This window comes from Cornus florida, unplaced genomic scaffold, assembly GCF_030987335.1.
Source record: "Cornus florida cultivar Cherokee Brave unplaced genomic scaffold, ASM3098733v1 CherokeeBrave_3.0.0_Hap2_Chr11, whole genome shotgun sequence".
NCBI lineage: Eukaryota > Viridiplantae > Streptophyta > Magnoliopsida > Cornales > Cornaceae > Cornus > Cornus florida.
The window spans coordinates 121,128,158-121,200,246 of record NW_026775581.1 but is presented as its reverse complement, the minus strand read 5'-3'; the positions used below and the strand labels follow the sequence as shown (position 1 = coordinate 121,200,246).

The window sequence follows — 72,089 nt, the reverse complement described above, 5'->3', positions numbered from 1 at the left end:
GAGAATTAGAAGCCAGATCTACAAATTCCTACTCACGAAGCTTGGATCTACTCGCGAACTTGAGATTAATGCCTTTACTCCGTTCGGGAATAATGATAGGTGAAAGCTCCAATCCGATGGAGGCTGTCCAGCAAACAAAGCTTGAGGAGTTGATGAACTTGATTGAAGCTCTCAAAAAAGAGAATGCAGAATTGAAAGCTGGACTGCAACATCGGCAAATACCTGCGGTTTCGTATCCACTTCCAGTCGGAGAAGGAGGTGTTCAATCTAATATCGCGCATCAAGGCGAACAGGACGAGAACAATCAGTCAGCTCACCACCGTGATGAAAGGATGATGGACAATTTGCCGCCAAATGTTCGTCGAGTTGAAGATCACGAAGGATCGACTCACGTTGATCCGCAGCGGGAAAGGTTCGACCGAGAGGAAGTGATGGAGGCTGATCGCCGTCGAATAGCGTCGCCTTGGCAAAGAGAGTTCATAGAGGAACGGTCGTTCGATCCGTCTTACCGGCCCTCCATGGTTACTATCACTCATCACGGTTCGGAGGGCAGAACCGTAACTCACAGAGCTACCGCTGGACTCCAGAGAGAGAATGAAGCTCTCCGATCCGCAGCTCGGACGGTGGATTCACCGTTCACCGACCAGATCTTGAATGCCCCGCATCCAAGGAAGTTTGCTATGCCAGTCTTTATTCTGTTCGACGGAATGACCGATCCGATCGATCATGTGTATCATATCCAGTTGAAAATGTCCCTGAATACGGAAAACGACTCTTTAATGTGCAAATGTTTCCCTACAAACCTGGCCGGACCGGCGCTCAGCTGGTTCAAAAACTTGCCTAGGAGCTCCATTGGTAGTTTCAGAGACCTGTGCGATCGGTTCATAAGCCAGTACTATGGGAACAAACGCCCGCCGAAGGACATCTCGAGCCTATTCACGATGAGGCAGCACAAGGATGAACGTCTCCAGGCCTTTCTTACCAGGTTTAATCTCACTAAGAGTATGGTGATCGAATGCCACCCTTCTACGGCAGTTCAAGCCTTCAAGTTAGCCATGACACGCGGAACTCCGTTTCACACCAGTCTGGTAGTGAACACGCCGACTACTATGGATGAACTCAATGAGAGAGCCGATGGCTTTGTGCGCCTAGAAGAAGAGGAGGCAGCTAATGCTCGGACAACGTCGCTGGTGTCGACCGAGGAAAAGTCCAAGGCAAAGATCAGGCAGAAGCAGGCTCAGCCGCAGCGTCAGACCTCTTGGAAGGCAGAAAAAGGTCCAGGGAGGAAGAGTTGATTACTCCGCTGAAGGTCACTCTGGCGAGGCTGTATCAGGAGAACAAAGACAAGTTTCATCCACCACTGCCAATTAGGCAACCCCTCGAACAGAGGGATCAAACTAAACATTGTGCTTTTCATTCTGATTTCGGTCATCAGACTAACGAATGCAGGAACCTGAGGAGGCAAGTGGAGATGTTGATAGCTAGAGGGGAGTTCGCGAGTTATGTTCAAGGTTCGGCGATGGAGCAGAATCGACCGGTGGAACAAATAAAAAGGAGTCATAAACAAAGCTCCCACAATTCACAACCAGTTCGTATAATCAATGCTATCCATGGTCGACCCGAGCCTAGTGAAGAGTCAGATGAGCTGCTCCGGGTGCGCCTGCGGCAGGCGCAGATGAAGAAAAGGGTCGGCAATGTGACTACTCTACACCAGCAGAGCCCGTCGATGCAGATAAAGTTCGACTGGACAGACCTACAGCGTGTTCAACTGCCTCATGACGACCCGTTGGTAGTCAGTTTGACAGTGGCAGATTGCTTGGTGCGCAGAGTTCTGATCGACCCTGGGAGCAGTGCGAATGTCATGCCGAGGGACACATTTGACAGGCTCGACATTAAACCAGAGAAGCTCAAGCCCACCGGAAATCCCTTGTTAGGGTTCGATGGGAAGAGGGTGGAACCCGTCGGGATGGTGGAAGTGGAAGTTCAAGCTGCAGAACGAGCTCTTATGGAAACTTTTGTGGTTGTGGAAATTCACCCCTCGTATAATCTCCTGATGGGAAGAGGATGGATTCACAGAGTCCGAGGTGTACCCTCAACTCTGCATCAGGTCATGAGGTGCCTCGGGCCCGATGGAGATAAAGTAATAGACATTCGGGGGGATCAGGTCGCAGCCAAAGAGTGTTATTCCGTCACACTAAAGCATGCTGGGAAAGGAAAGGCGCCCGTCCGTTCGGCAAGCCCCAGATAGCAATTACAGGAACCTCCGCTCGAGCAGAATAGGGTGGAGGAGTCAGTCGACTTGACCGAGGAGCCCCTTCTGGATGTGCAGATCGATCTGTCCAGGCCAGAACGAACTACCAGAGTAGGTATAAGACTGACCAGAGAAGAGCAGCAAGAGCTAGTGGATTTCTTGTCCCACAATGCCGACGTATTTGCATGGAGTCACCTAGACATGCCTGGAATTAGTCCCTCCGTATCCTGTCATTCCCTGAATGTCAATCCCAATTTCAAACCAGTGAAACAGAAGCAGCGAAGATTTGCTCCAGAACGTAATCAGATCATAGCGGAAGAAGTCGATAGGCTGCTTGATGCGGGATTTATCAGAGAGGTGCACTACCCTGAGTGGTTGTCCAACGTCGTTGTTGTGCAGAAGAAGAATGGGAAATGGCGAGTATGCATTGATTTCACCAATTTGAACAAAGTCTGTCCGAAGGACAGCTTCCCGTTGCCTAAGATTGATCAAATGGTGGATGCCACCACTGGGTATGAGCGTTTAACCTTTCTGGACGCATATTCAGGTTATAATCAGATTCCTATGGACCCCGCAGATGAAGAAAAAACTTCTTTTGTCACCGAGCGAGGAACATACTGCTACAAAGTTATGCCTTTCGGGCTAAAGAATGCGGGAGCAACTTATCAAAGACTTGTTAGCAAAGTTTTTAAGAATCAAATGGGTAAGATTGTGGAAGCCTATATTGATGATATGGTGGTAAAGAGTAGGAAAAAGGATGATCATCTGAAGCATCTGCAAGATGTATTTGATGTACTAAAGCGATATGGGATGAGGCTCAATCCGACCAAGTGCTCGTTCGGTGTGAGTTCCGGACAGTTTCTGGGACACGTGGTCAACCGCAGGGGCATCGAAGTTAGCCCCGCTCAAGCAGAGGCTTTGATTAAGAATGCCGAGCCAAAGACGATCAGAGAGGTGCAAGCCCTCAGAGGACGAGTAGCTGCATTAAGTCGATTTATTTCAAAATTGTCAGATCATTGCAAACCATTCTTTGACACGATTCGGAACCATGGAAAACAGGTCTGGGGGGATGAGCAACGACAAGCATTGACTCATTTGAAGGAATATATGTAGAATCCACCAGTCCTGTCAGCCCCAGAACCGGAAGAAAAGTTATTTCTATATCTTGGAGTATCTGGTGTCGCGACGAGTGCCGTTCTGATTCGTTGCAAGGAAGGGGTGCAATACCCGGTATTTTATGTAAGCAAAACACTGACGGAGGCAGAAAGAAGATACTCAAAGGCCGAACGGGTGGTACTTGCCCTTGTAAATGCAAAAAGAAAGTTGAGGCATTATTTCGAATCCCACCCCATAGCTGTTCTAACAACTTTCCTAATCAGAACGCTTATGCACAAGCCAGAGCTCTCGGGCAGAATGACAAAGTGGGCCATAGAGTTGAGTTCATTTGACATAACGTATGAGCCGAGAACAGCTGTTAAGGGGCAAGCGGTAGCCGATTTCCTACTAGAATGTGACACCGAAGATACGGAAGAGGACCTTAGATGCGGCTCTTGGAAACTTTTTGTGGATGGCTCCTCTAACCAGATGGGGGCTGGGATTGGGATCAAACTGCAAACCCCAGAGGGTACTTCCTTGAGCCAAGCACTCAGACTTGAGTTCCGAGCCACCAATAATGAAGCGGAATACGAAGCGTTGCTAAATGGATTAAAGTTGGCCAGAGAGCTACAGATCAAAAGTTTGACAGTGTATAGTGACTCGCAGCTGATTGTTCGACAGGTAAATGGTGAGTACGCAACCAAGGATGACACGATGGGGGCATATCGTTCTGCCGTTCTGCATAGAGCCAAGGACTTTGCAAAGATCGAATTCATATAGCTCCCGAGGGAACAGAATGCAGATGCAGACCGTTTAGCATGCAGTGCTTCGAGTTGCGGTGAAACATTGGTGAGGGTGATTCCAGTAGGAATAGTGACCCAGCCATCTATTTTCGAAGAACCGTTGGACTCTGACCCTTGGCAAGTCAACGTCATACCGTATGAACCGAGTTGGATTGACCCCATCATTACCTATATTCGAGATGGCGTTTTGCCTATGCAAAGGGATGAAGCTAGGAGACTCAAAAAGAATGCTGCCAAGTACGCCATCGTGCGGAACCAGCTGTACAGAAGGTCCTACTCTGGCCCATACTTGAAATGTGTCACCCCCGCGGAGTCGCAGCAGCTATTGCGAGCTATTCATGAGGGTGTGTGTGGCAATCATTCTGGGGGGCGATCGTTAGCGCATAAAGCAATGACACAAGGGTATTTCTGGCCAAACATGTCAAGAGATGCGGAGGAGTTCTCTCGAGGGTGTGATAAATGCCAACGATATGGACCATTGATCCACCAACCACCTGAGGAATTGCACGTAATGGCCTCGCCATGGCCTTTCGCGCAATGGGGGATGGATGCGGTCGGTCCTCTGCCAACTGCAAGAGCTCAGAACAAGTATGTGTTACTGGCCACGGATTACTTCACTAAATGGGTGGAGGCGGAACCGTATCCTAGCGTGACTCAGACTCATGTGAGACGATTTATTTGGAACAATATTATCTGCCGTTTCGGTGTTCCCAGATCAATAGTCATGGACAATGGCACAAACCTCGACAGCAAGCAAGTAAGAAAGCTGCTGGAGGAGTATGGAATCAACCAGAAGTTGGCTGCAGTAAGTCATCCTCAGGCCAACGGACAAGCAGAAATCACAAACAGAACCATTTTCGCTTGCATTAAGAAGAAGCTGGAAGATCATAAGGGGAAGTGGTTGGATGAACTCCCGAACGTTCTATGGGCTTACAGAACCACCCCAAGGCGGCCGACTGGGGAGAGCCCGTTCGCAATGGCGTATGGCACCGAGGCAGTTATACCGGTTGAGCATTTAGTCCCCACTATCAAAAGCTTAGCATGGAGTCGAGATCAGAACGACAAGATGTTAAGATTGAACCTCGATATGATAGACGAAAGGAGGGACGCGGCGGCTATAAGGCTAGCATCGTATCAGCAAGTGTTGGCGAATAGTCACAACAAGAGAGTAAAACACAGGGATTTTGCCCCTGGCGATCTGGTTCTGAAAAGAAAGGTGGGGATGGTCAAAAAAATGATGCCACCCTGGGAAGGCCCATACAGAATTGCAGAAGTCATTGGCAAGGGGGCATATACGTTGGAAACCATGGCGGGAAGGTTGGTCAGCAAGCCCTGGAACGCCACGTCTCTGAAGAGGTACTACCAATAAAAGCTAAGTTCCGGCTTCAATTGGATGTTGTTTGTTGTCAATCAAATACATATGAATGAGCAAGTTACTGAAATTTACAAAAAAAAGAATTTTCTTTTCCAACGGTCTACTATAAAAACTTAAAGCCAAGTGGCAAGTGGCATTCTAGCCGAGCGCCAGGCACTTAAGCAAGACAAGTGGCAGCTGGCACTATAAGCCGAACGCCAGACACTTGCTAAAAACTTAAAGCCAAGTGGCAAGTGGCATTCTAGCCGAGCGCCAGGCACTTAAGCAAGACAAGTGGCAGCTGGCACTATAAGCCGAACGCCAGACACTTGCTAAAAACTTAAAGCCAAGTGGCAAGTGGCATTCTAGCCGAGCGCCAGGCACTTAAGCAAGATAAGTGGCAGCTGGCGCTATAAGCCGAACGCCAGACACTTGCTAAAAACTTAAAGCCAAGTGGCAAGTGGCATCCTAGCCGAGCGCCAGGCACTTAAGCAAGATAAGTGGCAGCTGGCACTATAAGCCGAACGCCAGACACTTGCTAAAAACTTAAAGCCAAGTGGCAAGTGGCATTCTAGCCGAGCGCCAGGCACTTAAGCAAGATAAGTGGCAGCTGGCGCTATAAGCCGAACGCCAGACACTTGCTAAAAACTTAAAGCCAAGTGGCAAGTGGCATCCTAGCCGAGCGCCAGGCACTTAAGCAAGATAAGTGGCAGCTGGCACTATAAGCCGAACGCCAGACACTTGCTAAAAACTTAAAGCCAAGTGGCAAGTGGCATCCTAGCCGAGCGCCAGGCACTTGCCATAAACAAACACACGGCAAAGCTAATATAAAAGAAAAAGAGAGAAGAGATATGTATGTATTGAAGATAAGTTGAATAGAGCACAACACATAGGGAAAAAGAGTTCTGTCGTTTCATTAATATTGAGCATTGAGTTTACAAAAGAGAGATGTCCATCATTACAAAAAGATATGGAATGGAAGAATTCAAAGGAGCCCTAGCTAGACGCCTCAGTACCAACAGCATCCTGGTCGTGCCGACTCGCCTCCTCGGCCCCATCAGCCGTCTCACCTTCATGAGGTGGGGAATCAAGGTGAATGACTGAATCGTTCGGCTGGGGTTCAGCGTCAGCAGTGGCTATGGAAGGAACCACGGTTGACGATTGAGGAGCGGTCAGTGGCAGAGCGGTAGGAGGAGCTGTGATGATCCTGGAGGAAGCAATGTCTTGGCACTCATCAAATATACGCTCCGCTTCGGTGGGTTCTGGGTCGACATAGACCCCCAGAGGTTCGATCCCCAGATCCTTGTCTACCTCATCCGGAGTGGAGCTGGTCTGTCCCTCATCCGGAACCCGGTCGGCGAAACCTTCCCGGAATCCTTGAGCATACCTAAGAGCACCGACCCTTGAGAACCGAGCATGAAGGGCCAGCATCCCACCACCCACTCTGTTGATCGCGTCGATCAGAGCGGTACGCTCGTCCAGAGCTCTTTTTTCAAAAGCCATCCGAGCAGACTGTTCATCAGCTAGAAGGCGCTGGAGTTCTGCCTTCTCTTCTCTAATTGATTCCCGCTCGGTCTGCCAGACGCTCTTCTCAAGCTGGAGGGCGTCCTTCTCATCCTGAAGGGAATCATTCTCCTTCTTCAGGACATCTCTCTCTTGCTCGGTTTTGTCAAGCCGAGCCAGTACCTCGGTATTCTTCATGGCGAGGAGGTCGTTTTCTTTATTAGCCACCTCCAGGCTGTCAGAAAACTTACGGGCCCTGGCGTTCCCCATCTCCACCTGCTTCTGCATGGCCATCATTCCAAACAATGTCTGCATAGGTGCACATTAAAAACGGTTAAGCCAATAGTCAGGTCGGGCGAAGGCAAGACCAAATAATATGAGAGAATGCATGAGTTAGAAAATAAAAGTCACCTCCATAGCAGATTGGGGAAAGCGGCTGAACACATCCTTCTGGGAAAGGCCCTTTGCCTCCTCAAGGTCCTTCGGAGTCCACATGCTCCTGTAGTAGGCCATAGCGGTCTGGCCATCCTTCAGCATGGTCTCGTTCGGTTTCACGAACGTCCCATCCGTTCGGGTGTACCGAGGGGCCCATGGCGGTAAGGTGGGGATAGAAGAGGGGCCTGAGGCAGAAGCAGAGCCACCAGCTGCAGCAGGCCCAGAGGGAGCAGGAGCTCTGACCGCTCGGTGCAAGAGAGCACCCGGCCCGGAGACCCGGGTCCTTCTAATGAGAGGCTCCTCCTCAGGATCGACTTCACTATCAGGATGAGGCCTTTTGCCTCGTTCTTTGTCCCGACCGCCCCCCGCAGCAGCAGGAGCTATGGTAGCTGGGGGGGACGCGTTCTGGTTGGCAGCAGGGGCGCTGGTAACAGGGTTAATAGCCACTGCGCTCGGGACAGTGTCAGATATGGTGGCTGAGGAAGAAGCTGACGCTGGAGAGGAGGTCGCCCCAGCAGCAGGAGTGGCTGGGGGAGTATTTTTCTTCCTGCCAAAAGAAGGAATCTGAAGTCTGCTCATGTTGTAGCCGAGTGATGAGAGCGCTAAGAGGTTGTCTGAAGTGAGGAGATCTGAGCAGGAAGGAATATCGTTCAGAACGTATTTCTTCAAGTAGTTACTCCTATCCCTGCAAACACTATAGCTCAAGTCATCACAAGGTATTCCCAAGGAACGACATAAGAAAGTGCAAAAACGAGGAACGCATGTTTCGCAGGGGCAGTCATGTTTATGAGATTTGAATTTCTTATAGGAGGAGACAGAACAGACACCAAAGGCGCTCGGGATTGGGTAATCCTCTGCAGCCGGCGAAGACCAAGCCCCACTAATGCCCACTATGCTATCCCTCCAACCCTTCTCAGATTTTATTGTGTCCGTACATATGGACATCTTCTCGAACGGGTAGAGGTGGTAGAAGGGTTCGTTAGTACGGATCTTACTGACCTTATAGCACAGAAGGAGGTCTATGAGGTCGAGGTCCAGATTTCTGTCACGCATCAACAAGAGCATAACAGATATGATTCTAAAGAAGTTGGGGTTGACCTGCAGAGGGGATATCCCCAATCTATTGAAGACATAACTAAAGAAAGGGTGCAGAGGGAACCTAACAACATTCAATTGAAGGTTCGTGAATAAGACTTCGCCGGGCAGGAGGCCGGCGCCGGTCATAATGTTAACATCCTGGGGGCAAACCCTAACTTCGATATTGTCAGGAAGTCTAAGTCTCATACGAAGAACATCCAGATCTACAACCATGGTGGAAGTGCTAGAAGAATCTAAAAGGGGGTAAATGGAAGCCTGCCGAAAGTAAAAAGAACGAAACTAACCTCGGATGACTGCAAGATCGCTGGAAGAATGACTCTTGAAGGATTTCACCAGAAAAAGCTTAACACTGTTCTAGAAAGAGAGAGACTTGGCTGATGATGGAGACAGTAAAGGGAAGTGAAGTGGAATTCTAGAGCATTATAAAGGCGAGGGGGCCCGAGGGCCGAAGCGTCGGGAAGGCGAGAAATTCCTCGAGCCCCGGAACATTGATTCTGGATCTGACCGTCCGCTCCCCCACGTGGTTATCTCGAGCCGTCAACATCATGATGAGACGCCATCAATAATTACCCCTTATTAAATAAGGGGCAATTATGGGGGCAGTTGAGGAGGCCCCGGACGACATGGGCCGGATCCGACTCGCAAACACAACATTCAGTTCGTACAGCTGGGTCGGCCCATATAAAGACACTGCCATATGGGCCGAACGGGAGTAAGCCCATCAAAGGTGACCAGGGCTTATGGAGGAATAGGCCCAGATCCAGCAATCAGTAAATATCTTGAAAATATCTTGTAAATATCTATAAATAGGATATGGAATGGAAAGGAGGGGGATCTTTTTGGGTTGAGGTGTAAGAATTCTAGAGAGAGAAAGAGGAGGAGGAATTTCTTGCATCTTCAGATTTTGAACATGGTATCAGAGCTACACGATCATGGGTGTGAGAATCTGTAATTGGGTTGTTCTTGTATAAGATTGGAATCGCAATTTGCGATTGTGGTGTTGGTGGTCTCTGCCGGCAACTCCTCGTTCGTCGTCATCCGCAACTCCTTGTTCACCGTCGTCAGAATCTGCAGCATCGTCAGATCTGAAACTTGTTCATCGTCGTCTCTGCCTTATTTGTCGTCGCAGGCCTCTTTGGTTGTCAGCGAACTCGCCGACATCTGCCGTCTCGATTTGCAGAGGTGAGGTTCATCCTTTTTTGGCCGAAAGTTGTAGCGATCGCTGCTTATTGATTCGGCCGTTACTTATGATTGGTTTGGCGTCGTCTCCACTGCGTTGTTCTCCGGCGTCTGTGAAGGTGTGAAGAAGAAGACCCGTGTTTGGCTACACGGTTATGCTATTCCAACTCTGGTTTACTAAACCTGGGATAGCTATTCCAACCCTGGTTTACTAAGCCTGGATAGCCCATATCTGGCCCGTTTTCCAAGTCTAGCTAGAATACAGATTCTGCTATTTTATTTATTTATTTCTTCTCTGTTTTGGCTGGATTCAACATGCCTTCCCGTTCAGATTTGCTTTCTTCCACGAACAGTCTTTATTCTCTTATACTTCAGTTAAACTCAATGGGAAGAATTACATACTGTAGGCTAAATCTGTTGCCATTTTTCTCAAAAGCAGAGGTCTTGGTACTCATCTGACTAAAGATAAACTCAAGGCAACTGATATTTCTTTTGATGCATGGGAAAAGAAAGATGCTCAGATCATCTATGTGATGATAAACAATATTGAACCCCAAATCAGTTCAACTTTACTTTATTTGGATACTGCCAAAGAGATATGGGACAGATTGCAGCAATTGTATTCTAGGACAGGTAATATCACTCGTGTTTATGAGCTCTATAAGTAGTACTTTAATCTTAAACAAGGTACTCACAGTATAGAAGAGTATTATTCCAAAGTTATGGGAGTCTGTGAAAAGCTGAATATGTATCAGCCCATTACTGCTAATGTTCGAAGTATACAACAACGGCGTGCAAACTTTAATGTTGTCCATTTTTTTACTGGATTATCATCAACATATGAGCCTTTTCATGCACAGATTATGGGTAGTCCAACACTTCCATCTCTTGCTGTGGTGTTTTCTCGCCTTCAGCGTGCTATACTTGCAAGTGACACCTCAACTTTGAATACTGGACAGAGTGGTGAGCGTTCAGCATTGGTAGTTTCAAAAGATGAACATAATGTTTACCGTAGCGGTCGTGGGGGACGCTCCACACATGGTAGTCGTGATTCATGAAGAGGACGTTGCCGTGGCAGGGAATTAAGAAAATGTACTCATTGTGGTCTTTCTAATAATATTGTAAACTTTTGTTGGAACCTTCATGGGAAACCATCTAGTTATGCAAATTAAGTTTCCTCCTCTCCGAATGATGTTGCTTCTGGATCTCACAACGTAGTTGAATCGGATACAGTCCCTATTCCACGGGATGAGTATACTCAGTTTTTGTCTTATAAGCAAGCATCTAATTCATCTTCCACAGCTACCTTTGCCCAGTCAGGTACTGCACACACATGTCTATTGTCTTCCACTCGCAATCCTTGGATCATAGACACTGGAGTATCTGATCATATGACTGGATGTTCTTCTTTTATATCTGATTTTAATTATATACCTCCTTCTCAAAGTGTTACTCTTGCTAATGGTTCATCCACTAAGGTTTCAGGTTTGGGGACAACTCAACTTAGTGATTCCTTGTCTCTCTCATCTGTTTTACATGTTCCTTAGTTTCCCTTTAATTTAATGTCTATCAGTAAACTTACTAAAACTCTCCAGTGCTCTGTTACATTTTATCCTACTTCTTGTGTGTTTCAGGATCTCAAGACGAAGAAGAAGAAGATTGGTACGGGACATGAAGCTGGTGGCTTATATTATTTTGATTTGGAACCTTATCCTGTGGCTCTTCAGTCTTCTCTGTCTCAATTCCAGTGGCACTGTCGTCTTGGTCACCCGTCACTTTAAGTTTTGCAGTGTCAAGTTCTTAGTATTAGTCATTTGAAATTCTTGTCATGTGAAGTTTGTCAACTTAGTAAGCACCATCGCGTGTCTTTCAAGTTTAGGGTTAATAATCGTGTCTCTAGTCCTTTTCATTTGGTTCATTCAGATGTATGGAGTCTAATAAAGCATTCTTCAATCAATAAATTTCATTATTTTGTGATATTTGTGGATGATTATTCTCGCCTGACTTGGTTGTTTCTAATGAAAGATCGTTCTGAGTTATTTTTAATTTTTCAAAAATTTCAAAAAGAAATTAAAACTCAATTTGGATGCTCAATTCATATTCTACGTTCTGATAATGCTTAAGAAATAATCTTCAACTCCCTTTGATACATATCTTAGTGATAAATGAATTATTCATCAAAATTCATGTGCTTATATTCCTCAACAAAATGGAGTTGCAGAACGTAAGAATCGACATCTCTTAGAAGTAACCTATGCTCTTTTGTTTCATATGCATATGCCTATATGGTTTTAGGGTGATGCTGTTCTTACTGCCTATCTTTTTATTAACCATATGCCATCCTCTGTATTAGATGGCAAATCTCTACGTTCTATTTTATTTCCTGATTCTCCCTTGTTTTCTCTTACTCCTAGGGTTTTTGGGTGTGCATGTTATGTCCGCAATCTTGGTCCTGGTTTTGATAAACTAGACCCGCGTGCCACAAAGTGTGTATTTCTTGGCTACTCTCGTTCTCATAAAGGTTATCGCTGCTATAGTCCTGTTTCTCAATGGTACTTTGTTAGCGCGGATGTAACATTTTGTGAGTTCATCCCATATTTTTCAGATACTGATTCACTTCTTGATATCACTATTGAGTTGCCTCTTTCTGCAGTTCCTCTTCCCTCACTTTCTCTTCAACCTCGATCTCTGGTTCCTTTGCCTGCGCCGTTACAGGTGTACACTCGAAGACCAAAGCTATCTGCTATCGTGCCTCCTCAATCGTCTTCAGAGTCTTTGTATCCAACACATTCCACTGTGTCTAATTCTTTGCCTATTGCACTTCGTAAAGGTACTCGCTCGTGTGTCACTAATCATCCCATTGCTCAATATGTCTCTTATAATTCCTTAGCGCCATCATTCTCATATTTTTCCTCTCAGTTGTCTACTATATTTGTTCTTAAGACTGTGCAGGATGCTTTGTCTGATTCGGGCTGGAGGAAAGCAATGCAAGACGAAATTGATGCTTTGTATCAGAATGGCACATGGAATCTTGTTCCATTACCTCCAGGTGCCAAACCTGTTGGTTGTCGCTGGGTATATACTGTGAAGTATCTTCCAGATGGGTCCGTTGAGCGTTTAAAAGCACGTCTTGTTGTCAAAGGTTACACCCAGACTTATGGTATTGACTATGATGAGACGTTTGCCCCTGTTACTAAGATTTCTTCTATTCGTGTTTTGATTTCTCTTGCTGCTAATCGAAATTGGCATCTGTTTTAGTTAGACGTTAAAAATGCCTTTTTACATGGCGACTTAGCAGAAGAGGTTTATATGGAGCAACCACCTGGGTTTGTTGCTCAGGGGAAGTATCTTCGCACTGTTTGTCACTTTAAAAAGGCCCTGTATGGATTGAAACAATCTCCATGGGCTTGGTTTGAAAAATTCTCTGAGGTGGCATTAAAATTCGGTCTTAACAAATGTCAGACCGACCATTTGGTGTTTCACTAGCGCACTAAGGCTAGCTTCATATTTCTTGTAGTGTATGTAGATGATATTCTAATCACATGTGATGATTCTGAAGGCATTGCTAAGTTGAAGTTGTTTCTACAATAACGATTCCATACGAAAGATTTGGGTAAACTTAGGTATTTCTTGGGTATTGAAGTTGCTAGATCCAAGAAGGGTATAAGTTTATCCCAACGAAAATATGTGTTGGACTTATTAGAAGAAACAGGTATGTTGGGTGGTCGTTCGGTTGATGCTCCTATGGATTCAAATACAAAACCTGTGTCTGGTGAGGGTGATTTATTTAATGACCCGGACAGATTTCATTGCCTTGTTGGGAAATTAATTTATCTCACTATCACTCTACCTGATATTTCATATGCAGTTAGTGTTGTAAGTTAGTTCATGGGAGCCTCTAGAATGCCACATTGGATTGCTGTTCTTCGAATTATCCGATATCTCAAGCGAGCTCCAGGTTTTGGGTTACTATATAAATCAAATGGTCATCTTAGGGTGGAAGGTTTTACAGATGCTGACTGGGCTGGTTCTCCTTCAGATATGAGATCTACTACAGGCTACTGCACATTTGTAGGAGGAAATCTTGTTACATGGCGAAGTAAAAAGCAAACGGTGGTAGCTCGATCTAGTGCTGAAGCTGAGTATAGGGCAATGGCCAATACCATTAGTGAGTTTACATGGATACAAAAAATTTTAAAAGAACTTGGGTTGACAGTTAAAGCTCATACTCCATTGTTCAGTGATAATCAAGCAGCAGTTCACATTACATCAAATCATGTGTTTCATGAGAGGACCAAACATATTGAAGTTGATTATCACTTCATTCGAGAAAAAATATTACGTAGGAGTGTCTCTACTTCATTCGTGAAGTCTGAAGATCAATTAGCTGATATGTTTACCAAAGTATTGGATCATAACCGGTTAAGAACTATCTGTTCCAAGCTGGGATTATTTGATATATATTCTCCGGCTTGAGAGGGAGTGGTAGAATGTTTTATATATATATATATATATATATATATATATATGTATGAATGTATGTATATGTATATGAGTGTTGGGTCATTATGTATTTACAAATAGTTAATAGGGCCCTTATGTTATTAAGTGAGACTTGTACCCTTTATATAAGCCTACATAGGCTTATTAGGTCTGTGTGTTGAATGTTATATATTTCATAAGCCAAACCATTTCTATTTGTTAGTAAATTAGTAATATATGTCATTAATTTATAAACTGAATTTGCTCCAGCTATGACCTACTACGTACTAAGAATTAACAACAGAACATGTATAGCACCCATTAAATGTTGTGTAATTCACTTTACAAGTTCATAGCTTCATCATGGTTTTGAATCCAAAACTACCTAATTTGCTAGTTTTCCACTTTTCCCTTCAATCTTTTACCACTGGTCCACCACTGACTTGAAATTCTAAATAAAAAATTCTAAAGCTAGCATTCAGTTTATAACTTAAATGCAAACATTGATACCAAAAAAAAAAAATAATAAATAAATAAATAAATAAATAAAAAAAGAGAAAAGAGAAGGGGAAAAATAGAGAGATGTAATCATGTAAATGAAGGGAGAGAAAAGAAGAACTTAAGATGCGCCGGAGGTTCGCAATCATCATTCATCGCCCAAGGGCCAAGGCTATTAGCCTATCACGATCAATGATTCAATGGTTCCGAGTCTGAGAGTCTCTGACCTTGAAGTTGAAGGCTTGAAACCCTCTCCACTCTCTTCGTTCTTCGAGTCTGAATGAGGAAAGTGAGGCTCTTTGCGGCTGCCCTAATTTTTTTGCAAGGGCCAACTATAAAGTCTAAATTAATTCTATAATTTTTATATGTAGTAAAAAATATATATATAGATATATATTCTTGGGGGGCCTGGCCCCTGCTGGCCCACCCCTCCCTCCGCCTGCCTATTGTTTTGGTCATAAAACTAAAAATATTGTGACAAATTAATGAATAGTTTTGAAGGCATATATATATATATATATATATATATATATATATATGGTATGAGGTACGCTAGATTTGAATATTTGAAGTTTGATAGCTACATATAACGTTTAATTTTACAAATCCATTAGCAAATGTAGACCTAATAATTGGCGAGAGCTGGTGTCATCAAATGGCAACAGATTTTCCTATTTTTGGGTAGCCAACAGTGACCGTTGTTGGACATGGGGTTTGCCATCATACTACAATATACTTTATGGGAATATATATGTATACATTTTAGGAAGTAGCTAGGGAGAAATTATGAGTGATACTTGCTACTACGGGTGCGCAAGGAATCGGAGAACCGGTTTGAGCGAATCAAATTAAGCCAATCTTTCACGTTTCGATTCTATGTCCTTACAATTTCAGTTCTGGTCAGATATATAAACAATATATATGTCTATATATTATATTATCTTAATTTCTTGTTTCTTCCTACAATAAATATATATATTTATTTCACAGAGAAGTAAACATATTTTTTTCTCAATTTTATCTAAAAGAGAATCATAGAATCAAATCGAACTGGACCATGGTTGGATTTTCAGATACACCGACTCCACGTATCCCCTGCCCTCTAGTCACACTACTTTGGATGCATAAGAACTATCTCGAAGCTGAAGTGCCCTTCACTCCACATCAATCAAGAAAGTCAATGGTGCATTATCAAAGTCTCATCCCTTGGGAATAGAAATGGCGCTGAACCATTGAAACGGTTCGGTTTTGATTTAGTCAAAAATCGTATTTAGATCATGTCTCTCTCTATTGGTTATAAAACAGTTTGATTTTAATTTAGTCAAATATTGTATTTAGGTCATGTCCACCCCTACTTGTTATGAAATGGTTCAATTTTGATTTAGTTAGAAATCGTATCTCGACCATGTCTACCCCTACTTGCTATTAATGCAACAATAATTATTATTACCTTTCGAAAAAAAAAAAAAAAAAAAAACAATTATTATTATTATTATTTTAATTATACGGTAAGAGTGACCTACCAAAACTCAAATGAAAATATTAATCTATTGATTTTCAAAAAGTAAAATTTAATACAAGAATGGCTTGTAACAGAAAATAATGAAAATAATTATTATTTTACTTTGTAAACGATTTTACTTGGTTTTGAGACAACCAAATCCCGGGGGAAAAAAAAAATCAAAATATTTTTTACGCCCAAACAAACAGATTCTAAAATCAATTCTTTTGATGGGTCTCTTCGAATTAAAAGTATTTGAAGAGTTATTTGGATAGTATTGTTGTAATATTGGTGAGGAATATTTGGATACATTATAATTTTTTAAGAGCATTAAATAATAAATACCACAAAACATAAGCAAACTATATATACATATATATGTATATATTGGTAATTTAAGCAAACTGTTCTTTAGCGTGACCAAAAACACAAATATTTATATTGAATATAAAGAGAAATAGGAGCCTAACGGTGACATATTTGGCAACATGAGAGTGACGGTGGCTTGTAAGACAAGCCTCGGGAATTCCTCGGGCTGGGCCAGATCTGGGTTACCAGCCCAGAACCCAAAGTAAATGAAGGAACAAAACTTTTAAGTAGGACCCAAAGACAGACGCTCTCGAGATGGGGCCCAGCCCAATAAAAGCAACCGCTAGCAGGGCTTTTATTCAGCAAACAACAAAATGATCCATCTGTACTAGCACAAGTGACATGGGCATTTACAAGGTGCCACCTAATCAGGACGACGACCTTGACTGGCCTTTCCAAAGTCATTCGTGTTCTAATCGTGTCTACATTCCGTGTTCATATATACTTGTGTGATTGATGTAGGGATATCAACAGGGGACCCAATTCGTCCCGCCCCTATAGTTTGGTATCATCCTAAAATAATTAGAGACTCATTTGGAAAGATTTTAAAAGTGGGAGAGTCTCAACTGATTAATATTTAATATAAAATAAATATTCTTTTAGGAGCTATATATTTTTTCTCTTTATTTCTTGTGATAATTTTAACATCATTTCTATTATTGTTAGATATTTGACTAAACTAAAAAAAATTTACTTAAATTTAAATTGTTCCTTAAAAAATATGTATATCAAGCGCTTTGAACCCACCCCAACTCCGATGCAAGACGCCCCAAATTGTGATTGAGAAGTTATTTTTATTAGTGGGACAGATTTGGAAAAAAAAAATACTTGTCCCGAACCTACCCGTTGACATCTCAAAATCATCATAAAATGGTGGTCACAAACACCACCACCACAATCACCACCACCACCACATCAGGGCGCCCAACCTTAAATGAAAAGCACAAAAAGCCAAATTACTCATTGTAGGTGATAGTAAAGCAACTACATCACATTTAATTTGCAGGTCCTCCAAATTTGCATCTTTATAGTTGTAGTTGGAAATTCATTTAGATGGGCCCACATGAGGTTAACATAACAGGCATGAGGGTTGGTCTTGGACCAGGACTGTCCATTTCTAGATTCAATTTGAGATAGATAGGCCTATGGGCTATTCGACTTTAGACTTGGCCCACCCAAATTAAAACTTAAATGATAGGATTGTTAAACTACCCCCATTTATGTTAAGCTGAGAGCCTGACACACACTAACCCATCAACTTAATTATGTCCTTAATTATAAATTTCGTTTTTTTTAATAAAAAAAAATATACTTTTAAACAAGTCAACTACCAAGTTAATTAAATACAAGTGTTCGATCTATGAACTCTTATTTCTTTGACAAAGACCAAAACAGAGCTCTAATTAATTCATTTAAGTGCGAAATTGACCACACATTTCTGATTGATTTAATTGGTATGCATGATGAGTATGAGAAGAACATTCAGACCGACAGTTGCAATGAGATCCCTCCCCTACATATATATACAAAATACGTATATGTATGTGTGTGTGTGTGTGTGTGTGTGTGTGAGAGAGAGAGAGAGAGAGAGAGAGAGAGAGAGAGAGTTCCTCCCTAATACATCAAACTGCCCACATGTCCCCATTATTACAACTAATTGGTGTAAAAGTTGAATTAGGAACTTGTGAGCCACTAGGAACCTCATATGAGCAACATGATTCTGTACTTGGTCAAGCAAAAATAGGAAAAGAGTAAAAAATTCATGACTCCATAGCTCTATATTCCGCTTCTTCAGATAAGCGAAAAATAGTAGCTTGCTTATTTGGTTTTTCAAGAGATGAGAGAATCTCTAAGAAAAACATAATATCTTGTAATAGCCCTTCTTGTGGTAGGACAATAGGCCCAATTGGCATCACAATATCTTTTCAATTTTAAGGTATGTAACCCTGAACTTTGTGTATCCTGAATGTAAGTCCTAGTACCTATATCTTGACTTTGTGTTCTTCGTTACTTTATTTCTTTATTCTATTTTAACAATAAATCTTCAACAAATATCCAATCAGATTAATCCTATAGCATCTACAAAAATTAGTTAAAATTTTATATGATCCCTTCCGAAACACAAATAAATGTGTCTAACTTTATTGAATTTTTGCTTGCATGTCAGCTCGGGCCATGTACAAATTTCTCCAAAAATTACAACGGAAAATTAGTGCATTTGATTTATTGGGAATTACATAATTGGTCAGCACAATTTCTAGATTGTGACTTTCTTAATGAAATTGGTGGGCCTAAAATTCCGTAGCTAGCAGTTTATGGACATTCCCAGCCCAATTTAAGTTCACTGGACTAATGGAGTTCCTCTTATTCGTGCCCAGAAAACAAACTTCTAAATAAACTGATTAGAAGGTGAAGTATATTATTTTTACCCGGGAACCAAAAAAATGAATAAACTTTCATGTTACAAATTAAGTTGACTATGGGAGTCCTCTCTAGTTCCTGGGCGAAAGCTGAGCAAGAATCCTAGGGTTTGTGCTTGTTTATAGAATATGAGAAGATATATATATATATATATATATATATATATAGATATAGATATAGATATAAATTCTTTAATTTCAATTGATAGTTTTTACTCCACAGCCAGAGGGCTCAGAACCAAGATGAAGATACTTGGTTCTATCATCTATAAAAGTAATTGAGTTTGTAGGTGCATTGCATCTCAATTTAAGTCTGAATTGGAAGGGTGCTACATGTGGCAAACAATAAACAAATTCAGAAATCTAAACATTAGAGATGACCATATAAAATGAACCATATCTATACAATCTTCTGCAAACTTGTACATACATGTTACATGAATTAATTTAACCCGGTAATTGTTCATGGGTTTTTGGGCAAGAGAATCGATGTTGTATTCCATTTGAAATTTAAGAAATGAGCAAAAATGGATCCGGTGTTTTTGCCCCGCTATTAGAATGAAGTGTTTTGATTTTGGCATTCTCAATCATACTGATTATGATTTTTGTTTAAATTACTAAATACTAGTATATAAAAGACACCTCTCTCTTTTGTGTTTGTCATTATATGTATATATGTCATGACTCCTGACAATATATATATATATATATATATATATATATATATATATATATATATATATTGTTGTCCAAAAATAAGATCTAAGTATACCATATATTATAGTACTATTTATTTAAATATATATATATATATATATATATATAATAATTATTATAAAATAATAATCTACATATATAATTTCTTATAATATACAGTTTAATATAATCAAATAAAAACTGTAAAACAAATGAACCTGATTGAAAGTCGAGATTAGAATTTGATTCTATGTCCTTAAGACAGATCCGCCCTGCTATGGTGCTAACGGACTCAGTGGCGTCTATCTCCCAGGATACAACGACTTGTCTTCCTTCCATAGTAGCACTGCAAACCAAAGGAATAGGCAAACCGGCTCGGTGTAGTACTCTCTAACTCGAACTCGGACTCAGGGTCACTGACTAAAGCTCAAACCCAAAGACTAGGGCTCGAACCCACAGACTAAATAAAGAAGGATGAAGAAGTAAATTCAGAAAAAGAGAAGAATTCTCTGAATTTTGGTGTGATCTGTAAATGATCCAAAGGGAGGTATTTATAGGCAACAAGGTGCCTTTTCGGGTGGGTGTAACCATGGGTTATGATGATTCGGGAAAAGGTGCAACCCTTTGGAAAAAACTAAAAAGTGGTTTTTAATTTAAATTCAAAAAACCAACCACCCAAAAAACTAATCACACATTTAAATAAGCCCAGCCCAAACACAGCCCAATTCAAAATTCCATTTAATAAAAAGAATAACCAGATTTTACAATTAAGCCCAAGCCCAAGCTTAACTTATTTAAACTTCAATTGGTTTCAAGATTTTTTCCATTTAGGCTTATCAAACACCCCACTTTGGATCTAATTTCTCATTCACCCGGAAACGGATTTGAGAAAGTAAATATACCACGTTCATCTACTTGCGAAGAGAAACGCGCTCGTCTATAGATCCGTAAAAAATTCTTAACGGAATTTATTCCAATTCTCATTCAAAGTTTATCTTTTTAATGCCCCCGTTTCCAACAATCCCCCACATGAATGAAAATTTGAGTAAATTGTAAATGAAGAAGATACAGACACTAGAGAGAGTATTATTAGAAAGTAACTGTAGTGGGATAGGTAGCTTTTGGCCTTGAACCTTCCCTAGTGTATTACTATCGGATTTATTGGCTAACTAGTGAACATGATGTCTTGAACTGTTCAGCCATTGATATAAACCAAGACAATAGCAAACACACAGTTCCTTCCCGCACAAAGTCGGTTCTCACGGTTGTGTTCATATGGCCCTGAACAACTCCTGGTATTTCATGAGTGCTATAGAAAACTTAACCTTAGAAGTTCTCATAGAAGCGGCCCCACTTCACACTCATATAGGTGACTTCTTATTAAGAGTATCCTACTATACCCCACTTGAATTTTCAAGGTATAAGAGTCATTAAAAACATGGTTTATCCAACTCATCGTTGTAGATAGCACTGTCTCATCATAGTAATGGGTTAAAAGATTAAATCTTCCTAGTGCTTCTGGTGAGCCATTCAGAATTTCTGTTGTCCCTTTGAACCTAGATCTTAGGATCTCTAATCAACTAGGTTGGGTTTCTATTAAGATGACTCGTTAGCTTTCGGCTTTAATCCCATTCCCCTCAATGAACCATACACTTACTCTCTTGTCAAACCTTTTGTAAACGGATCCACTAAATTATCTTTTGACCTAATATAATCTATTGAGATTATCCCATTTGAGAGCAATTGTCTAACGGTATTATGTCATCGACATAAGTGTCAAGACTTACCGTTATACATATTACTTTGTGCCTTTCCAATTGTTAGACAAGAGGGGGGGTGAATTGGTCAAAACCTTCTCTAAATTTAAGTTCTCACAGAAAACCAATAAGCAATTAAAGATAAGTGCAAACAAGAATTACAAAGAAACCTTCTCAACTAGGGAAAACCTTGGTTTTTGGCCTCAGTCAATATAAAATCTACTACTAGACACTAATTTTCACAACCAATACACACACTAGTACACCACAGTGCAACCACGCACTCCCCCTGTCCTAAGCAACCATGCTTGGACCAAATAAAATTTAAAAAAGGTTTTGACCAATTTACTCCCCTTCTTAGTCCAACAATTGGTATCAGAGCTTTGGTCTGCATTGTAAGGTTCTATTTAGCCTGCAGTTGATCCTAACTATGGATGAAGGACAAGTTATCAACAAAGCTCCAGGGTTGGAAGGCTCAAACTATGATTCTTGGAAGACCGGAATGGAAGCTTTCCTAATGTCTCAGTCCTATGATGTTTGGCATGCCACTATACATGGTGTTGTAATTCTCAATCTTGAAAATCCCTCTGCTGAGGACAAGCTAGCTGTAGCTAATGATGGAAAGGCAAAACATGTTCTCTTTTGTGCTTTGAAGCAACAAGAGTTTACCAAAGTTAAAAATTGTAAAACAGCCAAGGAAATGTGGGATTCTCTTCAAGCAGCTCATGAAGGAAACAATGTTATAAAAGACAACAAAATTCAATTGTTCAAGGTCCAATATGAAATCTGTAAAATGGAAGAAAAGGAAACTATGGCTGAGTACATGTTTAGGATTAATGATCTTGTCAACAATATGAATCTCTTGGTGAAGATATTAAAGACTCTGAAGTTTGCAAGAAGATACTCAGATCCCTCACCTCTAGATTTAATGCTAAGGTTACTATTCTAGAAGACAATGATTTAACTATCATGAAGATTGATGACCTTCAAGCTTCACTTACAGCTTATGAAATGAGGATTGGTCCTCCAATCTCGCATAGAAGAGAATCTGAACTCAAAGCTAAGGAGGTTGTTGAGGAAGTTGATATGAAATCTGAAGATGATGAAGTGGCTTATCTTGCTAAGAAATTCAGAAAGTTTAGATTCAAAAAGAAATCTCAGCTGCAAAATTTAACCTGTTATGGTTGTGGTAAACCTCGTCATGTGGTGTCTAACTGTCCTAATTCAAAGGGGCAACATCAAAGGAAATATGAAGGACAAAATAACAAAGGAAGGTTTGGGAAAAAAGGCTCTAATAACTGGTTGAGATACAACTCCTAAGGAAGAAAAACTTGAAGAACCACAAGAAGATGAATGTCTCTTTATGGCTACTTTTGAAGTACCACAAATTCCAGTTCAAGTTAAAGAAGATAGTGACACTGAGATTGAGGAAATTCTTAAAGAATGTGAAAGGCTTGCAGTGAAGTGTAATCAACAGAAATCTCAGATAAAAGGCTTAATTCAGAATTGTTAAAGTCCAAACAAGTTCTCACTAAACACTTCAAACTTAGACTTTCAATATTGTGTTCAGTTTCTCTTATTTTTCAAAGCCTATTGAAATCTCAAGTCAACACTCAGTGGTCTACCAAGAAGTGTAAAGAAGAATTGTCTCTCATTCTTGAAGAAAGATCCCTAAAGATGGCCGAGATCTGGAAGCAATCCACAAAGCAAATTAGGAAGACTAGATTTGGCTATGTGTGTGATTCAGCCACAAAGGTCAATCAAACTCACTCTGTATTTGTCAAAGCCACAACTAGAGAAATGTGTGCAAGGTTTCCTATCATAAGACCTCAGAGGTTCAAGGGTGAGTTACTTAATAACACCTGCAGTGCTCTAAGCTTCAACAAGAGAGACTTTGTTACCACAGCTATAAGGAACTTCAAGATAACTAGAATATATGTCAAGAAATCAGACTTAACTTCAGCTTAGAAGGTCAAGGACAAAGGATCATTGGTGAAGACTAAAAAGATGTGGATTCCTAAGAAATTAAACTCTGTGAGCCTCCTAGTGTATACAGTTTTTAAAGCTTGTACCACTCAGGACAAATGGTATGTTGATAGTGGCTGCTCTAGACACATAACAGGTGATGAATCTAAATTTACTTCTCTGAAGCAGTTTGATGGGGGAAATGTTATCTTTGGAGAAAATCAAAAGGCAAAAATTATTGGTATTAGAACTGTAAACAAGTCTGAAGAATTACCTGAGATTCATGAAGCTCTACTTATTGAAGGGCTCAAACACAATCTTTTTAGTGTTAGCCAACTGTGTGATAATGGAAAAGAAATATACTTCAACAAAGAAAAGTGCAGTATGGTTGATCTCAGATCCAAACAAGTCATTTTCTCAGCTTATAGATCCTCAGGAAATGTTTATATTGTCACTGAAGAAACTTAATCTGACAACTTGTGATAAAGCTAAGCTATGGCACAAAAGATTAGGATATCTGCACTCAAGAAATTTGTCTAAACTTCTCAAACTAAAAGCTGTCAAAGGTCTACCTGATATCAACTTCAAAGAAGATCATCTCTGCAAAGCTTGTCAACAAGGAAAACAAACCAAAGTCTCATTTCCCTCCAAGGAAACAAACTCTTCAAAAGCTCTTGACTTGATGCATATGGATCTCTGTGGCCCTACCAGAACCACTAGTGTTGGTGGAAGTAAGTTTTTCATGCTTCTTATTGATGATTTTAGTAGGATGGTGTGGGTTTACTTCGTGAAAGAAAAATCTGAGGCTATTACACATTTCATTAAGTTTGTCAATCTTGTTGAAAATGAAAAAAACTGCACTGTGAAGAGACTCTGAATTCATCATGAAAGAATTCTATTAAGAAAGAATTCTCAGTTGTGGCCACTCCTCAACAAAATGGGGTTGTGGAGAGAAAGAATATGACAATTCAGGAAATGAGAAGAACAGTGCTACTTGAAAAAGGCTTGGCAAAAAGGTTTTGGGCTGAGGCTGTGAGTACTTCTGTGCATACTATCAACAGAGTTCTTCTTAGACCAAATTCAAACAAAACACCATATGAATTATGGTATGGAAGACCTGCAACAGTTCACTACTTCAAGGTGTTTGGCAGTAAATGTTATATACTGAACCATATTGACAATTTGGGAAAGTTTGATTCAAAGGCTGATGAAGGCACATTCTTAGGATATTCTACAAAAAGCAAGGCTTATAGATGCTACAATCTCAGGTCTTCGAAGGTGGTTGAGTCAATCAATTTGAAGTTTAATGAGAATCCTTAGTCCACACCTCTTGAAAACTGTGACAATACTTTTGGTTCAAATGAAACCAGTTCCTCAACTACTAAACCTGAAGATCTAAGAAAAACCACTTATCCAGTGCTGCAGAAGCAGGTTTAAGCTGAGAACATCATTAGTTCATCTCAAGCTGGAGTTCAAACAAGAAACAAAAAGAAGCTAAATGAATTAGAAGCTGAAGATGGTAAAGAATACAATCACTTTGCTATGCTGTCATCCATTGAACCAAAGTCTTATTTTGAAGCTCAGAAAAGTGAAGATTGGAAAACACTATGTAGGAAGAACTTGATCAAATTCACAAGAATGATACCTGGACACTTGTACCTAGACCTGAAGACAAGAATGTGATAGGTTTGAAGTCGATTTACAAAAACAAAATGGATGAAAAGGGATCAGTAATAAGAAATAAGGCAAGATTGGTGTGTAAAGGTTATTCTCAACAAGCTGGAATTGATTATGATGAAACTTTTGCTCCAGTTGCTAGAATGGAATCCATTAGAATACTTCTATCATTTGCTTGTCGCAAACAAGTCAAAGTATATCAAATGGATGTTAAGTCAGCCTTCCTAAATGGAGACTTAAATGAAGAAGTTTACCTGGAACAGCCTGAAGGTTTTGAAGATTTAAAGTATCCCTCTCATATGTTCAAACTAAGTAAAGCCTTGTATGGTCTCAAACAAGCCCCCAAAGCCTGGTATGAACAGCTGCATCAGTTCCTAGTTGAACAAGGATTCCACAGAGGCAAGGTTGATAACACTCTTTATGTCAAAACTCATCAAGAGCAGTTTCTAATTTTACAAATTTATGTTGATAATATCATGTTTTGTGGCTCAGTCATCTCCTTAACCTCAAAATTTGCTAATCTTATGAAGACAAGGTTTGAAATGTCACTCTTGGGAACCCTCAGATATTTTTTAGGTCTTCAAATCACTCAAACCTCCAAAGGAATATTCATCTCTCAGCAAAAGTATGCCTCTAAGTTACTTAAGAAATTCAAAATGGATGATTGTAAGGCTGTCTCAACACCACTGTTTCCTAATACCTAACTCTCACTGGAATGTACTACTGAAGCAGTCCCCTCAACACTCTACAGGTCTATCATTGGTAGTTTGTTGTATCTCATAGCTTCAAGGCCTGATATCATGTACTCAATAGGTTTAGTGGCTAGATTTCAAAGTAATCTAAGGGCTTCTCATCTTCAAGTAGCCAAAAGAATCCTTAGATATGTCAAGGTCACCATCTCCAATGGTCTATTCTACATTTACTCACCCTCAATGTCTATTGCAGCCTTCTCAGATGCTAATTGGGGTGGATCTTTACTTGACAGAAAAAGTACCTCTGGTTGTTGCTCCACTCTTGGTTCTAATGTGGTCTTTTGGCTGAGTAAAAAACAAGATATTGTATCACTTTCAACCTCTGAAGCTCAGTATATAGCTACCTCACAAGCTGGTTCACAATTACTTTGGATGAAAACTACTCTTTCAGATATTAGCATTCAATTCTAAGGACCTCCCAAGCTTTTTTGTGATAATCAAAGTGTTATTGCTATCAGTAAGAATCCCACACTGCATTGGAAGAGCAAACACATTGACATCGGGTATCACTTTCTCAGAGATAAAGTTCAAAAAGGTCTTATTGATATTACTTATTTGCCTACTGAAGATCAACTTGCAGACATCATGACCAAACCTCTTCTTCCTCAGAGATTCTCAACCCTTCGAGCTCTTCTCAGGGTTGTTCCTCCTCCCTCCTAAACTTATATTATTGGTCCTACTCACCTTTTGACCTTCAATGTTAAAAAGGGGGAGAAATTGACTGAAATAAGGATAGCTTGAAGCTATTATTTTGCATTTTGGGTTGTTTTATTTACTGAATCTCTGTTGTTTTCATCTTCAAGACCTTATTTCAAGAAAAGAACTGGTTTTTGTCATTAAAGGCAAAAGGGGGAGATTGTTGGTCTTAAGGTGTCTTAAAGTATGTTTGCCTGTTTAATATCAAACAGAGGTATTTCAGTTGCTTCAAGAATGAATTCTACTTGCATTGTGTTTTGAAATAAGGTCCGAGGGTAGTTCTGTTATCTACTTCTCAGTGACACATTTTATACACTAGTCTGTAATTGCTCATTGCAATGGTTCAGCCTGTTTTGATCAAAATCACTATGACAGTGAAAGTTCAGCACTTCAATTTTGGTTACAGGTGCTCATAAGGGTACTATGGTTTTTTCTCAGTTGTATTTCATATATATACGTGTGCCTTGATAGCTGCATTGCATTGGAGTGTCTTGATTGGACCTGCATTGTAAGGAATATAGTCTCGGCTCTGTCACAGTGCTGAGTAGAGTTAAATCTATTTTAAGGGTAGTATGGTCGCTTCCAGCTATGTTCAAGAATGTGTCACGTCTCAGTGGTCTTAGAGAGCTGGTATATGCAAGAATATTACATTTCTTAGAGGCTAAGTCTGGATAAAGTTGTCATTGCAGCATACAACCTGTAACCTGCTGTAACTGGTGAGAATAGTGACAAATTAGCTGAGGTAGCAGACTTGCATTGGTGCGTTGCTCTGAAAATATATGAAATATGCTTTCTCAATCATTAGTTAGAGGTGACAGGTGTATATCCTTGGTGTGTGAGGCCGTGTGTAATTCAGTGTCACTATAAATATGTTGTTATAGTGATTTTTAGGGTTCAAGCCTTTTGAGTATAGAGAAAAATGTTCTACAGCTGAAAACACTTGAGTATACTATGTCAAGTAAGTTTTTCTCTGTTGTTTGATGATGATCCATACAAGAAAAACTCATTGAATCAACTCTGAGATGTGTAATGATTGTTGAAATGAGGCTGCTATTAAATTTGTTAATGCAAGGGCTGTATTGAGTAATGAGTTTGTGTTTCATGCTGCTGTGGTCTATTCTGAAGGTTGACACAGGTATAATTTTTCTTTTTACACTTGCTCAGACTGTGTTTATGTTGAGAATATGCAGTAAATGAATTTGGACAGTGTGGTTACTAGTTAAGCTTGTTTTTGTGAATTAATCTTAGATTCAAGTGCTGTGTGATTATACTTAGCTATTTCATGATGATTTATGTTGCTAGCAAGTATATTTTGATGAATCAAGATTGTCAAAGTTGAGCTTGTGACAGAAATATGGTGTACTGTGATTTGAGTATTCTGTGCTGAAGCTATTGTGTGCTGAAGTTATTCTATGTCGAAGCTATTCTGTGTTGAAACTATTTTGTGCTGAAGTTTTTTGTGCTGAAACTGTTATGTGCTGAACCAAGGACTCTAACTGAACTTTGTGATATACTCATGCTGTGTTTGATTATGCTAAGCTATGAACATAAGTACAACAGTGAAAAAAAGACTGTGTAAGGTGCTGGTGAATTGATCTCAGAAAGAATTTCCCATTTTACCCCTCGAACCCTAGATGCAACAGATTGCAATTCTGAGGCAGTAACTTGGAATTCTGTGTTGTCCAGCTTATTTTGATTGTTGCAAAGACTTTATTGTACTGAATTACATCTGTAATGGTATGAGTGGTGAGCTATGAGAGCTTATTTCAGATATTTTCAGAGCAATGCACCAACGCAAACCTGCCACCTCAGCTAATTTGTCACAATTCTCACCAGTTGCAGCAGGTTATAAGTTGTATGCTGCAATGACAACTTTATCCAAAATTAGCCTTTAAGAAATGTAATATTCTTACATATACCAGTTCTCTAGGACCACTGAGACGAGTCATATTTTTTAGCATAGCTGGAAGAGACCATACTACCCTCAAAACAGATTTAACTCTACTCAGCACTGTGATAGAACCGAGACTGTATTCCTCACAATGCAGGTCTAATCAATACACTCCAATGCAATGCAGCTATCAAGGCACACGTATATATATGAAATACAACTGAGAAAAGACCATAATACCCCTGTGAGCACCTATAGCCAAAACCGAAGTGCTGAACCTTCACTGTAACAATGATTTTGATCAAAACAGGCTGAACCATTGCAATGAGCAATTACAAACCAGTGTATAAAATGTGTCACTAAGAAGTAGATAACAGAACTACCCTCGGACCTTATTTCAAAACACAATGCAGGTAGAATTCATTCTTGAAGCAACTGAAATACCTTTTTTTGACATTAAACAGCCAAACATACTTTAAGACACCTTAGGACCAACACCAATTGTTGATTGGCTATCGCAATGTATACATATAGCGGGCACAGGTTTAAGCCAATTTGAAATATCTTCTAAGAAATTACGAAGCCATTCAGCTTCCTCACCAGCTTTATCCAAAGCAATAAATTTGAATTCCATAGTGTATCTGGCAATACAATTCTATTTTAAAGATTTCTAAAATATTGCACCTCCTCCAATAGTAAAGATATAGCCACTTATGGATTTAGAATCATTTGTATCTGATATCCAATTAGCATCACTGTAACCTTTAAGTACTGCTGGATATCTAGAATAATGTAGTCTATAACTTATGGTATATCTGAAATACCTTAGAACCCTAATTATTGCAGTCCAATGGTTCTTTCTTGGATTACTTATATATCTACTCAATTTATTAACTGAGTATGCTATGTTTGGTGGTGTGCAATTCATCAAATACATTAAGCTTCCTATAATGTGAGAGTACTCTCAAGTTGTGATATGCTAGGATCAGTATTTTTCGATAAATGAAAATTTACATCAACAGGAGTCTTTACAAGACTATTATCTTCTTTATTAAACTTTTCTAATATTTTCTCAATATAGTGAGATTGAGATAATACTAGACCATCCGATGTTCTAGAAATCTTAATTCCTAATATGACATCAATTATGCCTAAATCTTTTATATCGAAATTTTTAGTCAACATCTTTTTAGTAGTTTTGATTATAACATCATTACTACCCGTTATTAGCATATCATCCATATATAGGCACACAATGACATATTCATTTTGAGGGTTTTTCACATAAACACATTTATCACACTCATTAATTTTAAAACCATTTGACAACATCACTTTGTCAAATTTTTCATGCCATTGCTAGGTGCTTGTTTCAATCCATATAAGGATTTTACAAGCTTGCACGCCTTCTTTTCTTTTCCTAGAACTATAAAACTTCAGGTTGTTCCATATAGATTTCCTCCTCTAATTCACCATTCTATATTTATCAATTGAACCATTAGGATTCATCTTCCTCTTGAAAATTCACTTATACCCTAAAGGTTTAGTACCTGGAGAAAGATCCACTAGCTCCCAAGTATGATTTTGCATGATAAGTTCAATTTCACTATTTATGACTTCTTTCCATAAAGGAGCTTCAAGAGAAGACATAACTTCCTTATAACTTTGTGACTCATTCTCTAATATATATGTCAGAAAATCAGGACCAAATGACTTAGATATTCTATCTCTTTTACTACGTCTAGGTTCTTCCTTATTTTCATCATCTATAGACTATTGGTCTATATTCTCTTGTATATTGCTATTAACAATATCATGATTTCTTTTAAGAGGATTTTTATAAGGAAATATAGTCTCAAATAAACAAGCAATCCTTGACTCAATAATTGTATTAACATGGATGTCAGGAATGTCTGATTTATGCACAAGGAAACGATATGCACTACTATCTGTGCACAGCCTATGAAAATACCATCAAAGGTTTTTGGTCATATCTTAACTTTCTTAAGAGTAGGAACCGCAACCTTATATAAACATTCCCACACTTCTAAGAATTTATATGAAGGTTTTTGACCTTTCCATAATTTATAAGGTGTCACATTTGTTTTCTTTTGAGGTATTTTGTTAAGAACATAATTAGCAAAAAGCAAAGCTTTTCCCCACAAATTCTAAGTTAAACCAGAACTTATCAACATAACATTCATCATTTTTTTTAAGGTACGGTTTTTGCGTTTAGCAATACCATTCTGTTGAGGTGAATAAGGAGCGGTAGTTTGGTGAATTATTCTGAGCAAATGTCAGCGAATGGTACTTCGTATTTTCTACCTCTATCACTTCTAAACACCTTTATCTTTTTGCTAAGTTGATTCTCAACCTCATTCTTGTAATGTTTAAATATTTCCAAGGCTTCATGTTTGCTTCTTAACAAGTATACATAACAATATCTTGTGCAATCATCAATAAAAGTAATAAAATACTTTTTTCCACCTTTGATTGGCATAGATTTGAAGTCACAGATATCACTGTGAATTAAAGCTAGAGGTTCACTACTTCACTCTATAGAGTGAAATGAAGCTCTAGTCAGTTTTGCTTCTCACATGTTTGACATTTTTTTTTAAATCAATACTAAATTTAAGTATAAAATTCATGTCAATTAATCTACGAATCGTATCATAATTAACATGTCCTAACCTACCATGCCACTCATCAGATGACTCAATCATATAAGCAGAAAAAGTGTTAGCTTTATTATTATTATTAATAGTTTTGTGTACAACAGTCATTATATTGAACTTGAATAGTCCATTACTTAGATACCCTTTGCCCACATACACCCCATTCTTAGTCAACACAAACTTGTCAGATACAAAGACCAGTTTGAACCCATTCTTGCTTAGGAGTGACCTAGAGACCAAGTTCTTCCTGATGTCTGGTACATGCAGCACATTATTTAAAATGAGCTCTTTTCCTGAGGTCATTAGTAGCTTGATCTTTCCTTATCATTCGGCCTTTGCAGTAGAAGAGTTCCCCATGTAAAGTTATTCTTTATTATCTATAGCTTCATAGGTAGTGAACATCTTCTTTTCTGAGCAAATATGACGAGTAGCTCTTGTGTCCACCCACCATTCTCTATTGTTGCTCACAAGGTTGATTTCAAAAACAACAGCTGAAAGATTTAGCTCTGACACATCAGCCATCAACTTATCTTCCTTGGCAATGTGCACTTCAGTGGTCTTTTTCTTGGAGTTATGTTGTGCTTTGCGGCTACGACAGTCTTTAGCTCGGTGTCCTAACTTACCGCATATGAAGCACTTCCCAGTGAACCTCTTGTAGTTTCCTTGGCTAGGACGTCCTTCAGAGTGCTTCCTCTTCTTATTTTTTGTCCAGCTTCCACTACATTTGCCTTTAACACCATTGAAGAATTCCCGGCTTTCTTTTCAGCTGTGCGGTTTTCTTCTTCAATTCCTAGCCTAACAATCAGGTCTTCGATCCCCATTTCCTTACGCTTATGCTTCAAGTAGTTTTTGAAATCTTTCTAAGTAGGTAGCAGTTTTTCAATGATTGAAGCTACTTAAAAGGATTCACTCAAAGTCATCTTCTCAGCATGTATCTCATGTAGGATCAGCTGGAGCTCCTGCACTTGGCTCATTATTATCTTAGAGTCTATCATTTTGAAATCCAGAAATCGTCCGACCACGAACTTCTTCAAGCCAGCATCCTCTGTTTTATACTTCTTGTCTAGGGACTCCCAGATCTCTTTAGCAGTATTTATTGGACTGTACACATTATATAAAATGTTGTCCAATCCATTGAGGATGTAGTTCTTGCATAAGAAGTCTCCATGCTTCCATGCATCAACAGCTCCTAGCTTCGTAATGTTAGTCTCACCCTCATCTAGCACTGGGCAATCTCAGTTAGGTACTTGTTTAGATTCAGAGTTGTTAGGTAGAACATCATTTTCTGTTGCCACCTTTTAAACTCCGCCCCATTAAATTTTTCGGCTTCTCCCCATGACTCACGGGAATATTAAACATAGTAGTACTTGTACTTGTTATTCGTCTGTTATATATTAAATATGCAGACCACAGTCAATTTACAATAATAAAATAACAACAACAATATTTAAATAATTAAATTATAGTATAAGTTGAATCTGTCTTAAGATTGCTATAGTACTATTTATTTAAATATTATGTAAAAATATAATGTTTATATATATATATTATTATTATTATTATTATTAGATAATCAAATAAAAATTATATCCTTAAGAATGATCCGCCCCGCTATGGTACTAACGGACTCAGTAGTGTCTATCTCTCATGATATAATGACTTGTCTTCCTTCGATAATAGCACTACAAACCAAAGGAATAGACGAACCAGCTCGGTGTAGTATTCTCTGACTCAAACTCGGACTCGGAGTCATTGACTAAGGCTCGAACCCAAAGACTAGGACTCGAACCCACAGACTAAAGAGAGAAAGAATAAATAAATTCAAAAGAAAAGAAGAATTCTCTAAATTTTGGTGTGATTTGCAAATGATCCAAAGGGGGGTATTTATAGGCAGCAATGTGCCTTTTCCGGTAGGGGCAACCATGGGTTATGATGGTTCAGAAAAAGGTACAACCCTTTGGAAAAAAACTAAAAAGTGGTTTTTAATTTAAATTCAAAAAACCAACCACTCATTTAAATAAGCCCAGCCCAAACACAGGCCCAATTCAAAATTCCGCTTAATAAAAAGAATAACTAAACTTTACAATTAAGCCCAAGCCCAAGCTTAACTTATTTAAATTTCAATTGGTTTCAACATTTTTTCCATTTAGGCTTATCAAACACCTCACTTTGGATGTAATTTCTCATTTACCCGGAAACGGATTTGAGAAAATAAATATACCACGCTCATCTCCTTGCGGAGAGGAACGTGCTTGTCTATAGATCCGCAAAAAATTCTTAGCGGAATCTATTCCAATTCACATCCAAAATTTATCTTTTTAATGCTCCCGTTTCCAACATATAGATATATATATATATATATATATATATATATATATGTATGTATGTATGTATGTATGTATTACACACACATATATTGTGCATATAATAATAATTGTAGTAATTTACTGTAATTCAATATGTCTATGATCTTTTGGAGCCATTTCCTATGATTTTTTTATGAGGAATGCTAAGGAGAGTCGCCCTAGCGACTGCCCATTCACAGTCGCTATTCTTATTGGTGAGTTGAATTGTAATTAATGCCTTCCTTAATTAGATGTTTTCTACCTTTTATAAGATATTAAAATATATTTTTTTATGGACAAAACTACCCTTATCCCTTTCAATTGCCTTTCTTCCCACTCCTCCCTTCGTTCACATATTGGTGTTTATATATATATATATAAGGGTTAAACGACAATTAAAAATAAAAGAGAAAAAAGAATACACACACATATTGTTAGCTATATATATATATATATATATATATATATATATATATATGAATTTATGGTTGAGAGGATTGCATATATATATATAAACTGGGATACGGATCTAACAAGGAAAAAAAAAAAGGAAAGTAATCCGTACAAATCTAACAAGGAAAAAAAATGAAAAAATGAAAATAAAAGTAATGTTATATATATAGGCATACGAATCGAAAAATAAAAATAAAAAATAAAAAAGGAGGAAAGTAATGCTGTAATGTTATATATATATATATGTATATATATATATATACACACACACTATATATGTAAACTTTACAAGTGAGAACTGAAGAGACGGATGAAAGGCTTAAAAGGGCTGTTTTGTCTCCAAAAAAAATATAATTTTAATATTTTATAAAAAGTGATAAACTTGTAATTAATGAAGGCATTAATTATAATTTTACTCACCACGACTGTAAATGAACAGTCGCCTAAGCATTCCTCTTTTTTTATATATATTATTTTTTGGCACCATTTCCTGTGAATTTACTAATGTTGTTCCTAATGTACCTCCCAACAAGCAAGAGTGAGTATCTTCCGCATCGTGCAACGCGATTCATGATATTAAAGTGAACCTACATCAATCCCACTGATCTTAGTCGTTCGTTTAGGCGACATCCCCACGTGCTTAGGACTTCAACCTACTAGTATAATGCCACGATACAAGAACGAAATGTCTCTGTCTCTCTATAGTCTATATATATATATATATATATGCACACGCGCACAGACTTCCTCGTGCGGCAAGCTTTTATTTAATGAATTCATCCCACGTGGCTCGAGACTAAAATTCTTTACACGTGCAATCGCCGACCAAGAAAGGCCTTATCATTCCCCCAACAAATCATCCCACGTGTACACCTCTCTCAGACCGACTCATCTCTACCGTTTGTTTGTCTGGCTCTTCAAATTCAAAGCCAAGTACATTGACCATTTTTCATCTCTAGCCTCAATCTCCACCGTAGATCTTGAAAAATACTAATACTTTGACTTTCTTGGGTCCCACTTTGCATGGTTATGATAATCTGAAGTGGAGTACAAAATTAACCAACTGCTTGGTAAAGAAAATCACACGAACCATCTTGGAAATACTTCTTAAATAATTGTGTCCAGTTTTTGACTCTCATATTCATACACTCATATATATGTACATATATATATATAACTAATATATATATGTTTGTGTGTGCGCGTTTTCATTTACCCAAGGGTTGCCTGAAGAGGTAGAAAAATCTCCAAATGGGTGTGTCTGAATCAGGGATTGGATGCAAGAAGCACACAAACGACCAGCAATTGCCTGGTGTTTGTTCGTCTTGTCTAAGAGAGAGACTGTCTGACCTCTCATATTCATCTTCTTCACATGCCAATATATATACAGCAAATATGGCTTCTTCATATACTTCTCTCTCTTACTCTTCTGCTTCTTCTGTTTGTATATCACCAACACATGGTCATGGTCGTCGCCACCGTCGGACCGCTTCTGACGTAAAGGGTTCCATCTCTTTCATCTTGAATGCAAACACAGGGCTCAAAAAGAGCAGATCAATGGCGTTTGTCGCAAGAAGCCGAGGCCTAGACGGTTCGGTCAGTGGGAGGAAGAAGGGAGGGAGATTTTGGTCCAAGCTGATTCGTTCCACGGGTAATAAGATGAAGGGGGTTTTGATGCATTCCAGGACTACTGTAAAAGAGAGGTTTGAGTATTAGGGTTGTGTTAATGGTGGATTTTGGCTAATAAACAGAAAGATGAAAATAGAAAGAAGGTCTATTTTGTGATATATATATATATATATATATATATATATATATATATATTTTGTATATAACTTTCTGTAATCTGTATGACATGATGAATATGTGCATCAAAGATTTTAGCTCTTTTATCTCTTTATCTGCAAATTGTATATGATCGATCGATCTTCATCTTCAGCAGCTTCGATCAGGATTTTAGTATTGTATCTGCATGCATCTCTTGGGTCAAAGTAATATGGCGTGTTAGGTTGAACCTTTTGTTTTTGTTTTTGTTTTTTTGGTACACAACTTTAGGTTGAACCTTTATGGTCAATTTTACGAGTTTTATGAAGTCATGTTGCTTCTTTAGTTAGGTCGAACCTTTTGTTTTATGTTTCTTTGTTTTTGTTTTTTGTAAATATGTTTAGATTGAACTTTGAATTTTACCAATTTGATGACTCACCTTTGTTGAACGTCATTCAAGAATAGGTAAATCAATTTAACTTGATTACAATACGGCCATATTGGGAATATGTATAAAAAAATTAGAAAGATACAATTCAAGCGATTGTCCGTCCACAAAACAAATAATAATATATATGTGTGTGTGTGTGTGTGTGTGTGTGTGGTTGTCTTTAAAAAATTACTTTTTAAAAATCCAAAAAAGATAAATAAATAAATAAATAAATAAATAAAAAGAAAGATACAATTAAGGAGCTCTTATGATTGATTTTTTTTTTTTTAGGTAAAACTTATGATTGATTTTTGAAACAATGGCACACCTCAAAAAGTTACTTCGATGTGTCATATGAATTTAACCAATATACCTATGGAGTGAAATGTAAGAAGAAGAAAATGAGAGTTGTGTACTTGCTAATTTTCATATGCAAAACAAGATAGTATTGGGTGTGCCCCGCCCGGCACACCCTGCATCCGGCTAAGTTGTAACTACATAAGTGGCTAAGTTGTAACTACATAAGTCGGATGAGCACTGTGCACAGTGTGCCAAGCGCACCCAATATCATTAACACAACAGACTGGTCTTTTCAAACCAATGTGTGGATTTGGTGTGGAAAACATGTATCTATTCCCTGTTTGGTGGATTAATAGGATCAAAAACCTCGAGGACCTAAACGTTGTCCCTTATTTTAGGACAACTATGCTGATTTCTTTGTGTTAGGTCGAGCAAAACAATATTACTTTCCGCTTCTCTCTCCCATTTTATCATCTTCCGAAACTTTCCATAACATGATTTTCATAAAAGCAAAAAAACGTACTCTTAAAAGATGCACATATTAAGTCTTTATTTGGTAGGTGAATTTAGTGAGAAAGAGAGTTTAATGAAAAACAGGAAAAACTAAAAGAAAGTGAAAGAAAGCAAACCTATTGATTTCATGTCATTTCACTCTTTTCAGTTCCTCTCCGTTCTTGATATCTTGCTAACGATCATCGCGCCTATGACATGACAGGGAAAATGAAAATTAATGTACATACAAACTCATGACAAATACTTTGACATTGAATGCTACATAATTCATTACAAGTTGGTGAAGAAGAAAAGAGGGACATGAGCAAAGCTCTCCACCTGTAAAAATATGTCATTCATTGCTGTGATGAACACTCTATGGAGGCACCTTTTAACACAATTTCAACTTCCATTCTCCGGTAGCAGAATCAACACAAAAGTAAACCGATCTCGAAATGCATCATGTTCAATTCTTCCTAGAGAAGAATACAGTATTCAGTGCCTATATACTACTACAATGAAAACTGTTGAAAATCCCTTGCAATATCATTCCTCCACACAATTTTTCTAGTGTACTTTTTCATACCTTTCAATCAGCTGTTTATTTCCGCCGCCTCCCAACTTTGCTTCCCGCACCACAGAGAAAAATAAATAAATAAATAAATAATCAAAATAAGAAAAAATAAAACTTTTCTATAAGATACTTGGATCGGAGATGAAAGAAAGAAAAAAAAAAAAAAAAAGGTTAGGATTTGCATTCCAATCATTTTATGGGACCGTACAACTTCAACCAGTGACAAGTAAATTATGTGAACTTGTAACCAAAAGCTACACTGTAGGGTATTTCCTCACCTTTCAACATGAAAGGCTGAGGGTTCAAGCTATAGACATAGTGGCTGCGTTATTTACCAGAGGATGAAAAAAAAAAAAAAACGTCAAATTGTACAAACTGTGGATATTATCTAGACGACCCCGAAGTTCTGATTTCAGTTCCATCTTCATCCTCATCATTATAACTACCACTACCACGTGCTAAAGCTGGTTGTTTTAGTCTCTGAAATATTTCATCAAGGGATTCAGATGAGGAAACACGAGAAATAAGATTGGCTTCTTCCACTCGATGTAAAGGAACAAATTTTTTTGCACCCATGTTTGTCTTGAAGCTTTGCAATCCCGACTTCATTGATGCCCACGTTGAGGCTAAACGAGAGGTTGACGCTCCTGCCATGCTATCAGACTGGGAGTTGCCTGCATCAAGCAAAGAGACCTTAGCGGAGGCAATGTTGTCCTCTGGCTTTCTGTTGGATGCTTGTCGGCTCTGTCCCCTTATGGCAGCATACTTGTTGCTGATGGCTTCTTTACTGCCACTATATCTCCGAACCTCATCTTTCAAAGGTTTTGATGAACTTCCCTTCAGATCCTCCATTAAAGTGGCTGCTGCCTTCATTTCAACAGCAGCCCCGTCCTGAAAATTTAACTTCAAAGGTTAGAACCAAGCTGTGCCCCAAGTTTTCAGGCTGAATGGAATGAAAAGAATAGACAAGACAACCATAATCACGGTCTAAAAGACTAACTTTAACACTAATAAATAGAACTTCTAGGTGATCGTTCATCATTGGGGAATTACATCTTTTAGTAGATTAAATTTCGAAGCATATTGATCCAGATATTTCCATGTGTAATAATGTTAAGATGAAAAGGGAGAAATAAATTTTATCCTTTAAGAGATGGTCACGTACAGTGATGTCGCCTCCAGACTCTATGTCCATGATCATATTGTTGAAATTCCTCGCCAATGGGATTACATGTTCACCAGCTTTGCGCCCTTCTCCAAGCCAAGTTCGTTCTGAATAGACAGGGACAAGAAATAAAATACTAGCAGATAGGTAATGTTACATAAATCAATTGATTGCCCGCCAAGTTGTTTGGGCAAGAGGATTCAACAAATCAAAATGTACTTCTAAGCATTTCAAACAGGGTCACAAAGATGTGGGTCCCTTGTTTAATATTGAGAGAGAGTCCAGACACAAAATATTGTAGTAAATATGTAATAGACAAAATTGCAAACCTTTTTGCAAGATAATTAATCCTGATGGATCAAAACCATCCATATCATCTGCTGCCTCAGTTTGGACTCTAAATATCTTCCAGTTCCCAAAATAATTAATAACCCGGTTGAAGAAATTGCTCACAACCAATAAAGTGTAGATCACCATAATAAGTGGATAAATTTTGTTAAATCCATTTCCAAAGAAAGGAACAGCTTGATCGATGTTCCCCATTCGCTGCAATCATAATGCCACATCAAAATAAAATATCTTTGAGGAAGAGAAGTTAATGAAAGCTTCGACACATCTGCTACTTGAGAACTCAATACAGCCTAAACCCAATGCATAAAACACACATGCATGAAATTTCAGTTAGTAAAAATTCAATTAAAAACTAGAACGGTGCCAAACAAAAAATGATATAGGATGGTTTAAATTGGAATCAGGAAACTTGGACAATAATTGTGTTAAATGGGGTTCCTATCCTTTTTATCCCCAAACCATTGAAACACCAGCTGCTCCTATTTTCAAAACTTAACCACACTTACTCCCCTCCCGTTGTATACCACCAAGTAGTTTGGAAAAGGCTCTGTCGGGTTGAGTTGCTTTAATGGATAACAAAGAACAAGATCCCAATCTAAATATATTTAGTACATAAAATTCTCCTACCACTTCAAAGGAGAAAGACTAGCACTGGATATTGTTGAAGTAATCTAATTTTTCCTTTCCCAAACAAGTTCATCAATGAATATTTTGGTTCACTGTGAAAGCACCCGGAAGCCCAATATCCATGTGAACAATGATATATCATGTAGAAATTACCAAAACAAAATAAAATAATATATGTGTGCGCAATTATTTTACATGCTTTCTTGCATAAAATTGAATGTGGCAGGCCATTTATCTTGCAGATTTCAGTTTCTGCTAGAGGAATAAATGGGCAGTTTAAAAAAAAAAACCAACCACCAAAGCACGTGATGGAAGAGCTCACCTTCTCAAAGATAGTTTTTTCATCAAGACGAATGAGATTGAGAAAATTGTATGAAATTGGAGGTGCATACCGAGCAACCATCCTGCAGAGATATTTGGATCGAATACAACTATAAGCTTCTTTTTGAAGATAATATGTAAGATATAATACAATAACCTAATTTATGCCAATAAAGCTATGAGCACATGAGAAAACTTACGAGCAAATCATAAGCAAGTTGACGGAGCTTGTTTGTCTTGGTGTTAATGAGTAAAACGTCAGCATCCCAACTTTGAACAACGAATAGTACGTGCAAATGCACATGTACATCAGAGGAACAAAAGCAAAGGCCTGTGGGAAGACTGAACTAATTAATTTACAATTCAAAAATTGAGAGAAAGACAGACAGACAGACATATACAGCCTAGGTGGTATGACCAACCTCCCCTCCCTATAGGGTAAGTGAGGGGTTCTGGAGGCAAAAGTGTGTGGGTGTGCATGAATTGTTTACCTAACCAAAATAGAAAGAAAAAAAACAAAAAAAAAAAAAGGGTAGCCCATTGAACTTCCTTAGACTCCAAGTAGACCAAAGAAAAAAACAGCTATATGGTTGTATTCAAGATTCCAAATAAGCAAATGATCGTACAAAGAAAAGAGTCTACACTAAAAAAGAGAGTTACAGAAATCATGTAACAAGAGGACAAATTAAAGTGAAACAAATTAGATCACATACTGAATGGGACAAATTGATGACAATTTCGTTAAATTAAACAGAGAGAACTTTGTTCGACCCCCGAAATCTCACAAAGGAATCAGGTATTGTATGAAATTGGGTTATCAGGAATGTAAATTGGTTGGGAACAACTAACAAGCTTCTTGTAATGGGTCACCTCTTGATTTATCCTAACAATAAACATAACCGCAACCACATTTGGAAAAATTCAATCCGTCAAAACATGCTCAGACAAATTATGTCATGGATTTGGTTGAGTATGTATGAAATGAGAAGGAAGGTGAGAGTTGAAGTGTGGCTTACAGTTACCCTGTTCGTAGAGCTAGTTTGGAGGGAAAAAAATAGGTAGAGGAAATCCTTTCTTTGTCTTTACTCCCACTCTGATGAGCAAATTATACGAGGTTAACCAACTTATTCTAATGGGCTCATCACTCTTCAACCTTTGTGGATCCTTGGCTAACATTATTTAAGTCCAATTGTGAAACCTAGTGATCATAACTACCAATTTATGTGAAAGTTGAGTTCTTTATAAGGTCACTATATACCTCTCAGGTAACAATGCAAGAATACTAGATGAGTCCCTAGCATGACTTACCTGAGACAACACATTGTCAGCTGGGGTTCATTTGGTGAGATTAGAGTACAAAATATTGCATGTTAGACATCTTCATGCAAATTAGAAAAAGAAATGTATCCACTCATAAACAAGGACATGCACAAGACACAAAAATTCATTCAATAAAGTATTTCTAAGGGACTTGAACTTTTGAATCTAAAATGTAAATTTCTTTCTTCTTTTTTTTCCTAGTTGAAATTCTCTCCTCTCTTCTCTCTCTCTAGACTTAAGGGTTGACCACACAAGCTAACTCCTAAGCCGAAGAGGCCATTGGATAACCAATAATCTAAAATGTAAATTTAGTGTGAGGTATATTGAATCACAAAGCTTATAGAACCATTGCCCCTAAAGGCAAGACGTCCACATGATTCAAATTTAAGTAAAGAATTTCACATACTACCTGCACAAGCACCTCTTCCTGTCCGACAGATTTTATGAGAATTGAAAAAAGAGATAAATCAACTCCACTAGGCAATATAGTTGCCTCTGCTAAAAGAATTGCAGCTGACATGCAAGCAAGAATGATAGCCAAGAGTTTATTGAGTTGCTTCCTAAGGACACATCGCCAGGTTAATTCTGCAAGAAACCACAAAATCTCCAATTAGAATATAAAATATTAAAAGAGAGTAAATCTTGAGTGAATAGCGAAGCCCAAATATATAAAATAATGAACAAATGCTCAAGGCAAGCTCGACCTATGTGATTCTGTCAAAAAAATTGGCTCATCTATCTCCCATTGTTTTTTGCAGATGATTTATTTCTGATATTAAAGGCCTATGTGAAGAATGCTACAAATCTAAACTTACTCCTTGAAGAATTTGGTACTATCTCAGGTCTGAAGGTAAATCATACAAAAAAGTGTGGTATTTTTCTCCAGGTCAATCAAAAGGAAGGGAAGCATTTTGAGGGTTTTAAAATTCAAGGAGGCGTTTTTCCCCTGAAATATTTGGGTCTTCCTCTTGTGGATGGAAGGTTGAAAAAATCTCACTGCTCTCCTCTTCTTGATAAGGTAAACTCAAAGCTATCTGCATGGAGTTCTTTCAATTTATCCATGGGCTGGAAGAGTTGAACTCATCAAATCTTATTACCATTATTGGGCTGCTGTCTTTTCAATCCCCATTGGAGTTCAAGATGAGATTGAAAGAAGGGTTAGGAATTTTTTATGGGGTGGTAGTCCAGAAAAGAAAAAACATCCTCTTCTGGCTTGGGATAAGATTATTTTACCAAAAAAGGAGGGAGGTCTAGGCATCAGAAGCTTCAGGAGCATTGATCACACTTGTGCATGTATGTTGACTTGGCATTTTCTTCTGCCTAAGGAAGATCTTTGGGTTTTAGGGTTCAGGGATAAATACGTTAAAAATTCTCATTTTTGGTCAACGAATGCTAAGGCACGTGATTCTGTTATTTGAAAGGCCATCCTTAACAATAGGGATTTCCTATTCAACAATTGAATTTTTCTATAGGAAATGGAAATGATTTCAGTTTATACTATGATCCTTGGTATAATGGTTCCACTCTTCAGAGACAATATGGTATGAGAAGACTTTTGCCTGCAGGATATATAACTACAATGCTCCACTTTCTATTCTTTATACTTCAGCTGGTTGGACAGTTCCTGAAAACTGGCCTGCAGAGATTGGTCTCTTTCTACAACAGCTTGCAGGACTCAAATTCTGAAGATTCGATCAAATGGAAACATGGTGTTCTCTCATTCAAATCTGTCTGGAATGTCTGTAGGGAACAGGGTGAAAATGTCCAATGGTGCAGTCTCCTATGGAATCATAACAGACCTAGAGTTGCAGTTCAAGCTGTTCTCCTCCTTCATAACTCTTTCCCTTCTTATTTTAACCTCGGAAAGAGAGGCTTCATTGGTCCAGCAGTTTGTCATAGTTGTTATACAGATGTTGACTTTTGGGATCACTTGTTTTGGTGCTTCCCTTTTGCTAAGAAGGTATGGCTGTGGTTTTCCGATCTTTGTCACTGGGACGATTTGTTAAGAGTTGATGCACTTCATTGATGTGCTGGATTGGTTTATTGGTCACTCACGAGGACAGTCATTGAAAAGTAAGCTTATAAGGTGCTGGTACACTGCAATTCTGTGGTGCATTTGGGCTGAGAGGAATAAAAGATGTCATGGTGGTACTGTCTTATCCTCTCACCAGTCGGCTATGGAGGCTTGCTTTGAAGGTCTGACCGCTACTGGTCAGACCATTTCAGACACTGGGACCATATTTTGAGATCTAGTTTCTTTTCTATTTTCAGAGTATGGCCTTTATGTTTCATGCTTTGGTACCTCAGTTACTTTGTAATTTTCTTTTTATTCCTTCTTGTGGTTTGGGGTATGCACTAAACTGTAGTTTCTCAATTTTTTTTTTTTTTTTTTTTTCTTTTTCCTGGTTGGTACTCACACACACTGCCTCCACTGAGGTTCGAACCCCTGACCTCCCTTTGGGAAGTAGGGGCCTTGTACCGCTAGGCCACAGGCCTGTTGGTTTCTCATTTTCATGTGATCCTTGAAGTAGATCACTCTCTCTATGTAGTATATTGTTCCATATATAAAATTTTCCACATTCAGGGAAAAAAAAAAAAATTTACTCCAGCAAGCCCATTAATTATTAAAACTTCTAATTAATTGAAGCTATAGAGCTGTATCATTTATTTTGCAGGTAGCACACTCACAACCTGCACTGAAACAATGCTTTACCCAATAACAGAAATAAGGAGGAAAAGGAAACTGAATCAAGAAACATGTGCGTCAACATAAATCAGCCCAATAATACATTGTACTTTAATGAGAGATGAAACTTATTAAGGAAATTCAAACAAATAGATATGTTATTGAATCTGATAATTACCCATCCTATCAAAAAGAGGCCCTAATTTTCCATTTCGATCAGGTCGGAGGCTTGAAATAAATTTCCTGCAAGGGTAGTATCAAAAAGTTTAAAGCCAATTGCAGAATAGCCAAGAAAATATAAGATAAAATTATCATAGCATGAACATCCAGATAAAGATCATTTGGGCTCAATAATGATGTATGATACAAGTATCAAGTAGTGCAGGGAGCATCTAAGCATAAGCTTTCAGTTCATGAGAGGGTTAGTAGCTAAACAATGACAAACAAAGCCTTTTTTCCCAACTACTTGAGGACAGCTACCTGACTTTCATTCCACTCTATCTAAGGCCATAGCCTCGGTCAAACTACATGTTATTGTATCTTTCCTTACTTTGTTATCCCTCCACCTCTCTCTCCTTTTGCATTACCCTCAACGTGGACCATGTCACTCTTCCACAAACGAATCTCTATATAGGACCAATAAAACCAGGGAGAGAAATAAATAAATAAAATCAACCAAAGAAGAGAGTTCATCCCAGATTCATTGTACAAAATTGGAATCACACACTACCAAGTTTGCAGACAGAGTAAGGGAGATTGCTAAGGACCACCCAATTCGAGGAATTTCTCTAGTTCTGTTCTAAAAAGTCAAACGTTTAAAGAGAGAGCAAAATCATTCTACCATCACCATAACAACTGAACAGCAAACAAATACTGCAGAATCAAGAGGGGGGACTACCATACCAGAACATAACCAATAAAAGATTCTACCTTAAAACAATGCAAATTCCAAATATGATCATACTAAAGCGCTGTCCAGAAATGGCAAAAGTTGACTTGGGAAACATTAGTTTTAGGAAAATTATACTGACCTCCCTCAAGTTAGGTGAAATTGCAGAGACCTCCCGTGTATTCAAAAATAAAACTGACCTCCCTTGTCAGAAACGTGCACTTCAATGGTGTTAACGTTTGCTTGATTTTACTAAAATACTCTCAGTTAAGATTTCAAACATTCAGCCATCTCTCTCTCTCTCTCTCTCTCTCTATCTCTCAACAATTCTACTAGTACCAAATCAAGTAGTCCGAAACTTTGTCTGCCAGAATTAGTTACTCCCTCAAGAATTAGGGTTCTGTTCAATTGAATATTTTTAAATCAATGGAAGAGAAAGGCGCCAAGAAAAACCCTAATGGAGGGCCAAAGGCACTTGGAAGAAACAATAAGAGTGGCGTTTCAGATACTCTCTTCCACAAACGACAAGCTCTGGAACCCAACCTTGTGGCAGGTCTACAACTACTTAGTACTTACTAATTCAACTGATATCAAGGTTTGCAATCACAGTGTAACAGAATCGAGCCCGTATCGGGGTTACGTAATGGAATCGGTTATCGCAGCCGTGAGATTTTATTATCTCGCATATAGGGTACGAAATGCACCAATACGCATGTTTTTACAAAAATAATCCGATAAAGATAAATTTTTCGTGAATTTTAGTAATTTTTATTGAATTTTTTAAGACCATTTAACACAAGTAATAACCTATTCATAATTTTAAGTTGTGTTCCTAATTATGTTTTTAGTAAATTAATGAACAATAATAAATTTAATCATTAATAAATGAAGATTCATACCGTGTGTTGATTGTCCCAATTTAAAAATAAAAAAAATTATTGGATTTTAGTGATTTTATTGAATTTTTTAAGAACATGTAACACGTGGTAATGATTTGTTTACAAAATTTAAGTCATAATCTAATTCATTTTACAAAATTAATAAATAAAACTAAACTTAATTATGAGATAAATGGAATTCATATCAACGTTTGAATTTTAAAAAATAATAATTAAATAAAGATATAGTAATTTTTTTACATATAAAATAAATGTGTTTACTTTATATTTGATTTTTAACTTAAGTTCAACTCTCGTTATTGTTCTTGCAAGTGTCAAGCTAATTATAAATATTACTGTAACTCTTATGCACCTTTTTTTTTTTTTTTTTTTTTATTGATAAGTAAAATGTATAAAAAGCACTCAAAAGGGGAGCGTTTTCCAAGGACTACACAAGGCCAAAAAGGCCTCTAAACTTTCAAGGAGTCCAAAAAATCTACAATCTCCTCTAAATATCTATAATTTCTCCCTATAACCCAACAAAAAATAGTAGTAATAATAGAGAACTTAAGCATGGAGATAGGAGTCTCCTTTCCTTCAAAGGATCTCTTGTTTTTATTCGAGCCAAAGACACCACCAGACACACAATGGCGTAACCCTTCAAACATCCCGGACTTGGGCTCCCACTATGTAACCTCTCCAACCCTCAATCAACCCTTTAGAGGACCTTGCCATAACCCATTGAACACCAAACAAACCAAGCATCAAATCCCAGCATTCCCTAGCCATGGTGCAATGCAAGAGAAGGTGATCCACCGTCTCCTCATCTCTTTGACATATGTAGCAACAATTGACCACAACCTGATTCATTTTCCTCAAATTATCCTGAGTCAAAATCTTCCCTAAAACAGATGTCCAAGCAAAGAAAGCCACCTTTAAGAGGGCTTTGGAGCACTAAACAGCCTTCCACAGGAAAGGAACCCTGAGTCCCTCCATGAAACATCTATAGAAGGACCAAACATCAAAGTGGCCCTTAGAAGCAGGGACCCACAACCATCCATCGAAATCTCCACTCATGATCTCCTGGCAATAAAGTAACTCCAAAACACCAACGGCGTCCTCGATCTCCCAATCCTGAAAATGCCTCATGAAAGGAACATCCCAAGACAATCTTCCGCTATCAAGTCGATAACAGTCAACCACCATGGCTTGCTTATCCGTGGCAATCCTGAAAAGCCGAGGGAAAGAGAGAGCAAGCAAGCGGTCACCACACCAAACGTCCTCCCAAAAATTGATCTTCCTACCATCCCTGAGCCGAAATTTGATGTGTTTAAAAAAAGCATCCCATCATTTCCGAATGAATTTCCAAACACCAACTCCCCCTGAAGTACGCACCTTAAGGGAACTACAAACTCCTCTCCCCTCCCCAAATCTACTCGCAATCACCCTCCTCCAAAGCCTATATCTCTGCACTCCAAATCTCCAAAGCCACTTCCCGAGGAGAGCCTTATTGAAAGGCACCAATCTTTTGATTCCCAAGCCTCCGACACGAATCGGACAACTAACCTTCTCCCGGTGAAGCAGATAGAACTTGAACTCCTCCCCCAATCCCACTCAAAGAAAATTTTGCTACAGCCTCTCAATCCTATCAGCCACGGAATAAGGAATATGGAACAACGAGAGGAAGTGAGTAGGAAGACTTGAAAGTGTACTCTACAATAAGGTGATCCTTCCTCCCTTAGAATGATATTGTTTTTTCCATCCCGCCAACCTCTTCTCGAACCTCTCCACCACAGGGTCCCAGCTTCCCACCCTCCTCAAGGACAACCCAAGGGGTAAACCCAAATAAGAGATAGGAAACGAACCAATGCTACACCCAAGAGCCCTTGCTAAAATAGCGATCTCAGGAACTTTCCCAACCGGCACCAAAACACTCTTTCCCACGTTCACTTTCAAACCAGAGACAATTTGGAACCAAATCAGAACACATCTCAAATATCTTATGCACGTGTTAATGATTTGTTTACGAATTTTAAGTCATAATCTAATTCATTTTACAAAATAAATAAATAAAACTAAACTTAATTATGAGATATATAGAATTCATATCATATATAATACGTTTGAATTTAAAAAATATATATATATATAGATAATAATAGTTAAATAAATATATACTATTTTTTTTACATATAAAATAAATGTGTTTACCTTATATTTGATTTTTCTCTTAAGTCCAACTCTTGTAATTGTTCTTGCAAGTGTTGAGCTAATTATATATATTAATGTAGCTCTTATGATAACAAAAGGTGAGTAGGTGATGTTTGGCCCAGTGACAGAAATGGAAACAATTCTCAAAAATGTATTAACTAATTAAATATTTTAGTAGTCAATGTAATAACAAAAAAGGCATCTGGCTTAGTGGTGGCAGTGGTTACAGTCACAACTTTGAGCCAGGTTTGACTCTCCTAAGCGCAATCTATTTTGTCAAAAACACCAAGAATGTTTGTTGTTTGATAGGAGTGGGCTGGTTTGCGCTTAGCCCGTTACTTACAAAACGGACGGTTCATTAGAAAATCGCGTGAATCCGTACACCATCCGGTAAACGGGTTTGTGACGGAACCGTAGGCTCCAAAAACCATTCCGAATTGGCCGGTACGCGCCGCACCAGCCTGTTCGGTGAACCATGACTAAGATACTTAGTAATATAAAATCCATTATTAATTTAAGGGATAATTACACTTACTTCCCCCGTAGATTGCCTAAATAACAAGGACCTCCCCTATGGTTTTAAATATAACACTAACCTCCCCTATTAACCAAAGGTGTTAAATAACTATTATACCTATCGTACTTCTATTATTTTATAATGTAAAATATTTGTTTCTTTATGGACAAAATAACCAATTCAAGCTTTCTAAGAGAATTCTAGGGCTTTACATAAATATTGAGCATGACATCAACATACAACAATGTCAGATTTTTTGACGAGGGAGGTCTGTGTTACTTAGACCTGAACCAGAGAGGAGGTCAGTGTTATATTTGAAACTAAATGGGTGGTCCCTGTTATTTAGGCAATCTACAGGGGAGGTTAGTGTATTTATCCCTTAATTTATTATCCAACTAGATTTCTAAATTCCTCCACACAAACAACACCAGCTCATAATATAATGAAAAGAAGGAAAAAAAAAACATCTCGAAGAGAAAAACATGCAAGCAGCCTTTCTTTTAACACCACCTACACAATCTCTCAAACAAATCTAACCTCTAAAAATAGATTCCTTGTACAAAAATAAATAAATAAATAAATTCAATATCCAGGAAATAAAAGAATACAGGATCAAAATTTTCCTCTTCACACAAAACAACACTTGCTCGTAATATAATAGAAACAACACCTCGAAGAGAAAAACGCGTGAGCGGCCTTTCTTTTCACACCGCCGATATAATCTCTCAAACACTTCTAACCTCCTAAATATGGATTCCTTGTACAAAAAAGGGAAAGAAGTTCAGTATCCATGAAATAAAAGAATACTAGATTGGAAAACGTAATAATAAAAGAAAGAGGAGCTTTTTAAATAATTATTTGGGGATGCCACGGTGCAAGACAATCCAAGTTGAATTCCCTCACTTGATCAGTCTATTACTGAAAGCATCAATAGTAACTAAGCCGATTTGAGTATTCAGTTATTCGAGCTTAGCTCGTCAAAGTCGGTAAGGTGTTTGGGCTCAATTTGTGTTCATACGAGGTTAGCCTAGGCATGATCGGGCTGGGGCGAGACTCGGCGATGTACAGGCAAGCTCAAGCTCAGCTTCAAAACGTTGACACCTCTCAAACTTCAATCTATGCATATACACAACATGTTCATATAATATATACATATATATATATATAGAATATGCATACAAATCTACCTACCTTTCACAAGTGCAGAAAGTCGACGTCAAAGCTATTTTCAACCATCTCAAACACCTCCATCGCAATCTCAATATAATCATCTCAAAGGATTCAGATCAAAGAGAATAAAATATAAATAAATAAATAATCGAAGATAGGGAAATAATGAGAGAGAGAGAGAGAGATGATCTTGAGATGAGAGCTAGGGAGGAGAGAGCACTTAAGAGAGCTGGGGGGCAGGAGGCGAGGCGGTGGATTGCAAAGTGGTAACAAGAGGGGCATTCTCTCGTCTAGGGTTAGGGTTGCAAAGTTATGGTCTCTTTTCTTATTTTTTGGGGGTAAGTACATGGGCCTTAATGTGGATGATTTAGGGGGTTTGAAGTAACCATATATGTTCTAAAGGCATTGGTTGAGCTTAACCTACCTTGGTTTTATATACTATATAATGGGCTTAAGAAACATGAACTAAAAATTATACAGGCCTTAACAAGCTTGGAGCCTACGGAATCGAGCTCGGCATTTTTCAGGCTCGGCAAACGAGCCTAAAAAATGTGTTCAAGCTCGATACAAATACAAGTCAAGCTTTTAATGAGCCGAGCCCAAACTGTTCATGAACAATGTTGTTCATTTGCAGCCTTAATCACCTACATTGAGCAATGGACATCACATGTTTCACGCCTCCAAAGGCGTAAGTGGTGATGCTTCAACATATTCAATGCACCTCTTCAAGATAGGTGGTGGAGTTCTAGATGAGGCTCGTCTCTATCATGAATCGTACGTTGCCTCTCTCTATTCCAATCACTAATGCCTCTCTTCATTCTAGTGAGTCTACTACAGCGGACTTCACCAATTTGCCAAACATACAAAACTCACAGAACTAGCTTAAATCTTCTTCTTATTGCAAAGAGACAACTGAAGAAGGTACTATTGTTATAGCAAATATAGTTTACAACAAAGACAGAGAGGTGGCAATCAGGTTTGACTATTCAGGATGAGGCAAAAACGAAGAAAGAAAATTTAGGGTAATAAAGTCGTTTAATATTAATTAGTGAGGGCAAAAATGTCTTTGCATTCTATTTAAGACCAATATTGGAATTTAAAATTTTTCATCCCCTGAGTTTCTGTTGTTGACAGGCATTGACCGTTAATGGAAGGGGAAAATTGTTACCAATATTTGTTTTCAGGAGGCCAGTGTATTTTTTTAATTCATAAGGAAGGTCTTTGTGACCAAATTTACCCAACTTCATGACCTGGATTCCAATCATCCAACCTAAAGTGAATTGCAAAAAATTTAGGGATCATTGAGAGGAGATGTGGCCTGGAAAGAATTTACTACACTAGGATAATCAATCAAAGTGAAGTAAGTACCAAAGTTTAGGTCATTGTTGCCGTTGCCTGGTTCAAAGACAAACGGTTGAACATTAGCGTCACTAACACGAGTTCAAGTCTCAAAGTAGCCACTTTGTGAAATGTCAAAGGTTATGTCTGTAACAAGTCCTCCTTTCCCAAGACCCTACTGTAGCGGGACCAGAACCGATTAATGTCTCTCAGTGTCCCTTAATCAATCCAAGACCAATATCTTACAATATAAACAAGATCTGAAAAAGCAGTAATCAATCACACCTCCACCTGTCCAAAGCTCACTTGATTCAAGTGGGCCCCTCTTGTAATGCATTAAGTTCGAGCAAATAGTAGATTGTTGAGGGAAGGCTTCAACTAAACTTTTTCCTCTATATTTGTACTCTCTTTTTTTCATTTGATGAAGATGGCATTCAAGCTCCCAAAGAGACCAACAACCAAGCATGTGAAATCAAAAGCAACATGTCTTGCCAACCAAGCGGCTGCATCTTTGAGAAAAAAAGGTAGGTAGGTAGGGTTCAGATTCACACTTAGAAACTTCCAGACCCAGTACAGTTTGAGCAACTCCGGGACTGGATCAGCACCGGATTCATTGCAGTTCTATTTAGCACAATAAAATTCCCTTCATGTATCAACGATCAGGCTCGTGCAGGAACAGTAATCGGCAAACACATACATAAAAGTTATATATATATATATATCACATATACCCACTTTGCCCAATTGGGACTTGAAACCCTCAACCTCCTCTTAAGGATACCACTCAAGCTAGTGCTTAGTGGTTTATTAAAGTATTTAAGTCAGTACATTAATAAACATAAGAGATTAAATTCAAGATAGATACAAGGCAAGGGGACGATAATATTTAAAGAGGGAGAGAGAGAGAGAAGCAAACCATCCAGTCAAATTACGTCGTTCATAATTCTTTATTGTATCTTCCAGTTCAAGGGCCTCCATGACATAAGTCAAATACTCACTGCAAAACCAATAGTTGAGTACAATCAGGTTAACTAAAAAATCTGAACATTAAGCCTCTGAAAGTTGACACTTCCAAAATGTGGCAACATAATAATAGCATCGCATGCATCGACAACTATTATAAAATCAGAATTCAGAAAAAGCACCACTGATGCCTACATTTTTTAATACGAGGAAATGAGATGAGTTCAACTGATGCTGGATCAAAAGACCAAGCAAGACCAGTAGTTAGCTTGACTTGGGCTACATGTTAGCAGTTAGCACCAGTGCGAGCCTTTAATTTTATTTTAATACTTTGCTTTTGCTTTCTTTCATTTCATTAAATTATAGAATTTTAGTAGCCTGTTCTTATGTTCCAAATTTTTAAAGGTAATCATGATTGTATGTAATTGTCAGGATAGTCTAACACAGACAAAAATGTAGAGATATCAGGGTCGTTAGAAGCATATAATCCTGATACAAATATTTTGAGAGTCTGTTATAAACAATTTCAGCTAATTTTTTTCCAAAAACCGAGATACAGAAAACAATGTTAGGCCTGCCAAATTCTAAAATCAAAATGATTGGAGTACTAACCCAAATTTTCTGCAATCTCTATCATCTTCAGCAACTCAATGTTTAGAGATTCCTACCTATTGCAGCAACCAGAGTGGCGACAGGGGGACGTAAAAAGGGGGATCCTATCAACTTGTTCTGACCTTGGATAATAAGTTGAGCTTGGTCTTACTTCACCGTCGAGAAACGAAAGAAGACTAATTAATCAAGATACCCAATGAGGATCGTAGCCATATGATTTTGCACTTCTCGAAAAACCTAATCAGTTTCATTATTCTAAGTGGTTACTCTATTTTGAGTATCTTGTAAAGCTACTCAAATTGGAACAGTGATCGATTTCTAGGTTTTGTCATAAACCTAATTGGTTACTTCCAATTATGTAAATCAATAGTTCAAACCACACTCAATAGCAGATTTAGCACTAGTTGCATCAAAATAGGTACCAAAGCCTAAAACCTTGTTCAAATATGGTTGTATAGAGGCAATGGAATAGGAAATAAACCCAGGTCATTATGAATGGCCAACAATAAGAATATGATTTAAGATTGTGAATATACAAACACGTCAGGAACAAGAAGGCGTGACCCATATGGAGATTACAAAAGGTAACTGCAAAACCTTCTAACATATTAAAACGTAATTTCCTTTTTCTTTTGAGTCCTCATAGGAAGAAAACAACACACGAAAGAAGAAGCATAAGAAAAGTACACAAGAGAAAAGCTCAAACTTGCAAACAAATCCTACAAATCTGGTCCCCTTTATCCCTCAAGAGTAAACATAACCACAAAACCCTCCAAAAGAAAAGCCACACGATCCATGAAGAAGTCTACCCTCTCATTGACGAAACTAGATAGCCAAGAAATCTCTGCCTTTGAAGAGAAAAACAAATATAAGATATCTTGCATGAAATAAGCATATTGCCAAGAATCATAAGGTTCCGATTTCAACCAACGATCCACAACCTTGGAGTCTCCCTCAACCGAACAATGATGAAGACCCAAAGAGAAAGCTGCTCAAAAGCCTCCCAGAAAAGAGCTAGAATCTCGCTTTAGAAGCAAAACCAAATCCACCGGTCTAGAGAATGAAAAAAATAATAATAATAAAAAATAAATAAATAAATAAAAGAATGAAAAAAAAAACAACTCTGGGTTGACCCTCTAATTATGCCCCAAATGCCAAGGGACTCAGAGCCTCAAGCCCATTAAAACTAAATTTTAACAGTATCAATTGGGGTTGGTTTCCCTCCACAAAGGGAAACTTATTAGGAACATCAAAAGAGAAAACTGCTTTCAATCTTTTAAAATTAAAATCAATTGAAACCCTTCAAATTTCTTAGTCACTTAAACCAAGGAGAGGTTACGAATGCATTATATACTTGAATCTCAAAACTCCTTGTCCCTCTTTTGGTTGTCCCAATCCATAGAGCTTTAGCCTCATTACCTTTATATCAAATCCACTTAAAGCAAACCTGGACAAAAATTCAACCTCTCGAGAAGCCACCAAAGTAAGCCTTCTAGTTGAAAGTTTTAGCCATAAAGCATAAGAAAAGGTGCAAAAGATGAAGAGATCACTAGAAGTTTTTGTTGATGAAGTGTTTGTGGGGGAGAAGGAAAGGGGCAGTGTTAAGGGGGGAGGGAGGGGTAAGGGTGAGGCAGGTGTTATTGTTTCCTCATGAAGCTACAAATTTTATCTTGGAGTGCCCGTGGCCTCAATTAGGGGTGCACACGGTTCAGTTCCTTACAGTTCCAGTCGGAGCCGGAACCAGAACCGGAACCGTTCACAACAGTTTCTTAAAATTAGAACCGGAACCGGAACCGTATAGGTATGGAACCGAACCGAACCATGAATACCGGTTCGATTCCACGAGAACCGACTGTTTGTTTCACAGGCTTGACCGATGAAGATGATGAAGCTGGAGAAGCCGTGTCGCTGACTGAGATGGTGTGTGAGTGTAGATTGGAGAAGCCATGTGACCGTCTCACACTTTTCTGTCGTTGACTAATGAGAAGATGAGAGGATGAGATGGTGTGTGGGTCACTGGGTGTAGATCGGAGAAGCCTAGTGACTCGAGTGAGGAATGAAGATGAGGGGGGCGATGAGGAAGCTTTGAGCCGTTGAGATAGGGGAGGGCAATGAGGAACCCTTGAGATGTGGGGGGCGATGAGAAAGCTTTGAGGCTTTGAGATGGGGGCAGCGATAAGACTCAAGTTAGGTTTAGGATGAATGAATGAAATTGTGATGACTGATGAAATTGTGAAATGAGGACCACGTGGTTTAGTGTGGACCACGTGGCTGCCTCTGCATCAGTCACTCACAATGACTTATTGACTTTTAGTAACTTTAGACTTTGGTTAGTAAAGTCTGACTACTGAGCTGTAAGTAATTAATAATATATATAATATATATACAATTATATATATATATATACACACATATATACGGTTCGGTTCTCACGGTTCCACGGTTCTTTTGTGCACCCTTAGCCTTAATGACCTGGGCAAGAGGAAGGTGGTAAAGATGGCAATGAGAAAATGGGGGGTTCATTTGGTGTGTCTCCAATAAACGAAGATTGATCTTATGCCTGATACAATGGTTAAGAGTCTTTGGGGAAGTCGGTTCGTTGAGTGGGAGGCTCTGGATTCATTAGGGACCTCTGGAGGCATTCTTCTCATGTGGGATAGGAGATGGATGGCAAAGGTGGATGTTTATAGGGGGCGTTTCTCTTTGTCTTGTGCTTTTACAATGGAGTAGGATGGTTTCTCTTAGGCCTTCTCTAGTGTGTATGGGCCGGTGGATGACTATGAGAGGCCTGCGCTGTGGGAGGAACTTTGTATGGTGAAGGGGATGTGGTCTCTTCCTTGTGCGTGGCCGGAGATTTTAATGTGGTTAGATCCCCGTCGGAGAGATCTACAGGTGGTCCATGGACTTCGGCTATGATGCATTTTTCGGAGTTTATTGATTGGCATCAGCTTATCAATCTTCCTTTAGAGGGAGCTTCTTTTACTCAGTCCAATGGTAGGGAGACGCCTACTCTTTCCCACCTGGATAGATTGGAGAGTGGGAGGAGAAGTTTCCGAACACAGTTCAGGCTATTTTGGCTAGGGTGACGTCGGACCACATTCCTTTGGTTTTGGACTGTGGAGGTTTGAGACCTCATTGTACCCCTTTCAAATTTGAGAACATGTCGCTTAAAGCGGTGGATTTTTAAGGGATGGTGCGATCTTGGTGGGAGGAGGACGTGGTGGTGGGAACGTCGAGTTTAATTTTAGCAGGAAAGCTTCGCCTTCTGAAATTGCTGAGATTGATAGATTGGAAGCGGTGGGTGGTCTTGTTGAGTCTCAACGTAATAGGAGAGCAGCTTGTCAAGCAAAATGTGTTGAGATTGCGGTTATGGAGGAAATTTCGCGGCTACAGAAATCTAGAGCCTTGTGGCTCGAAGAGGGAGACCGTAATACAAAGTTTTTTTCATAGAATTGCTAATGCTCATAGGCGGGGCAACCATATTAGGCGGATGTGTGGGGACGGAACGGTGTTGAATACTGAGGAGGAGGTGCGTAGGGGGTCGTTTCTTTCTATCAAAGGTTATACTTTGAGCCTACGTACGTTGGAGGCCAAGGCTTGATGGTCTTCACTTTGATTCTATTTCACCTGTGGATAGGGATGGGTTAGAGAGCCCTTTTACGGAGGAGGAGGTTCTGAAGGCTTTGAAGAGTTGTAATGGTGACAAAGCTCCAGGTCCGGATGGCTTCACAATGAGATTTCTATTGGAGAGCTGGGAGGTGGTTAGACAGGAGGTTATGGGCACTTTTCATGAGTTCCATTCAAATGGGAGGTTTGAAAAGTCGCTGAATACTTTTTTTATTGCTCTTATTCCTAAGAAGGGGGGTGTTTCTGACGCTAAGGACTTCAAACCTATTAGTCTGATTGGGTGTATGTATAAGCTTATCGCTAAAGTCCTTGCGCTAAGATTGAGGGAGGTTCTGAACGGTGTCATTTCAGAGTCTCAGAATGCGTTCATTGGGGGTAGACAGATCCTGGATTCCGCTCTTATTGCCAGTGAATGTGTAGATTTTAGGCTTAGTAGCGGGGTTCCTGGAGTTCTGTGTAAGCTGGATATCGAGAAAGCCTATGATCATATTTGCTGGAATTTTTTGTTTTATCTGTTAGAGAGGATGGGTTTTGGAGAGAGATGGAGGAGATGGATTGAAACATGAGTTTCATATGTCAAATTGTCAGTGTTGGTGAATGGGTCTCCATCCGAGTTTTTTTGGCAATTCTTATGGTTTAAGGCAAGGGGACCCTCTCTCCCCTTTCCTGTTCATTATTGTTATGGAGGCTCTTAGTAAGTTGGTGGGAAGGGCTATGGCCTTGGGGCTCATAAGGGGCTTCAAGATGGGTCCAGATGCAGCTCATCAGTTGGAGATTTCTCACTTACTTTTCGCGGATGACACTCTGGTTTTTTGTGAGGCAGAGGTGTCCCAATTGAGATATTTGAGATGTATCCTAGTTTGCTTTCAGGCTGTTTCTGGGTTGAAAGTCAACGTGGGAAAGAGTGTGCTTGTCCCTGTAGGGGAGGTTTAGGAGGTGGATTCTCTTGCAGCTGTTTTAGGGTGTGGGACGAACTCCTTCCCTATTTCTTACTTGGGCTTTGCCTTTGGGTGACTCGTCAAGGAGAGTGGGAAGTTGGGTCCCGGTGATTGAGTGTTTCGAGAGAAGGTTGGCTGGGTTCTTTCGAAGGGAGGAAAAGTTACTTTGGTGAAGAATACTTTATCCAGCCTTCCAACTTATTTTCTTTCGCTTTTCCAGATCCCCTCCTCTACTGTTGGAAGACTTGAGATGCTTCAATAGAACTTCCTATGAGGCAATCGGGGGGAGGAGTTTAAATTTCATCTTGTCCGGTGGGAGCAGATTTGCAGGCCTTTAAGTTGGGAGGTCTAGGGATTAGGAGATTGGCCCCTTTCAATAGGGCACTCCTAGGTAAGTGATTATGGAGATTCAGCAGTGACTGACATAGATTATGGAGGAAGGTTGTTTCATGTCGGTTTGGGAAGGAGAGAGGGGGATGGTCAACTAGGCCGGTCAGATCTGTTGTCGGTGTGAGGGTGTGGAATTCCATTGGGAAGGGTTGGAATGAGTTCTCTAAGCATATTAGATTTAGATTTCGGGAAAGAAGGAACGTCCGGTTTTAGGAAGATTCTTGGTGCGAGGACCGCCCATTGTCTTGTTTGTTCCCAAGGTTGTTCAGGATTGTTGTTGATAGACATGCTTTGGTTGTTGACTGCTATCGTCTTGATAGCGGTATGGTGTCTTGGGATGTGCAATTCCAGTGATCCTTTTAGGATTGGGAGTTGGATGACATCACTGGCTTGCTGGACCTTTTGTATAAACAGGAGGTAGATGGAACTGGTTCGGATTCCTTGACTTGGGTGCTTTCTTCGCAGGGGACTTTTCAGGTCCGGTCCTTTTTCTGCCTTTCCGGGTTTCACGGTACCACTTTCCAGTGAAAAACGGTTTGGCATTTGAAGGCTCCTCTTAGGGTGGCCTTTTTTGTGTGGACTGCTGTTTGGGGTAAAATCTTGACTCTGGACAATTTGAGGAAGAGAAGATAAGTCATTATCAACCAGTGTTGTCTGTGTATGAATGATGGAGAGTCTGTGGATCACATTCTCTTGCATTGTCCCGTGGCTCATGACTGCTAGAGCCTTATTTTGGGTCTTTTTGGCGTCCAGTGGGTTATGCCCCGGACCTCAAGGGACTTGATTGATATTTGGAGGGGCCAAAGGGTGGGAGCCCATGATCGCGATTTTTGGAGGGTGACCCCCCTCTATGTTTGGTGGAGTCTTTGGAAAGAGCAAAATAGAAGATCTTTTGATGGGAAGGAAATCTCTATTGGGGTGTTGAAGTTTTCTATTATTTGTTCTCTCTTTAGTTGGGATATGGGGAAAGATTGTATATCTTTCGATGAGATCATAGACTTTTTGGGGTCTTTAGGTCCTTAAGACTTCCCCTTTTCCTTTTTTTGGTTTTTTTGTACAGCTCTTGGGACGCGTTCCCCTCTTGAACGCTTTCTAATACATTTTTACTGATCAAAAAAAAAAAAAAAATGAACCTTCATAAGGTGTAAGAAAAATTAAAATCAATGGAACCCCTTTGAATTCCATAGTCACTAAAACCAAGGAGGTTAAGAATGCATTATATCCCACCCTTCCTCATCCTATTTTGGTTGTCCCCCAAAATAATAACATTCCTTTCAATCCAAAAAACCCAAATCAACGCCAGACCGACCCCCACTCCAAGGAACTTTTGGCCCATTATCATTAAGAAAGCCACTTGAAGCAATCATGCACAAAAATTCAACTTCTCTAGGAGCAACCCAAGTAACCTTGTTAGAAGGAAGTTTTAGCTAGGGGTAGCAACACTTGACACGACATGCTAACATGACAGTGCACTATAGGTGATAAGTGGGTTTGGGTTTGGGCTTGGGTTTGGCTTAATTGTGTTTGAGTTGTAATCATGTCGACCCAAATTGACATGCTAATTTATCGTGTCATATTTGTATTTGACATGCCAACCCATTTAAATAAATGTGTCGGGTCAACACGAATACAACCCATCTCGTTTACTAAACATTAAAACATACTTAAAATGTAATATCCTAAGAATATATGGCCAGATTTATCAATTCATGTTTTGTCGCATTGTGTTAAGTCTTGATCCATTTATTAAACAGAATTTGCAAGTCGTGTCATATTACTAGTTTAATAATTGTGTCAAAGTTCCTTGACACAAATAATAATCGCCCGTATAACAGGATACTTATGTCATGGCACAACACAAATACGACAAGGAAACACGAATTGTCATCCCTAGTTTTAATCATAGAGCAGTGGAAAAGGTGCAACAAATGAAGAGATGGTTAGAATTTCAGTTGGCTACATAGAGAATAAGGAGCAAAGCCATTTTGGTTGAATTTAAGGAGCAAATTCCTTCTCACAGAGTTGCAAAAGGAGACAAGAAGTGAAGTTCTAGAATAACGTATTCTTAATATATATATATATATTTGGATAATTTTTATTCTTAATATATTAGTGGATGGTCACAAGGAATCAAGGATTGGGATTTCCACCAATATATGATCAACCAACCTGATGATCTTCAATTTTTATTAAGAAGGTACCAAAAAGTATCTATCGTTTAACAAAGGCGCAACTTGGTCAATGGAAACAAATTCCAAGGCCCAAAGAGAAACCGACCAGCTTAGGTTGGTTTGGCTAGTTCCCTGACATGTCTTGGGGCAAAGTGGAAGCATAACAACAAAGACAATCACAAAAACTCTTAGAGATATTATCATATTACAAAAATATAGAATTTCCAACACCGAACCATCTACACAAACTCTTACCCTAGATTTTTTCTCGTGTACTCCACCAGACTCCCTCCGTCATCAGTGTTCACTCTACCAAACCCATACTTTCACCTCTACCCATCAACTCCATCATGAGGCCACTTTCCAATTATGGCTCCATGTCTCTCAACTCATAACTCTCAATCCTTAGCCTAAGTATATTTATAAAGTCTAAAACTCAATTCCTTACTAGACAAGGATTACAATTCGTTGGAGCCCAGGTATTGTCTAACAAGAAATTACCTAATACAATAACTCTAAAATAGAAACCAAATTAAACTAGAACTTAAGACATAATTCCTAACAATCTTCACCTTCGCTCAAATTCCATCATGTCAATCATCGCTTCACACAGCATTGATTCGAACAATTCTTTGCAGCTTCAATCTGACGATCCTCCTGCAAAACTCTGTTTGCCCCACTATATGTTGCTCGACCAGTTAAACCTCCAAGGCTCCACCTTGACTACTAGTGCTCTATGCCATGTGACATCAAGATTTTCTAACTATTGTGATTAAACAAGCCAATTGACTGACTCCACCTACAACACCACCTGAGACTTGGATCTTCGTCAAATAAAACACCGAACTTCCCATCACAAACCGTTGGCTCTAATACCACTTGTTAAGGGCACAGCGAAAGCAAACAACAAGCAAAGCAAATAAAGCAATCACACAAAACACAAGATATATGTTGTTCGCCCAAATTTGGGCCACGTACACAGATGACAAGAGATTCACTTTAATTATGTAGAGATATTACACGAGAATTTCCAACACCAGACTATGTAAACAAACTCTTACCTTAGAGTTCTTCTCTATGTATTTCACGAGACTCCTCCTCACCATCAGTGTTCACTCTACCAAACCCGTATCCCACCTTTACCCATAAACTCCCTTATGAGGCCGCTTTCCAATTACGGCTATATGGTATCTATTTATAGAGAGTAAAACCCAGTTCCTTGCTGAACAAGGATTACAATTCGTTAGAGCCGAAGTCTTGTCTGACAAGAAATTACCTATTACAATAACTCTAAAATAGAAACCCAATTAGCCCAAAATTTGAGACACAATTCCTAACAACATGCACAATTCTTTCCTAGGCTAAAATAATGGAGGCTCAAATCAAATAAGTTCAGTTGTGGTCAATAGCTCAGTTTCACCAAGACCACTTGAAACCCAGTGTATCATTCTGGTTCAAGTAGTGCTAGGACTTGTTCTTAGATCCAGAGAATGCAAGAAGCCTTTAACTGTGTGGGATTGTGGTAGAGAACAGTGGCAGCAGCATTTTAAAATGTATAAAAGGAGTGGGAAATAGGATTCTAGAGCTCAAGCCTTGATTTGGCACATGTTAGGTGTAGTGGGGTCCACTTGCAGTCTTGCATAATTGGGGGGATTGGGTCAAATTGCATAGTTTTGGTAAATTGCATCAATTATGGTGAAATTGCATTATTGTGGTAAATTGCATCTATTAAGTTATTTGTTACTTTTATTATGCTAGAGTCAACTTTTGATTAACTCAATTATAGGGTAATCCAAGGGTCATCAGTTGTTATAAAAATGATACTATGTAACTCTGATTACGCAGCCAATGAATGAATAAAAAATATCTTTTGAGGTTTCTTTGTGAGTGATTCACAAATTCTGAGGGTGTGAGGCCTTCTCTATGTGTGATACCTAGGTCACGTTGGTGTGATTCCAATTGGTAGCTCTATTCTTTTCCTTTTCAGCCTCTGAACTTGTCCTACATCAGATTGCTCTAACAGAGAGAATCCAGAAATACTCACTTACAGAATATTTAAGTAAAAGAGAATTTTGCATCAGCTGCAAGTCAACAATTTTCATCAGGAGCACCAATCAAGGTACAGACTAACTCCACTTCTTGACATCAAGAGAAGTGACAGGCTTACAGCTAAGCAGACTAGGCAATTGAAAGTTACAATGGCGAAAGCTAGGGTTGTCATGCATGAGAAAGCAGAGTCAAATTACAGGCCAATCGTTTTTTACAAATAATGCTAAAAGTGAATTTGTCCCCAGTCTACACCTCACAGCACCAGCATTGGTGGGACCAGCACCGTGTTGCCTTTCTAAAATGTAACTATTGTACAACTAGTTTATAAGAATGAGATAAAAAGAGTAATAGGAATCAAAGGATCAGATCGTACGATTGTTGAAACAATTTAGACAAGCAAATTATACTAATAAATTATTAACTTCCAAACAGTTAAAACCCAAATAAAACAACTATCAGAAACGTTATTGCTACACATTAATATGATATAATGATCAATAACCAGATGCAATATCAATTAATAAAGCCAGAGCAAGCACAACGACAAGCAAAAGAAGAGCTAAGTTTTACATTCCCCAGAAGAGGGGGTAAATATATATACAATTTTTTTTTTTTTTTTGATAAGTAGAGGGGGAATATATATATATATATAGAAGAAGACGACTTGAGTTCTACATTGATGAAACTGCATATTTAACTTCATTTAGTTTACCTTTTATACCGATAGTACTCCTCTCTGGCTCTTCTAAGATGACGCCTGAGTGTTGCCATTGATTTCTCATCAGTATCATAGTCCATATCATTTTCCCCTAATCGCCCCCCTTGTGGTTTGAAAGATGGGTCTTCCCTAAACTAGGAAATAGAAAATTGAACTTAAAATATGCAGTAAAAAACCTAAATGAAGTTCTTTCAGCTTATAAATACAAGAAGCGGATATACCATTTTAACTAACATATTATCAATAACATCCATGTAGGGTCTTAAAGGATCACGCTTGGATATCTGTTTGGATGTTGCCTGTGCGACCTGATATACCATACCATGGTTGAATTTTGGTTAAATAAGAAAAACCGAAGCAAACAGTTAATCAAACACGATTAATATTGAGGAGCTTAGCTTAAAACTACTAAGAGAAAATAATCAAACACGCCAGAGAATATAGAGTTGGGCATCAAATAAACACACTTTTTGCACACTAATTTTCAGGAAAAAATCAATTGTAACTGGAAAAGACACTTACAACAATGGCGTTTGATAATTCTTGATGAGCGTCATCAAGCTTCACAGCCAATTTGGCAATTTTATGAGAAAGAATCTTCTGGCGGGTGGTCCAATCTGCATTTCTCCAAATAGTCTTTGGAATTTCACTCAAACCAAAGCCAAGAAGAAATGCACCCGTAACAAGTCCAAAAGTATTTGAGCAGCCCATGGCAAATCCCAGTACACCTTCACTCCTGTCAATGAAGACATTGAGCAAAAATAAATCCGAAAGCAATTGCAAGCAAGAAGAACAACCCCCACCCCCAAAAAAGAAAAGGAAAAAAAAAAATGATTGCTAGCTTGATAAGAATGGTATGCCAAAAATTTTAGACAACCATTTAAACTTATAAATCAAAAGGAAAGAATGGTATTCTTAGCACCGTCCATCTGATGATGTATATCCCGAATCCCCAATTTTGCCTGAACTGTTATACTTTGTATTCCAAAATATCTTGGTACCTAAGGAGTTACTACAAAACCTCAAGTCCTCTCGGCAACAGTTATCTCTCCCATAACTAAGTTCAATCAACTCATACTATATCAATCTCAAGGATAACAGAGGAGTGACTGAAAGACTTTAGACTGAGTCCCTCTTTTAGCCAAGATTTCAGACCTCTATATTGCAATCTTAATCCACCAATTTCTGCTTAACACCATGAGCCAAAAGAAGATTATACCAAACTCAGGACACAACTAGGACAACCTTCAATCAAAGTAATGATGCACCTATAGAATACTTTCCTTTTATGGCCTTCTAAGAGAGTTAAAACTTTTACTTCAAGGCATGACCAGTAGAAGCTGGTAAACATGGGAGTATCCAAGAACACCTCCAACTTCAAGATGACCCTTGTTTCCGATAGAACATAATTTGAATTTTCAACTCAAAAGAGACCTATGCCTCAAGGCAGCAAGCAATCGCTCAGGATCGAACTCCAAGGCGTCCAGCTAAATTCTTCCATATTGGAGAATTTGGAGGCCCAAAATGAAGTCGGGAACCATAAAACAAGAAAGGAAAAGCAAAGGAACGACGAAGGAAAAAGAAAAAGAAAAAATAGGCTCAACCAAAGGGAAAATCTGGCATGTGAAAAGTTGAATATTAGTCGCTCCTTCTTTAGCCAACAAATTGGCAACTTAATTTGCTGATATGTCCAGCAAAATTTAGTGTTCAAATCCATGGTAGACTCTAAACTGCAATATAACAAATTTCCCCTCAAAGCCTTCTTTAAGAAGCGCAATAAACCACCCTTTGTGATGAAATAACTCTTCCTAATCACCCTTTGCAACCAAATAACTCTTCCCATTCATAACATCAGAAGCCTAGAAAGAAACATACATGTCGACCTTTTCTCTTTAAAATGGACTAATTTATAGACCCATGAATGCCCCATACCCTCTAACAACATCACATGTAAGTAAGAATCCAAAAACATGGCCAGCAACCATGAACAATGACGTTGCAATGCTAGGATGAACTATTTTTATCTTAAAAGAGAAAAAGAATAAGCTTTTTAGAAAACGAGATAAGGATCCAATTGTTAATTAGATTAGAAGACTGGGTGTATGGGACCATGGTTAAGAATATAAATGAGATAAAGGACAGATGGTCTGTGTGTCAATCCATGCTTTGTTTGGATTTAGTGCCAATACTAGGGCAGTTGGAGGCATTTGGGCAACTTTTTCTAATATTAATTTTTGAAGCATTAAGAGAGAAACACAATAATGTTTGGGAATGTAGAGTCCTTGAGTGCAAAATAAGAATATCCTTTGTTAAAAAACCTCTGCTTTGGAGGCCAAAGAGCGGGGAATGCAACTCGGTCGGGTTGAGAGGTCAACCTGAACTCCTGAGGTATAAAATCCTTCATTTCAGCAAGTCTGAACCCAACCCAACCTCCAAAATGAAGAGCCTAACTTGAGCATATAAATCTGAGCTTGGATTAGGCTCAGGTTGAGTCAATTTGGGTTATAAAAAATCCTTTATTTATTTTCTATAAATTAAATAATAATAAAAAACTGAAATAATTTTTTAGGGGAAAAAATCGGGCCTAACATTTCAGTTTGAAATAATCACATATATTCCAGTTTGAAATAATCACATGTGTTTCAATAATCATCCAAACGACGGTCATAATATATATGCTATTATTGATGATGATATGGTGATGCTAGTATAGGTTGGGCTCAGGTTGCTTGACACCTCTAACCAAGTCCAACCCAAATTGAGGTCGGGTCAAAAAAAATCAATTTAAGCATAAAACCCCAATAACAAAATGAGTTGTCCAAGCCTGTAAAAAGACCGATTTGGGTTAGTAAAATCTGACAGAGTTGCAACCATTAGAAGGATACGAAAGCCCCTATGATTTTGGTCGTAGGTAGGAGTTATTCTTGTGATCTTTCTTCGAGCTGTTTATGGATGCACATCGCATGCACATGGGCTTTATCCCCATGTTCCCCTTAATATAATTTTTGGCATTACCCATATACAAAAATGGTAGACACAATAGGGAACAGTAGGGAGACGTATTATTTATTTTGATGCAAAGGACGAGCATAAATGTAGAGAAGAAATGTATTATAAGGTTTTTCTAAAAAAGTACTAAGAGTTGCTACAATTAAAAAAGGATGTTTTATACAATGAGGGTTTCAATTAGTAGACAACAAGGATCTAGTCATATTCATAACAATTTATAACTATAATGATATAGGAATTGAGAGACAAAAGAAAATCCTGTATCAGTGCCACTGATGGCTCAATTCATGTAACACAGAAAAAAATTAGAATGTATACATAGAGTTGACAAGCCCCATATTGCAATTCTGCCTTTATTAGTAAGAGAATATCCACTATCATCTCAAATACGATGCAACTCATGTAGACACAATTTTGTTATGTTTTTAAATATAAATTAAGCAAATGCAACGAATAAAATTTCTACATTGACCTGACATATCTTTCACCATGCTTCACAGCTGGAAATTAGCTTATAGAATTAATATGGGTACATAGGGAAGTGAGACACTATATACAGTTTGGTGAATAAGCAAGAGAAAATAAGACAAGAGGTGTTATAATCATACTGAGCATGAAACAGACAAAAATCCTGTATCTGCCTGGACATTAAACCAGAGATCATAAAAGAAGAAGAAAAAATAGATTTATAATAAAGAAAAAAAAGTTTTAGAAAGCAAGGAACGAACCTAATTTTGTGCATTAAAATCAGGAGAATAAATCCAAAAAGACCAATAGATCCCACAATCAAATAGAAGATTAAGTTTTCATGTATGCTGGTCTTCAATCTTTCTGCAACAGTGAAGTCTCCAGCATCTTCATAACCCTGAATAAGAGGCGCTACAGCCCTGCTCAGAGAAACAAAACAATCTAACTATATGAGGATGTGTGCTTCTTCAAATTGTGAAACCATTAAAAACTTCCAGAAACAGAAACAACCTATAAAAATCACATGCGGAAGGAATAGATAACAAGAAGCAATACTATATGTGCAGTTACACCACAATCAATACATATTGATGTGTTAATCTATTAATTAATCGTCAGGCTTCGTGTATGTTCACAACATATAAACTCAAAACAACATCCAAGGGAAAAAGTTACAACTAGTGCAAGGAAAGTAAAAGAGCATGGTTACAGTAATTTATATACTCAGAAATAACATATAGATCTTCAAAAGAAAATGTGAACGTGTATGGTGGTCAAGACATGCATAAAGGTACCTAGCCCAATCACCAATATCAATATTAAACAGGGTAAATAAACAAAAGGAAACAAAGCAGAGGTAATTGGTGGAGCGAGCGTGACCTCGAATGTTTAATGATAAATAATTGTCCTCGTAATATTTTAAGTACTTATGTTTAATGACTCAAACAGACACCATGTGATTAACGAATGCAAGCAAGTAGCTGGTCATTGTTCCGTAATATAAATTATAACAACAAACACTCCAAGACAATCACATGATAAAGAGCATTTTCAAGACAATCACAATGACAAGATATGAAAAATAGAACAGGAAAGGAAATATGATCTGATTCACAAGTTTACATGTGGCATACCAAGTAAGCAAAAATGTACCCCAATACGACCAGATCCAAAAGAAATAAATGCCTCCATTCTCGTGACCAATTATTGTCTGCACTACAAAGAGAAACATTATGGTAATGAAAATTAAAGATGCTTTAACCAACCACAATTATCACAAGAAAACTTCTTACACCAGAATAAATTAAAAATAAAAATAAAAACTTCAAATTCAGAATGACCTGAAACATTTGGCCATAAGATAAAATTATGTAAAAGATGAAGTTGAGGCATTTTATAAGAAATTATTCCTAATGACATGCTAGGGTAAAGTGGCCCAAGACTTGTTTGATTTACAATAAAGAATTCCACACTAAACCAATAGTGATTATAGTTGTAGTAAAGACGACAACAACTATGACTGCAAAGACAACAACTTAGACTACATACTCTTTGTTGTTAGGAGGGAGAGGAGAGAAGATATACATGCATAAATTGACCAACATTCACAGAACAGAAATAATAATTATGACAATTACATATATATATATATATATATATATAGAAAAAAAAAAAAAAAAAAAAAAAGGTAGCAATTGCAATTGTACCGTCCAAATGTCGGCAGGGACGAGAATGATGATGGAAATAGAACAAAACCAGGCGTATCCAACGGTGAAGAATACGTAGCGAGGTACGTCTGGACCAGCGAAGTACCTGAGCGTGAATACAACCATACCTAAGGTTAGGGGAAGAGAGATCAGATAAAACACCCACATCTCTCTCTAAATTCAATTTCTCTCTTTAAAATTCAATTTCTCTATCTAAATCTGTCCCTGTAATCTGAATGGTACGAGAGTATGAGAATAGAGTTAATAGACAATCGGGAGTGTCGGAGACCGGCGACGAAACGTGCCCTTTCTCGTTGCTGCAATTCGTTATTTCTTTCAGCTAATGTGCGCCGCCTTGGGTATTTTAGCACCAAGGTCTCTGCTTGGGTCCGGTTCCGAGATAACTAAGACCACACCATTTCGATACGGAGTAAAACCGAACCAACTCTTTTTCTTTTTATTTCTTTTTTTTTTCTTTTTTTTTAGCTAAAGAAATCGCGTGACACCTACTTTAAACTCTGACTTGAGCCAAAATGAGGAGAAATAATAATGTTTAATAATACATGTTTATTACCGATGTACATAATTTTTATTATTATTTTATATATTTTTTTATTTTTTTCATTAGTATCCCTTAAAGATGGATGCAATTCAATTATTTAATAAATATTAAAAATGCTCGATACATGATAATAAATATAATCTTCAATTTGAAATCACAAATTCTAATAATACCAAATATATAAGTACAAAATAAAATATATTAGAACATAAAAACTATATAAGTGCATGCATTTGCATCATCTATACATTTATTATATAATATATAATATATTTAACATATTCTATATTATAATAAATAAAAATGTTAAATAATAAATCTATAATAGATATGGTATGTAATAATAAATTATATCTGTTGCATAATAATTTAATAACATTATATTAAATAAATAATAAATAAATCATAAAATTTTTGTTCCAAGAAATAATTTACACTATTTATGATATATTATATTTTTAAAAATATATTTTTGTTAAATAAAAAATAATTTACACTAATATTTAATATTTTAGTCATATATTAAAAATATAGTTTTTTTTAGTATTTAAAATGTGTCATTAGTATATAATATGAATAACACGTTTTTATTTGAAATGAACAGTATATATGTAATAATAATAGTGGAACCATTTTTCCTCAACCGTGTCGAAAACATGAGAAACATCTTTTTTATGTTTCTTTCTTTCTTAGAAAAATAAAATAAAAAATATATATATTTTCTATTATAAAAAAACAAAAACATATTATTAAACATGATTTTTGTTTTTGTTTTGAAATTTTAGACTCTGACAACAGTAAACATAAAATGATACCCGTTACTAAAAACAGCCTAAGATAATAACTACGCTATAAATAAAAAGTCAAAAATTAAAATTATTATTATACATACTTGTATAGTACATGGTGATGCACTTGACAACCTCCAATTATTTTACGATAAATATTTTATGCATGATGACAACCCAACCCGGTAGTTATCATGATTTTATTAGATAATATTAAAGAATAAATAATAATAAAATAAATATTAATAATCTACTTTGTGGTAGGCTTTCATATTGCTCACCAAAATAAAATACATTATATAAATTAAACTTTAATGTTACATTTAGTGTGTAAGAATGAAATAAAATACAAGTAAAGATACAATGTATCATTATATTATTTGGTTGCAAATATGAAATGTATATAAATGGAATGATAATAACTACTCTAGTGTTTAGTTTGACCAATTTAAAATTTATAATGGAATGAATTAAATTGAATTATTTAAATTTTTTTTTTTTTGTGACAAATAAATTAAATTATCAAAATAACATTGTTCTATAATTTTTTAAATATAAACGGTGGTGATGTTGAATGGTGGTAAAGATGGTGGTGGAGGTGGAAAATGGTAATGGTGTAGGTGGTGGTGTTGGAAGGCTGTTATGGTGGCAACGGTGGAAGATGCCGGTGGTGGTAGTGGTGGTGGTAGACAAGAGTGGTGTGGGTGGACGACGATGGTAGTGGCAGTGGCAGCGGTGGTAATGGTGGAAGGCGTTAATGGGGGGTAGGTGATGATGATGGATGGTGGTGGCGGTGGCGGAAATGACGATGGTCGTGGTGGTAGAAAGTAGTGGTAAAAGACAGCGACGATGGAAGACAATGGAGGCGGCGGTAGTGTGGTGTGGTGGTCGAAGGTGACAGCTGTGGAATGCGGTGGTGGTGACGGTGTTAGCATTGGTGGTGGTAATGGTGACAATGGTCGCGGCAATGACGGCAGAGAAAGGCAATAGATGTCGTGGTGGTTGAAGATAGCGGAAGTTGGTAGTGGTGGTGGAAGACAATGGAAGCGGCATGGTATGGTGGTTGAAGACAACAACAATGGTGGCGGTGGCAGGGATGGAAATGAAAGGCCATGGAGACGCCGATAGAGAAAGCGGCAGTGGTTGTGGCGGTGCAAGACAGTGGCGGTGGTGGTTTTTGAACTTAGTACATGAGAATTTTTTGGAAACTTGATTTTTTAAACATTTATTTAGTAATGCCGCTGTTTCTATAACTAAATTCGATTTTTTCAAATATTTTAAATAATAATCTAAACTAATTACACAAGATAATTAGAAGGACAACAGTGGTGTGGGTGGAAGGCGGCAACGACGGTGGTAGTGATGGAAGTCGTCAATGGGGGGTAGGTGATAATGGTATAAGGTAGTGACGGTGGCATTTGTGTGGTGGTGGTGGAATGTAGTGGTGGTGTATGTGGTGGTAGTGGTGGAAGGTAATGGAGGTAACATTGGTCGTGGCAGTGGAAAGAAGTGGAATACGATGGCGATGGAAGACAATAGAGTCGGCGACGGTGCGGTGGTGGTGGTGGTGGAAGGTGACAGTGGTGGAATGCGTTAGTGGTGACGGCGTTGGCAGGGGTGGCGGTAATGGTGGCGGCAATGAAGGTGGACGAATGCAATGGATGTGTGTGGTGGCAACGGTGGAAGTTGGTGGTGGTGGCGGCAATGGTGGCGATAGCAGTGATAGAAGACAGTGTAGGTGACATGGCGTGGTGGTTGAAGGCAGCAATAACGATGGCATTGGCGGTGGTAGTAGTGGAAGGTGGCGGAAGGCAATGATGACAACGGTGATGGTAAAAGGCAATGACGATATTGATCTTTTGACTTATAAAATGAAGGTCTTTTAGAAACTTGATTTTTTTTTTATTTATTTTTTTATAAATTTATTTAGTAATGGAATGACCATCCAGTCTCTGTAACTAAATTCGATTTTTTTCAAATATTTTAAACAATAAACTAAACTAATTACATAGGATAATTAGAAGGAAGTGCCTAAAAAATTTTATTTTATTTTTAAATGAGCCTTCACAATTGTAAACACAACAAATGATATTTATTTTTATTTTTCATTAGCAATAATAAAAGGGATACTTTATAATTAACTGAGATAATATATTACATGTGTATATTTGAATTTTAGAAAAAAATAGATATATTTGAAAAAAAGTAAAAAGAATATATAAAACGAGAATGAGGGAGCAGGTGTCCATTTATGACATCAGATATATTTGAAATAAAGGAAAATTAAAAAAGAAAACAAGAATGCGTGTGAAGTGAGGCGAAAGCAGGTATTGTGTCAATTTATGACATCATCGATCGATACATTTGAAAAAAAAAAAAAGATAATAAAAAAGAAAACGAGAAAGCGTGAGAAGAAAGCAGTTGTCCATTTTTGGCTCCAACATAAATACTCCAATATCAAGACGCTCCGACGAACCAACCTATATACACACGGAATAAAGTTAGCGTTTCTCGTTCTTGTTGTTGAGGTCGAGGCTGCGATTCAAACAAGGGGTTGAGGGTTAGGGTTTTCTCTTCCAGTATTAGGGCTCGATCAGACTAATTTCTCGAGGGTACGATTCGGGTCTCGAGTCTCCGATTCAATCAAGGGCTTGAGGGTTAGGGTTTAATCGTCCACTATGCGTTCTTGAAGGCTCTATCAGACTTGGTTTTTGAGGCTGCGATTCAAACAAAAGTCACGAGGGTTAGGTTTAGTTTCAGAGGGTGGTTTTGAGTGTTCAATTCAAACTAGGGTCTCGAGGGTTAGTGTTAGATTCTGGTCTCGAGGTTTCGACTGAAACAAGGGCCTTGAGGGTTGGGGCTCCATCCAGATGATAGTATTGTGGGGCTCTATCCAGTGATGGTCTTGTGGGGTTCCATCTATACGACGATCTTGAGGATTCTGCAGACATTTTTTGGGTAAAAATTCTTTAAGTATATTGAACATATTTCTTTACCATTTATTAATCTAGTTCATTCTCAATTTCAGTGATTAATAGTTGTTTAAAGTGATAGGTTTTGATTGGCAGTTTTCCATAAGTCTACTCTAATTTTTTATATAAATTTTCACTGAATTGTTTTTAATAAATAATTAAACGTACCTTGATAAAGCTTTTACTTT

The 72,089-nt window shown here is 38.3% G+C and overlaps 2 protein-coding genes and 1 long non-coding RNA gene across 3 annotated transcripts in view; 2 read left to right on the top strand and 1 right to left on the bottom strand.

The window, feature by feature from the left end:
• The first annotated feature begins 34,969 nt into the window (after nt 1-34,969).
• On the top strand, nt 34,970-35,862 carry LOC132287009 (uncharacterized). The gene has a single exon (XM_059789467.1). The coding sequence runs from the start codon at nt 35,147-35,149 to the stop codon at nt 35,609-35,611; it is 465 nt and encodes a 154-aa protein (XP_059645450.1). The 5' UTR covers nt 34,970-35,146; the 3' UTR covers nt 35,612-35,862.
• A 1,690-nt stretch (nt 35,863-37,552) lies between these two features.
• On the bottom strand, nt 37,553-68,013 carry LOC132287008 (uncharacterized). Its single transcript, XM_059789466.1, has 14 exons — nt 67,580-68,013; nt 67,007-67,083; nt 66,134-66,292; nt 62,919-63,132; nt 62,618-62,704; nt 62,391-62,530; nt 51,845-51,925; nt 44,104-44,168; nt 41,649-41,824; nt 40,120-40,250; nt 39,921-40,002; nt 38,950-39,166; nt 38,621-38,727; nt 37,553-38,346 (listed from the first exon to the last, which is right to left on the bottom strand). The coding sequence occupies exons 1-14, from the start codon at nt 67,745-67,747 to the stop codon at nt 37,840-37,842; spliced, it is 2,211 nt and encodes a 736-aa protein (XP_059645449.1). The 5' UTR covers nt 67,748-68,013; the 3' UTR covers nt 37,553-37,839.
• A 3,081-nt stretch (nt 68,014-71,094) lies between these two features.
• LOC132286710 (uncharacterized) overlaps nt 71,095-72,089 on the top strand; it is a 4,745-nt gene continuing 3,750 nt past the window's right edge. Inside the window, exon 1 of the long non-coding RNA XR_009472845.1 lies at nt 71,095-71,887. This is a non-coding gene — a long non-coding RNA (uncharacterized LOC132286710). The remainder of the gene's footprint in view (nt 71,888-72,089) is intronic.

Excerpts from the sequence above, each read along its gene's own strand:
- LOC132287009 (XM_059789467.1), top strand. The coding sequence starts at position 35,147 with ATGGGTGTGTCTGAATCAGGGATTGGATGCAAGAAGCACACAAACGAC.
- LOC132287008 (XM_059789466.1), bottom strand. The coding sequence starts at position 67,747 with ATGTGGGTGTTTTATCTGATCTCTCTTCCCCTAACCTTAGGTATGGTT. Across the intron at positions 63,133-66,133 it reads ATTTTAATGCACAAAATTAG|GAGTGAAGGTGTACTGGGAT; the intron begins GTTCGTTCCTTG and ends CTTCATTGACAG. Across the intron at positions 38,347-38,620 it reads AGTCTGGAGGCGACATCACT|GACGGGGCTGCTGTTGAAAT; the intron begins GTACGTGACCAT and ends TTAAATTTTCAG.